The 60,948-nt window shown below is 41.3% G+C and overlaps 2 protein-coding genes across 4 annotated transcripts; one reads left to right on the top strand and one right to left on the bottom strand.

The window, feature by feature from the left end:
* Positions 1-4,188: 4,188 nt before the first annotated feature.
* Positions 4,189-14,629, bottom strand: chmp2bb (charged multivesicular body protein 2Bb). The gene is made up of 6 exons (XM_079811463.1): positions 14,427-14,629; positions 13,875-13,966; positions 9,841-10,035; positions 9,112-9,214; positions 8,819-8,925; positions 4,189-5,485 (listed from the first exon to the last, which is right to left on the bottom strand). The coding sequence occupies exons 1-6, from the start codon at positions 14,458-14,460 to the stop codon at positions 5,372-5,374; spliced, it is 645 nt and encodes a 214-aa protein (XP_079667589.1). The 5' UTR covers positions 14,461-14,629; the 3' UTR covers positions 4,189-5,371.
* Positions 14,630-15,363: 734 nt separating this feature from the next.
* creb1a (cAMP responsive element binding protein 1a) lies at positions 15,364-29,435 on the top strand. Of its 3 annotated transcripts, XM_079811732.1 has the most exons (9): positions 15,537-15,650; positions 16,970-17,068; positions 17,240-17,386; positions 21,554-21,654; positions 23,033-23,172; positions 23,348-23,527; positions 25,814-25,870; positions 27,565-27,715; positions 28,720-29,430. In XM_079811732.1, exons 2-9 carry the CDS (start codon positions 16,979-16,981, stop codon positions 28,862-28,864), a joined length of 1,011 nt encoding a protein of 336 aa, XP_079667858.1. In that variant the 5' UTR covers positions 15,537-15,650; positions 16,970-16,978; the 3' UTR covers positions 28,865-29,430. The 3 variants fall into 3 exon arrangements, 2 of the variants coding, with proteins under 2 accessions (XP_079667859.1, XP_079667858.1); XM_079811733.1 differs by lacking the exon at positions 25,814-25,870 and having other exon boundaries at positions 15,364-15,650; positions 28,720-29,435; XR_013816144.1 differs by lacking the exons at positions 25,814-25,870; positions 27,565-27,715; positions 28,720-29,430 and adding an exon at positions 24,756-24,978 and having other exon boundaries at positions 15,532-15,650; positions 23,348-24,537.
* The last annotated feature ends 31,513 nt before the right edge of the window (positions 29,436-60,948 follow it).

The following is a 60,948-nucleotide window of genomic DNA, read 5'->3' as shown; positions in this document are numbered from 1 at the left end:
AATATCATTGTATTACCTGGTCTCCCCTGTTTATTGTCGCAGTTCTTTACAATACAGTGAACATCCATGATTGTAAACTATCTAGTAATTGCTCTATCACTCCGCACTCCGCAGAAGTAGAGCAGTGCTGCACCTTATGAGAATATAGTCCCCGGTATGTATACGTTTATAAGATGGCTGTCTCATGTTACCTTGTTATTTGTACACGCTGTGACTATACACATCACAACATGTAAATAGGAAAATGTTGGCGTTATTTTGTCACTTATTGAGCAGTAGGCTAGCTGGAGCCATTTACCTCCAGTCTTTGTGCTAAGCTAGGCTAGCAGGGGTTGCATCAGACAGAGTTATGGCACGCACGGAGCTGAGAATGGTATGTATGGACTTATCTAACTCTGGGGAATACAGTTAATAAGCCAAAGTCCCAAAAAGTTGGCGTGTTCCTTTAAAGGTCCCATGGCATGAAATTTTCATTTTATGAGGTTTTTCAACATTAATATGAGTTCCCCTAGCCTGAATATTGTCCCTAAGTGGCTAGAAATTTTGATTGGTGTAAACCGAGTTCTGGGTGTCTTTCTCTGCCTTTGAGAAAATGACAGCTCAGACGAGCTGATCTTGAATTCTCCTGTTATGACGTCATAATAGGAACGGTTACCTCCCTTTCCTCCGCCCAGAGAATTTGGCACGCCCATGCAAGCGCCATATTTTTTTGTCCTCGAGAGATCATGGCTTGTGAACTAGTGAATGCTGGCAGTTTCTCAGTGTTTGGATGTACAAATGAATCTGTGATCTGTGATCAGTTATTTCTGATGTGTAGCTAATTATTCAAGTTCACACAGAACTTTATTATTCGTGCACACGCTGCGGCTTCTCTCTCTCCCGACAGAACGGTGTTTTTGTGTTTTCTATCTTGTGAGTCAGTGTTTTTGTACGTCCTCATCGCATCTGTTCTAAAATGTGCATACAGTCGTGAGTTTCTGCTCAACATCGGCAGAGCCACATCTTTAGAGATAAACTTCACGGACGCCGAAGCTCGGGCTGCACTGGGCGGTTGGGCTTCAACATCACCGACCCCCAGTACTACATCTGGCCCACAGCGGAGGCACCATGCGCGGCGCGAGATTAAGCAGAAGGGGGGTAAGCGTGAGCTTATCCGGGCTAGGCTAGCCAGCTATCCCCACAATAAACTGGATTACATTCGATTACTGCGCTGTTGTCTTTGTTTGCGCTGTGTACTCAATGCGCGTCACTGATGCTTTTTCGCTTTCCGACCAGTTCACCAAATCGGACTGAATCGTTCTAAACGGTTTGCGTCTCCAGTCAGCGCTGATCCATCATTTACTAAAGCTACTAACTTTCTGACATGAGTGACAGTCCCTCCGACTAGAAATAAACTAATAACCTGAAGTATATGCTAGTAACTACAACAGTTCACTGAACTGAGACGTGCTGAGAGAACTGATGAGAAGTGAACTCAGGTCCATCCGTCTCTCTGATGTGCCTCGTAGACCTCGTTAAACCACGCACCCTCCGCTCATTTCAAATGCAAAGATGTCAGCCAATCACAACAGTGGGCGTTTTTACTGAAGTCTCACAGCAGACACGCCCCTTGAAACAGGGCATTCAGCCAGAGGGCAAACATCAGTATAGAAAAAATGCCTTTTATTTCTAAATTATGACATTTTATGATGTAAAAATCATACTAACAATATAAGTACACCTCAGAATACATTATAAAATAAAATAAAAAATCCATGCCATGGGACCTTTAAGTCATCTTAGGTATATGACAATCTTCTTTCAGACCAATACAATCAGAGTTATATTAAAAATGTCCTGGCTCTTCCAAGCTTTTTAATGGCTGTGTATAAAAGTAATCCACACGGCTTCGGGGGGTTAATAAATGTAATCCGTTTGGATTACATTTATGATGGTTAGATTTTTATGGACTTCAAAATAGAAACAGCCATTCTCTGCCATTATAAAGCTTGGTTTTTAAAGAAATATCCATATTTAAAACTTTACAAACTGTAATCTCTAACTTCCGCTAATTGTCGTACGCTCATTCATGAGAGATAGTTGTTCCAGTGTATGACGTAGGACGCAGGCATAGCGTAAGTTCCGGTGATGTACGCGGAAGCGCAGAGGATAGAGCAAGCCGTTTGGATTACATTTATGAAGGTTAGATATTTATGGACTTCAAAATAGAAACAGCCATTCTCTGCCATTATAAAGCTTGGTTTTTAATATAACTCTGATTGTATTCATCAGAAAGAAGAATGTCATATACAGCTAGGATGACTTGAGGGTGAGTAAATCATGGGCAAATTAAATTTTTGGGTGGTAAATAAAGGCCTTCTGAAGTGAAGCGATGCGTTTGTGTCAGACAAAATCCACATAGCGAAATATGATGTTTGACGTAGCGCAAGCGCTTTGAACTGCGAGAGGCGTTACACTTTGTAAGTTGAATCCGGAAGGCGGTGGAAGCTGTGTGGAGTACATTAATAATGGATGGATGCACTTTTTTGAGCTTCAAACTCATGAGCCCTGTTCATTGCCATTATACAGCTTAGAAACATCAGGATATTTATTAATATAACTCTGATTGTGTTCATCAGAAAGAATAAAGTCATATACACCAAGGATGTCTTGAGGGCGTTTTTGCAAATTATTTAATACTCAAACATGCAAAGGGCCAAGGGCTTCATGAGTTTCTCTGCAGATTCTGAATGGCCATATTCATGACATAAGATAGACTTTCATCTCTTGATATACTGAAAAATCCTTCTAGCAATTGATTGTTATTTGGGATGAAGAACCAACCGCCTTCGGTGTCTGGGTGAATTATATAGATAGAAATAAAAATGTCAACTTCTGAAGAAAAGTCAATATCAATTGCTTCTATCAAACGCATGCCTGCAGAATCATTTCCAGCCTCGGGCCTGTCTGACCAAAGCTTCACACCATTTCCATTTTCTCTTTTGTCGATCTCTGTTATTCTGTTTAATCATATTGTAAATGTTAAAGTTTAGTTTTACCTTTTGAGTCAGACTCTTCTTCATGGCTAATCTGGCATGACCTGACTGAAATGTAATATTCAAGTATTTGTGAGTGGGAGTGCCAGCATTTGCCTCTGAGTCATGCACACTTGCGTCTCCAGACGTTCAAGGAGGCCAGAAGGATTGCACTATGTGCATCTTGTGTCTCTCTGTGAAATGAACTGAAAATGTGAGGGTGACACATTTTTCAGTAATCCTCAAAGGACTCCTACACTAATGGCAGTTTCTGGGTTTGAAGTCAGTAAGCTGTTAAATTGAGATAAATGCTTCTGAGCGACCATAACCATAACCGAAGTTATATAAAACGCAGACTCAAGTCTCCCAACTATTGTACTTTTTGAAATACAGGATTAAGGTCAGATAAACAGACACATTTTTTTTTATTCCAAGGAATATAAGACTTTCTTTTTTAAAGAGAGCAGTTAATTTCAATATTCTGGAGACTTAAATTATCAATCACTGCAATTCTGTTAATATCAGGCTGATTATCATCACAAATAATATTAACTTCACACAAATGTATATATTCTAAAAATAAATCTAGATAGAACTAAAAGTAGACTATGCTCACCAAGGCTTCATTTATTTGATAAAAAATACATACACATATTACAGCTTTCTATTTTAATATTTTAAAATGTATTATAGCATACCTTTTTACTATCATTGCTCCAGTCTTCAGTGTCACATGACCCTTCAGAAATCATTCTAATATTCTGATTTGGTGATCAAGAAAAAATTCTTATTATCAAAGATGAAAACAATTGTACTGCTTAATTTTTTTTATTTGTAAAAACAGATTTTTTTCTCCCGGATTTTTGATGAATAAAAAGTAAAAAAGAACAGCATTTATTTGAAATATAATCTTTTTGTAACATTATACATGTCTTTACTGTCCCTTCTGACCAATTTGATGCATCGTTGCTGAATAAAAGTAATAATTTATTTCCACAAAAATATATGTATATATTATTTCACCCAAACGTTTGAACTGCAGTGCAGCTTTCTTATAAATAGGAAAAAATTGTAAATATTGAATCATGTTTTGGCTCTGCCCTCTAGTGGTAAATGGCTATTTAAAAAAATTAATTCCCACTTCTCTATTGAAACAAAACACAAACAAGCCACATATTATAACAAATTTTATTTGTGGTTAATGGTATATAATCCCCTTAAATTTGAACAATGCCTGTCTGTGAACAAATTAAGAAAGAAAAGTAATCACCCATATTTCAAAAATCTCAGTTGATTAAACTCTAAACTTTCATGCTTACATTATTTACATCCTTACGATATACTGCAGTGCATAAGTATCATCAACCTAAAATCCATGTCTGTGTATAATCAAAGATCAAGCTCCTTATGCCGCTTTCACATGCGTCTCAAAATAACAACCCTTACTTTGGTCACACCCTGATTTAAATCGACAGGTAACAGAAACCTTTCGAGCATCTCTGAAGTCAGAACACGCCTATACAACTGCGAGAGAAAACCACACACACGGTCACCCGAGACCTCAGGCACATGAGAAATCAAGGAGAGCAACTTCTTCAGACATCACAGGAGGATAAATAATGTGCTCAACTGGAACACACTTCATACGATTTGGCATCGCCCCTGAAAAGCAGCTGAATAAAATATCCAAGTAAGAACTGAACCTAGAAGACAAACTCAATCAATCATTTACAATTCATAAACGGAGCGAAGGTGATAAGAGGAAACTAAAGACATGACTCACACAAGTGTTTTGCCATGCACTGGGAGAAGAGCAAGGTAAAGTGAGGACAAGACAAAACACGGCGAGACTAAAGAGCCAGCCCTGTCACTTCTTATGTTTACAGAGGTAGAGTTCTCCTGTCAAACTTGTTTACACCAACGCGAGTTTCAGAGTTATCGATCAAAGAGATTGAAGTGTAGATTTCAGGGGGACGCAATCGCCTTATTCTCGAAGGCATTGTGTGTGTATTCATTTGCAATATGTGTATTCAAACTTTTTATTTTATTTTTGTCCTTCTAAAGAGAGTTGAAACAGCCGATCCCCTGAAAGGGTCCTAACAACCTTAATAGTCATCTCTCATTGTCATAAATAAATATTAAAAAACATTGCATTTGCCATTTGTGGCACGGATATCCCAGAGTAGGCAGGTCTGTGACTGTGAATGTAAGCTATTAGACAGTCCATTTATCAGTATCTGTGTCTATGTATGCATTTGTATTCGGTATGGATGTATTATAATGCGTGTCTGAGTGGAGTGTGCTGCCTCCTGTTGCCAGGCAATAATCAGGTGTTTGTGTGCGTGTGTGCATGAGCACTAGTCCACTCCAAGGGCTTTGAGTTGTCTCTCAATCTCCTCGTCTGATATCCCATCTGCTTTGGATGTGGTGGCGCTCGGTTTGTTTCGGCCAGCTGAAGGGGCATGTGCCATCTGCAGGGGAAACAAAAATTCCATTATGGATCAAAATACGATGTGATGGATAGTGCTGCTGCAATCAAAGGCTCAATAATCATGACACTTCAGGTAGGGTACGGAAAAAAAGATATTTAATTCTCAATGGATCTCATTCTCTATAATAAAATAAGTGTGAATTCTCACACAAGTTATGATTCATAAATAATAAGCTTGTCATGTAGTGTTAATATAGTCATTTTTGTCATACTACTTACTTATAATGTTCTATAATTCATATCAAGACAAAGTCATATAAAGTCAGTATTATAACATTTAAAGTCACATTTTGGCATGTAGTGGCCTTTGCTATGTTTCACGCCTAGCAACAGAAGGGGTCTCCGCTTGGGCTTGAAAAAGAGCCGCGAACCCCCGCGACACACACACCAGGGTCGGAAAATAACGGGGGCTTGGGGCAAAAATGCCACCACATAAATGAACCCCCCTCTTAATAAATTAAGAGTGTTGTTTTCCCAAATATCAGCACATTTGCAAATGTGATATTGATTATAGTTCAATAAACTTTTAGACTCAGAATATTGTTTTGCTCCAATGAAAACAGCTCCAAACTAAACCACAGTCGAGCCATTGCACATCTCTGAGCAACACAATGATGTTTTGTTACTGAATGAATCAGCGTCTTTGAACGACTCATTCATAAAAGGCAGGCGCATTCCAATTCGTGTACTTATGCACTACTCTATGCCGTTTTGTAGTATAAATTATGTGAGTAGTGTTCACACAAAAAAAAAAATTCAAAAGAAAAAAACAAGTGCAAAATACCCGGCTGATGCACAACTGAGTGTGGAATGTTGGACACTTCATGCACTCAGCTGTCGCAGCTTTACTTATGTAGCCGAGGGGGTGGGGGCAATCAGACTTTGATGTGGAATGACAAAATAACCTTATGAAGTTCATCCACTACATGGTTGTGCATAATTACATAGTGTATAAGTGCATAGTGCATTTGTCAATTTTAGTTGTAGGCTAGTTGTAAGATGAGGACTCGGGCTTGAATTGATAAAACCAACGGCATCGTTACTGTTCGTCTCACTGTGTATACATGTGCTGAGGAAGAATCTGGAGCTAAATTTCATATATGGTAAATGGTAATAGGAGTTTTATTTCAGACACACACTGTAGTGGTAGACAAAATCACAACAGACTGGGCCATCTAACCAATCAGAGCAGAGTAGGCTCTTCATACACTGTGAGAAAAGGTGATGCTGCAATGTATATTATGAGAAAATGTAAATGTTTTTTGACCTTGGAAGCATATAATATAATTGTAGGAGACCTCCAAAATGAGTTTGAACTTGAATCTCAGTGAACTTTTCCTGGTTAAATAAAGGTTTTAAAATAGCATAACAGGGACACTTTAAATTTTGTGCTGTCAAAAGTATCAAATAAGCAGAATTTGTCATAAGATTGGTTAACTTCAATAGTGATAATTGGAAGACTACAGCAAATGTTTGCTCAAATATCTTGCTCTGTGTGCTCTCAGGGGAGAGTGCAGAACGTAAGGATACTTTTTGAAATTGTGAATGGCTGTACAGTTCAGGGTTCGTAACCACCATAGACATTGTGGGGGACAAGTCCTCCCCCAATAATTGGAAATGGCCAAATTGAACTGAAAGAGTTGGGAAGTGAGAAAATGGGAAGTGTGTGACAGCGTGTCAGATCCGCGTCATGTTCGGCAGCGGTTGATCTTAAAGTGACATCAGCCACTAATGATGCCAGTCATTAAAGTTAATCAAAGAACAAAGGAAATTACTAATTAATCTATCTATAATCTATAATTAATCTATATTTATTTAATAATTTAAAGTTTGATAACTTTATTCAATTTCTGTAGCCTATATTTCCTACCTTTTAGACAGGAAGGACACATAAATATGACATTTATTATGGGTTTATGTGAGGATTGTTTTAAATTGACTTAAATTAAAAGTTGTTATATTTTTTAAAGCCTAATAAATGTTAAATAATTGATAGCTTTCAATTACACTGTAATGTTTAATGGCCATTATTAATGTTTAAAATTGGGGGGGAAATCTATTTCATAGAGATATCAGTAGCAGTATTAGTATCAGTGACACTGGCCTTCATTCATAAAAAGATGCCATTAAACAAATATTTAAAATATACTGTCTTTATGTTTTTTTCTGCATTAATTTGGAGATTAACTGTGAAAACACTACATTATAAAATATATTAAAAACATACGTTTTTAATTGCGATTAATCACAGAAAAATGTGAGATTATTCTAGTTAGTTTTTTTAATCGATTGACAGCACTAGTTTAAACGGATTACTTAACAACTATATAGGCTATAATTAGACCTTGAACTTCTTTAACCTTTCTTATTTCTTCTTTATTCCTTTAAATCCCTTTTAATTGTTTAATTACTTTGGTCCCCCTCAATGTTCAAGACGTGGTTACATCATTTTTTTTTGCAAATTTAAGAGGCAATAACAAATCTATGGATGTACACAACAGGGTAATTTTACATGAAAAACTTATCTTGAAGAACTTTTACATGAAGAACACTTGTGCGCAATTATTATGTGGTAAAACCCTCTACTGGCATTTGTAAATAATGATTTTATAGTTACATGAATATTAGGGCTGCATGATACAAATGAAAAACATGATGTGTTATAAACTTGAAGGATTATTGGATTATTTATTATTTGATGGTTCCTGTTTTTATTTAAGCATATTTTATTTATTTATTTTATTTTATTTATCAATATATCCTGTTCTTTCTAGTTAAAGAAAACATATCTCAGATTAAACAGCAAATATTGTACCGAGGTGACATTCTGCATAAAGTATTTTCTACAGTTTGCCTGTGCTTAGACAAACTGAAGAGGTTTTGTTGTATTTCTTCTCTGAATAGCAACTGTGGTCTACAGGTTTTATAACCACTTCTGACTGAGCGTGGTCAAATTTAAAGCCAAAATACTCCCACACAACCGAGTAGCTTCCTCGTTTTGACCTTGTTTGTATGCAAAAACATTGATACATTTAGTTATAGATCAAACTGGCATCACTGCTGCTTGGTTGTTGCATATGGCACATATACGCATAATCATATGCCAGTATTTTCTCTACATCTCCATAAAGTCTAGAGATGAATGCATTGAAATCTTATAGCAACGCATAGTTTTTTTTATTCAATACATTATGCAGTCCTAATGGACACAAATGGACTTCAACACTAATGCACAACAGTAATAAGGCAGTTTATTGAATCTAGTGCCTCAACATTGATTTGACTGATGCCCATATTATCTTTCAGTTCTTACCTTTCCTGAGATCTCGATTCCAATTTCATCCAACACCTGACTCACAATGTCCTGGGATTCTTCCTCATCATCAGAACCATCAAAGATCTCATCCAGAGTGTCGTTCACTGTAAACAGACACAAACACAGAAAAAAGGTCTAAAAAAAAAAAATCACGCATTACAATCAAATGTTGTCAAAAAGACAAAGTTGTCAAACAATAAACTTTAGGATTTCTATAACATTATTTTTCAAAACCCACTTGCAAAAACCCCCACAATAACAATACATAAATAAATAAAAACACAGCTTACTCATCTCTTCTGTCATGTCCATCTTTGCTGTTTCTTTCTGAAAGTTCTGCAGGGTCTGCATGGTCTTCTGTGGATCCATCTTTTTGTTGACAGCTTGCATTGTCTGCAAGATGTTTTGAGAGAGGCAGAGACACAAACAACTGAGTCACTCTTTGATTTCTGTCCATTTTAAAAGGTGCACTTTAGGCTACTTGTGCAATTATGCAAACTAAGAATGATGGCTGTGAATCAACATGCAACTACACTATGCCAGTTATGCATTTATAGACCAACATATAGGCCCAAACATAATAATAAAACCAAAACAATTTACCTACACGGCTAATAGAGTCAAGTCATGCACAAACATCAATTTGCAGCCCTAGCTGGAAGCAAATTAGCATTTTAGAGCCATGAGTTCCCTTGGAAATTTATAATGGGCTTTTTCTATTTGAGTTAAATTAAGGTTAACATTACTTTAATATCCTTTCACATTTGGAAGCAAAGTTGCTTCCAGTAATGCTTACCGCAATCCTTATTTTACTCACAAATCCAAAGCCATCATTCAAAAAACCCATAAGAAATTCCAGAAGGAAGCCATGGCTCTAAAATGCCAATTCTCTTTGAATTTTAGGACTACAAAATGAACAGCCCTATTTACTTAAATGTGAAGTTAAAGTGAATCTAAATTGCCTAAAAAGAATGGCGGTTTAGAACAGACTTTAATAAAAGTTATCCTGAGGATCTTACTTTGGTGGTTGTGGCCATGGCACCAGCCATCTTCATCTGGGAGTTCATAAGCTTGGTTTGTGTGGACATGGAGGTGACCTTAGAACTGACAGCATATGAACGCGTTTTCTGTTTCCTCAATTGCACAAGCTGCTTGGCTAAAACTTTACAGGCATCTCTGTTGCCCGTTTTAGCCATTTTCTTGATTTCCATCTCCTGTGACAAAAAGAAAAGTAGGAAATAGTTTGGGGTGGATGGCATTATAATTGCATTGCAGTTCCCAGTTCGCAGTTAAACTACAATACTTAGAGGTGACATTATAATTATTAGATAAAGAAGAAGAAGAATGTTTATTTGTATAACACCTTTAATACAAAAAATGCTGATTTTTTTAAATACATTTGTGCAAGAAGCCAAAGAAGAAAAAAAAAATTCTAATTCTTGCTACAATCAAAAAAAAAAAAAAAAAAAACCTAAAAAAAAATCTAAACTAAAAACCTGTTAATTGGTTAACTGAGAGTTACCTTACAGTGAAAAACTAATTTGGTTTAACATCACATTTTATTCATTTTTACTGTAAAATAGTCACATGTATTTATTCACATTTTGTTTCTAATTTGTATTATCACTAATGTACATTAGGGTGTTTGTGTTACTTTTTCTGTTATATTTAGTTAATCTTTAATACATTATTTTAGTGCCATCCATGTTACCCTGATGGTGTTTTGGTGTGTGTGTGTGTGTGTGTGTGTGTGTGTGTGTGTGTGTGTGTGTGTGTGTGTGTGTGTGAACCTGTCTATATATGGGTATTAGCCATGTTTTAAGGCCACGACCACTTACGATGAACTCAATTCTACATGTGGCTTTATATTTTGCCACCTGTATTATTTATAATGGCTATTAGTTGTACTTTTTAAGGTGGTAGTTCAAGTAGATTTGTATTATATCACTTCAAGGGATAGTTCAAGCAAAAATGAAATTTCTATATCAATTACTCACCCTCGTGTCGTTCCAAACCCGTAAGACTTTCGTTCATCTTCGGAACACAAATGAAGATCTTTTTTATTAAATCTGAGAGATTTCCGTCCCTCTGTTGACAGCTATGTAACTGACACTTCAAAAAGTTCATAAATGGATTGTTACGTCAAATCCATATGAATTGAGTGGTTTTCTGAAGAGACTCGATCGCTTTATAAGAAGAACAGATTGACTTTAAGCTTTTATGCACATATAAATATTCATAAACTCACACATCAGTGGTGGTATACGGAAGCTTAAAGGGTTAGTTCCCCCAAAAATGAAAATTCTGTCATTAATTACTTACCCTCATGTCGTTCGACACCCGTAAGACCTACGTTCATCTTCGGAACAGAAATGAAGATATTTTAGTTGAAATCTGATGGCTCTGAAAGGCCTTCATTGGCACAATGGCACGGTTCACTCTCAAGACCCTTAAAAGGTACTAAAGACGTTGTTACAAAGTCCATCTCACTACAGTGGTTCTAAAATAACTTTATGAATCGGCGAGAATAGTTTTTGTGCGCAAAAAAACCCTAAATAACGACTTATATAGGTGATGACAATTTCAAAACAAGGCATCATGAAGCTTCGAAGCGTTATGAATCAGCGAGTCGAATCAGCAGTTTGGATCGCCAAATTTCAGCAGTTTGGCGGTTTGACACGCGATCCGAATCATGATTCGACTCACTGATTCATAACGCTTCAAAGCTTCATGATGCCTTGTTTTGAAATCGTCATCACTATGCAAGTCGTTATTTAGGGTTTTTTTGCACACAAAAACTATTCTCGCCGATTCATAAAGTTATTTTAGAACCACTGTAGTGAGATGGACTTTGTAACGACGTCTTTAGTACACTCTAAAAAAAAAGGCTCGTAATCATAGGGGAACCTTTTTTAGTGCCATATAGCACCAATTTTGGTGCTTCAGTGGTTCTTCAGAGGTGCTATATAGCACCTTAGTCAAAGAACCGGTGAAGAACCTCTGAAGAACCGCTGAAGAACCTCTGAAGAACCGCTGAAGAACCACTGAAGCACCAAAATTGTGCTATATAGCACTAAAAAAGGTTCCCCTATGATTACGAGCCAAGAACCATTTTTGGTGCAATATAGAACCTTTTTTTTTTTAGAGTGTACCTTTTAAGGGTCTTGAGAGTGAACCGTGCCATTGTGCCAATGGAGGCCTTTCAGAGCCATCAGATTTCAACTAAAATATCTTAATTTCTGTTCCGAAGATGAACGGAGGTCTTACGGGTGTCCAACGACATGAGGGTAAGTAATTAATGACAGAATTTTCATTTTTGAGTGAACTAACCCTTTAAGCATGTTTGCTTGATGTTCGAGAACCAATGAGGTTTGTTCTCAAGTGTTACGCAGCACATTTGAGCTTCCTCAAGAACCAATGAGGTTCATTCTCATGCTATGCAGCAAGTTTGAGGTAACGGAAGAACCAATGAGGTTCATTCTTGTGTTACACAGCACGTTTGAGCTTCCTCAAGAACCAATGAGGTTCATTCTCATGCTATGCAGCACGTTTGAGCTTCCTCAAGAACCAATGAGGTTCATTCTCGTGTTACACAGCACGTTTGAGCTTCCTCAAGAACCAATGAGGTTCATTCTCATGCTATGCAGCACGTTTGAGCTTCCTCAAGAACCAATGAGGTTCATTCTCGTGTTACACAGCACGTTTGAGCTTCCTCAAGAACCAATGAGGTTAATTCTCATGCTATGCAGCAAGTTTAAGGTTCCACAAGACCCAATGAGGTCCATTCCCATGTTATGCAGCAAGTTTGAGGTAACGCAAGAACCAATGAGGTTCATTCTCGTGTGTTACGCAGCACATTTGAGCTTCAGCAAGAACCAATGAGGTTAATTCTCGTGTTACATAGCACGTTTGAGCTTCCGCAAGAACCAATGAGGTTCATTCCCCTGTTATGCAGCAAGTTTAAGGTTCCACAAGAACTAATGAGGTTCATTCTCGTGTGTTACGCAGCACGTTTGAGCTTCCTCAAGAACCAATGATGTTCATTCTCATGTGTTATGCAGCACGTTTGAGCTTCCTCAAGAACCAATGATGTTCATTCTCATGTGTTATGCAGCACGTTTGAGCTTCGTCAAGAACTAATGAGGTTCATTCTCGTGTTACACAGCACATTTGAGGTTCCTCAAGAACCAATGAGGTTCATTCTTGTGTGTTATGCATGTTTGAGCTTCCTCAAGAACCAATGAGGTTCATTCTTGTGTGTTATGCATGTTTGAGCTTCCTCAAGAGGTTTGTTCTTGTGCTTCAAGCCGGATCGGTTGAGCTTCTGCTTAGGTTTGCTGATCAATGTTTATATGTAAATAAAAGCCTAAATCCAATCCGTTCATCATATAAAGCTATCTAGTCTCTTTAGAAAATTTGGACTAAATCGCTCAATTCATATGGATTAGTTTTACAATCTCTTTATGAACTTTTTTTAAGATGCAAAATTTCAGTTGCGTGTTTATGGAGGGACAGATTGCTCTCAGATTTCATTAAAAAGATCTTCATTTGTGTTTTGAAGATGAACAAAAGTCTCAGGGGTTTATAACAACATGGGGGTGAGTAATTAAGGACAGAATTTTCATTTTTGGGTGAACTAACCCTTTAATGAAATATATGGTTATAAGTTCCACAGGCACCAATATACCATTGTAATACCTGAAACACGGTCATAAAACTTTTTACTGTGAATTTCTAGCATCCACATCTACTGTTTGTTTTTTTTAAATGTTAACACTGGTTTTGAAATATAGCCATTGAAGTATGATGGGCAGCTATAAGAAAAGTATAAAATATTCCACCAGCAACTTCTGAAAGATACACCAGCAATGGCACAAACAGCCCTTATCTCAACTTGAAACTAGAATCATGAGCTGTTAGTCATAATATATTGACAAACTTAGGCCCTCTGTGACATTAATGACATAACCTCGTGATCTCACACACTTCAGTGCTGAGAAAGGGGAACATTTGGCATCATATTCACGTCACATTGATGGGTGGGGATTCTCACCAGCTGTTTTTCCTGTCTTTCCAGTGCTGTCCGGTCTCTTGCAATCTGTCTCTGTGTTCCCCGCAGCTCTTTGTTCTGTTCTTTAATAACATCTGAAGTGTGATAGGAGATATAGTTATCGATTACCATTTAAATTTTACATTTTGACATTTGAGAGTCATAAACAAATATTTATAGGTAGCCTACTAATTTCAAAACAAGTCATTTTAGAACCCTTAACGATACAGTAGTGGCCCAGTGATTTCATTAGTTTTGTTTAAAAAGACCATATTTAACCCGATAACGTTACTGTTAAGTATTAGTTCTTAGACTCAAGTCAGATCAATAGAATTCAAAATGGTTTCGGTGGCATCTTCCACAAACACATTTTAGAATAAAAGACACTTCTGTGTTAGATAACACTGGGAACATGCCCCAAAGGACCCCAAACCAGGTTAAATGTATTAAACAAATGGACACTCCGTAACGAAACCAGCCGATGATTGACGTGAGAGTGTTGCTGGGCGGCTTTCACAAACAAACAAACACTTAGAGCAGCAACAAAAAACTTACCATCTACGGTCTTTTTCTTGAATAACGATGCCATAACTGCCACAAACTCCGTCGACCACGAAACTAACAGAAAAGTAAGTATTTCGCAAAGACTAGTATCAAGTGAGAATCACCAATCAAAATATCATGACTATTTCCTGGTTCATGGCAAGTAGGCGGAACATTTGCGCTCTTCTGCAGAGATTATTTAATTTTGATTGGTCAACATTGCCGTGACGTAACATTAAAGTTATCCAATCGGAAACTCATATTGGAAAGCACCGCCCACAGATCTGTGCCGCAAAAACAGAGGTCTCCTTTGTCGGTCCTTATGGGTCTCAAACAAAATACGGGTTGGAATTTTTTTTCCTTTTAATACAGGGCAGGCCGGCGGTTTTCAGACTGGGGTCCACAAGGGAGTGCTGGGGGTCCGTGAAAATGTTTAGAAAAAACAAATTTAAATAACTAATGAAAATACGATTAAAATAATAAACTAACAAATAACTTAAAAGAACGAAACGTTTGATTAAAATAAATCCATACATTGATTTATCAAAAATATATGAAATAGTACAATTGTGTATGCATTAATTAATATTAAAAAATAAAGATTAAATTAAAATAAAAATGGATTAACATACATACGTAAATAATAAATATGATTAAAATAAATAAATAAATAAATAACAGTACCGTGTTATAATAATGTAGCTTGATTGAAACTTTCCAAATAATAGTTTACACATATTAATAATATTATACTATTCTACATGAAAATATGTAGTTCCCGTTTAAATTGAGTTCCTCGCATGAGGATGATGAGGATGGTTCGTGGCATCTAAAAAACTGAAAACCCCTGTTCTAGTACATTTGAACCGATTTATTCATATTTATTACGACAAAAAGCAGCCAATCATGGCGCGAGGATTTGACGCATGCGCAGCCATCACAGCGCTAAGATTTGACGCATGCTCTTCTGAGTAGTAGACATGGAGCGAGAGCTCGTGTAAATCCGAATCTCTTCGGTGGCTGTTCGTATATCTTCGCACACTGTTCGGTATGTTCCGCCTACACCTCGGATCCTGTCGATCGTGAATTAGGGCTGTATTTCGTCCCCCTCGATCTCTCTGTGTTGTTGTCCTCGGTGACGCGACGGAGGTGTAGCCTGACGCGGTCTCTTACGTGTCGGACTAAATAAAAGTGGAGCTCCGGAGGCCTGGGAGTGACGAGGCGAGTCTGTGTCGGGTAAGAAGAGACGCATTCGTGGGGGAAAGAGATAATGCACTTGCTGTTTTAATGGACATGTCGCAATGCTCGATCCGTGTGTAACAAAGAGATCATGGCGGCGGTGGGCATGTTTCTCAATAGCTCAGACTTGCTTGCAGACAATGAGTCAGTCAGGCAGGCAGTCGAAGGAGGAAAGCGCGACGGTTCTACGAAGTACGTGTGTTTATGGAAAGGATAAGAGATGCATAGTGGTATGAATGCGATCGCTCGACCATGGCACATTTTTGATGGAAATACAGCACACGAAAGGTTTTTTTTCTCGACTCCAGCATTGGTTTGTCGAGCAGTCGAAGCTTCCCATGTTACATTAAAGATCTTTACTGCACTCTCGCCCATGCAAAGGTCTTTCTGTACCACAAAACAATTATCTTCTGTAATAAATTGTGGATTGAATCGGTAAATAAAATGAGAGAGAAAATGTATTCATCTTGAGTATTATTTTCTTCAAATTACACCATAAAACAGTTATGTGTTGCATAACTTGCCTCATGCAGCCTGGAACACTAACTTATTTTACAAGTCGAAACACGCCTAAAAATGCAAGCACTTATATTTATTGTATTATTTTACTTTTAATACCCATGAATTGGCACACGTATAAAATGAAATTATTTCGCTTGCATTCCTTTTCCCCCCTTTTGCTGTATTCATAAATCCTTGAAAACCAAAGCGCAAATTTGACTGACAGCTGTATACGGAAGTAAAAAAAGGCGGCAAATGAAGTCGACTTGTTTTTTTGAGCACTATGATTAAAGTCTCGGTTTTAAAATTATTACTCATTACAAAATAGTCATGGGGTCCTTCAAAATGTATGTCGTGAATGTTAATTATGCATATTCTCATTCTTGTGTTAACGCTTGGTGGCTACATTTGTTTCTATGTATATTATAAACAATTTTTCACGTTATTTATGTAGTGTCATATATTATTTTTGTCACCTGAAACTGAATTTAGACTATATAAATGCAAACATTTCACCCCTTTTATATAAAATATATTGCAGTGTTAAATATTATACATGATTAATAATTTATTACATTTAATGGCTATAAATATGTCAATGTTTTATAAGACCACTTCAGACTACACAAATTAATACTCAAAATGAAACTGACAAACCCAGAGTCTGGGCAGAGTGATTTCAGATACATTTACATCAATAAAAGGTCCCCTTTTCATGGGACTTTGATGACCTACCCTGTATATTCGTAGTTTATTGTATATTCATAATATCCTGTATATTTGCCAAAATAAAATATTTTGAATTACAACTTCAGGCTATCTAAATGACCATGGAGGCAGGAGCAGATGTCCAACAGGGCGGCGACACTGCAATCTCAGACGCAGACACTCAGCAGATTGCCACTTTGGCGCAGGTGAGTTTCTAGTATCACATGTTTTCGAGCCTCTTGGAAACACATTTGCTGATTGTAATAGAACAGATAGAGAGTAAGTGTGCTTGTAGATGTAGGTTGATATTTGAATTCAATCCAGTTCTAGCTTAGATTAGTCTCTGTGTCTCACCCTGTTGCACCTCCCTCACACAGGTTTCCATGGCTGCAGCACAGGCATCAGGTACTGCGCCCACAGTGACCTTAGTTCAGCTGCCCAATGGGCAAACAGTGCAAGTTCACGGAGTCATCCAGGCAGCCCAGCCCTCAGTCATACAATCCCCACAGGTGCAAACTGTACAAGTAAGTCTGACGTGATAGTTCATTTAAAGGGGTGGTAAAACACATTCTTTTGAAGGCTTGACTGTGTTTGTGGGGTGCACTGTAACATGTGTTCATGCTTCGTTTTAAAAAAAATTGCCTTATTTTTCATATATTTGACCTTTATTCTACACTGCTCTGTCCCTCCTTGTAAAACGGTCTGATGCTTTCCGGGTTGTATGAAGCCAGTCTCTCAAAAATAGGCGATGGGCTCATATTGGTTAGCTGGCCCAGTGTGTTGTGATTCGCTAACCGCCTAGTGCACGTTTATCGGAAACGTCACGCCCCTTACCTTTACCGGAGGCTGTGCTTTGGTCAGTATTAGAAACAACGGCGTCAATAAAACCATATGAGCCCGAATCAGACCCAGAACATTTGAGTGAAGATGATCGAGCAGAACCTGTTCAGTCCTCAAGAGTAAAGACTGCGGATCTATAATCGCTACTGAATGGCACTTTAACTTTTGTATTTTTAGAACGATTATAGCCAAATATCTGTCGCAAGAACTAACCCAAAACGAACACTAAGCACTGGCTTAAACTAGTAAGTTAGCCAAATCACACACAGAACCATGTTTAGCATGCCTGTAGATAAACAATACATAAAAGCTCTAATCAAAGAATCATTTACACTAATGCCAAGTTCGCTGTTGAGATTTTAACGTTAGTGTTTGTAACGTTAGGTGTTCGTCGGATAACGTTAAGTATGAATGAGCATTTAACAGACTGGTTTGCAGAACAGCGCTGTCATCTGTTTACTTCCTTGCTACAATGTACAATCTATTACAGGAAAACACATCGATGAAATATAAATCAGACTTACAGGTTGTGGCCTGTTAACAGCTTCTGTTTGTAAATCCAGCTTTCAGGACAAGCCGTGGTGCATTTCCTGTATTGAACTCGCGAAGTTTGTGGAAGTTGTCCTCCGTGAAATGTGCAGCGCGCGTCGTGCATCCACGCACCGGCAGTGTTTTTTTCACGCAGCTGACGTTGTGCAAATCCGGCATTGAAATCGCGAAGACGGTGGATGTTTTCCTCCGTAAGATGTGCTGCGGGAGCCCCGCGCGCGCCTGTTCCCCGCAGTCTCATACACACGTGCATATAACATGCTGTATGTTAAACGCTCTGCAACGCACCCCCGTCCCAAGGACTGCTGAACAGAGCAAGTGCCCCAGACCTGCAATCCGGATGAAAATAACAGCGTTTCCTTGGCATCGCGGCAACAACACTCCAGCCTAACTATACCACAACAGCGCCGCGATACAAAATGGCCTCACCCCCCCTTATTTAATATTCTTGGAGGAGGGGTTTATGTAAATCTTGAGCCTGGTGATGTCAGAAACCCTGGAGGAATGTCTGTAGTCGCCTAGCGGCCGTTTGCTGTAGTCCTTAGAAACTGATTTCTTTAAAAGCAAATATCTCCCTTTGCTTTAAACTTTGAACGTTGTAACTTTGCAGATGTTGTTTATGCTCAAGCAGCAACATTACACGCTAGCTAAAGTTAGAATAGTGAAATCGTGGTTTACCACCCCTTTAAGAGAGAACCGTAAAATTTGAGCAGAAAAAATCTCATTACATAATTCTGTGTGAGCCAGAGGTCGCAAATATTTTCCGATAAAATAATGGCAAAAACTTCACCCACTTTGGCCAAAATGTCTGCCATTCTTTTTATTATATATTTTGTTTGCAGGGCTCGCAACCAAATAATAAAACATAACATTTGAATTAATTGTGGGTGGATGAGAGATAAATAATTAATGTGTTGATTTTATTAAAGACATGGAACTCTCATTTAACTGTAAGACGCAACGAACGTGCGTCACTCTCTCACTTTCGTTTTCAAAACCAGCGTCTCTTCAGTGAAAACAAGTCAAAGATAACATATTCCTAGAGCACCTCCTAGTGGATAGTATATAAAACACAAAGGAAAAACCCTACATGAGATATTGCTTAATAACTTAACAGTTTTACCTAAAATACACTAACTTAACAGAAATTATTAAATAAGGAAGGAAAGTCAAGTAACGTGGGAGCGTTTTAGTGAAATAGTTTGACAAGACGAATCAAGTGTTGGGTAGCCTATGTGATGTGTAATGGCCATAAAGCGCTCTATGTATATGACAATAAATTAATAAAGCCTATAAGCCTACAGTGGAGAAAACTGCGAAAGTCGCTGTGTGTGTGTACGTCCGTGCATGTGTGTGTGTTAAAATGTTAAGAGGCGCATAAATTTAAGTTGTTTTTTCAGTTCTACACAGTCAAAAAAGATGGGTCAAGACAGTAATTCACATAAAATTCAGTTTAGGTTGAACCAAATGTAAAACAAAATCCATTTGTACTGATGGTTGTAATTTGATTATTTTATATATCATTGTTGAATATTTGTGATTTTGAAAATGGTTTTTGATCGATGTTGCAACAGTTTTTTACATTAAAAAATGTTTTCCCCCGGGCTAGTTAAATTCATTTCGGACTACCAGAGTGCCTGCCCGAAGGGCTACCAGCGATTTTGAAATTTGCAGAGCCCTGCTTTGTTTCCAAAATAGGAAAATGAGTTTGGTTTTACTGCTCATTCCGTACTACTGTACTGTCACTTGCAAAATAGTAAAACAAACATGAAAAAGAATCGTAGTAAAATCGTGAATCGTGATTTTCCTTAAAATCGTGATATGCAATTGTTGCCATATCGCCCACGCCTAAATGAGACATTGAATCTTCATATTACATCCAAATTATTTTTACATTTTTTAAATTAATGTATCAATCAGGGACCATATTTTAAATATTTTGTGCACATTGGCCTGACTAGGACTGTGCAAAGTTCTGCGTGTGCTTTAGTGTGTACTTTAAGAAAGACGTGTATTTCTGTTTGAAGTTAAAAGCACAACACAAAAGTAAGTGCATAAAATCTGTTAATTTGTTGACTCTGTTTGACACACTTTGGACAGGGACATTTTTGTCAATTTTCTTTTACTGTATTTGCCGGTTTTATTGTTCTCCTGGCAGAGAGATGTATTATATTTTTTTTATAATTTTATTTTGTCACCATTAATTCGTTTTAAGGAAGTAAATGGTCCTTATAAACCTTGGTTGTCATGAGAATTCTATCACATTCTTTTGGCAGTGAATGTTTTGGGGTGGGATTTGGAGAGCTTTTGGGCTGGAATTTGTTGACCCAATCTGGCAACACTGAGCGTGGGTTCAGCCTCCAGGACAAAATTAAAACTGCCACGAGAAGTCGTATGTCTGAGGCAAATACGTAAAATGTAATGACAATTGCCTCTGCATTAGTCTCCCTTGATGCGTTTGATTGTCCACAGGCGAGCATCCAGTGTAACCTTTCTGTTATCTGTAAATTTCAGCAATGTTTTTGTGTGCTGTCAAAATACCCTCAGGCATCACCAATTAGGTAAAAATATGTACAGGGATTTTTAAAACTCTGTAACACAAGATGTGCATTTTTATGAATTCTTCTAATAATTACAATTAGCATATTTTTCAGAGATGTCAAAGTTGCTTTGGGGTCAGTTTGACCCCAGACATTACAGGAGGGTTAAGTCGATACGGGCCCGGAGGAAGATTCAAGTTAAGGCAGATACAGTATCGATTGAGTTTAGTTCAGTTTGTTTTTTATCAGAATTGGAATCGAAATAGTATTTTGTACTATATTGCGTTGTTCAAATTTGCCTGTTCAGGAACAATAGCTTGTGTTTTAGTGGCCTCCACTTGTCACTGCGGGGTAAAAAAATCTACTTTATGTGGTGTTGAACATGAAAAGTGACGTACAGTCTCAGTTCTCTTCCTAATCAAGCCCTTATGCTCGTCATGTTAAGTTCATGATTAGAAATTAAAATGTAAATGAAAAAGCTATTATAAGTCTAAATTAAAATGACAGGAAATAATAGATTATTACAGACCGTGTCTGTCAAAATGATGGACAATGAGAAAGTCTAACGCGACCTCTGGTGTGAGCTGTCCCTGCAGACTCCATATTTTATGCAGGTAGCACATAGGATTAAATAACCTTACTTCAATATTTATACTGTTGTTTGTTAATCTAGACGACTTGATAGTTTAGAAACAATAACTTTTGTTATTAGGGGATGAAGGGGCTTCAGTATTTATGGGTTCCTGTTTTGTCTTGTTCTAGATTTCTACCATTGCTGAGAGTGATGATTCTCAGGAGTCTGTGGACAGTGTTTCAGATTCCCAGAAAAGGAGAGAGATCCTCTCTAGACGGCCATCATACAGGTACTTGAATGATTTTGTAGACAAGCACAACATACCAATGATCCAATCAATTCTCGATGGACAAAATCAATTCCCTCCCTACATTTTTTCTTGTTTGAGAAGCCGGTTCATTCTGATATATATGTCACAATAGGGAAGAACTTCCATTTCATCCTGACAAAAGTATTGTAATTTTATTATAAAAAATCATTATATACTTATTATTAAAAAGTAATTTACATGTATTTAATGGTGCAGTTATATTAAAATAGACATGTATTACTGTCATAGGCAGGGCTTGACATAACATTTTTGGTCACTAGCCCCTGTTGGCTAGTGGTTTTCTGCATATTCATTGGCCACAATTTTGTTATTGAGGAAATTACATTTTATTAGGGGTGTGACGTTACATTTAGCTCACAAGATACACGATATTGGGTTCACAAGGCGATATTTTACACTGTTTTTAAGATATCTTCAATAACGAAATATGACTGGAAAAATTGCCTATTATGCGACCGAAAGTCACAAAATGCAATACAATGCAGGTGCATTTTGAAGTGTTTTAATCTAGGGCTGGAACAAATGATTATTTTGGTAATTGAGTAATCAGTGGATTTATTTTGATAATTAATCAAGTAATCAGATAAAAAAAAAATTGTGGTAATAAAAGACCTAAGTTAACAATAGCCTTAAAATGACTTAAAATGCACATATAAAAACAATGAGGCAATAATATTTTTTTCAAGTAACATCAAAAGCAAATAATCATTTGGTTTTATTTGAACAACACTTTTAAAATGCATAATGTAATGTACATAATATAAACATAATCAACCTATGTACATCATGTATTATTACAAATGCCTGCAGAGGGCACCAACAGCCTGGGGATTGTTGTTACACTTTACAGAAGATCAAATCCTAGTTTAATATTGGCCAAACAACATTTAATTCAAATGTCCGATTAATATGTAATATTTGGCCACTTCTTTACGATAGAAATGCAGCCACTGTCATTTCTTGAACAAGAACATGTGGACATCAAAACATGCAAACTCAGAGCAAGGGTTTCAACTTTTACTTTGAGATTGTGATGAACAACAATTTGCATATTTTGAAACGTATTGATGTATTTTCCTGTATTGCTGTAGGTTTATAAATTATTTACGTTACAAACCTGGTGCAGTGAAACATGTTGCATTCCCAGATGAATGTTATAAGCACCCTGAACAAACAGCAAATGCAGAGACTGAATTCGTGTGGAGCAGCATTTACTGTGAGCGGAGCCGCTGAAAGAAATGCATAACCTGCGAGCATGTAAATAAAGTGTTGCGCTTCACTCTGAAACCCGCAGCGCATACATTTATTTAATTGAATATAAAATTTTGAAATGCAGAAAGATCCTGAACGACCTTTCATCCGATGCTCCAGCGGTCCCACGGATAGAAGAAGAGAAATCGGAGGAAGATTCTGCTCCAGCCATAACAACCGTTACCATGCCAACGCCTATCTACCAGACAAGTAGTGGGCAGTACAGTAAGTCATTTGCTTCTCTAGTACAAATACACTACTACAACTACAATTTTCCAACTTTTAAAATAGTAACTTGAAACCGTTTGAGTCTGCTAAATACATATAGAAATATTTCAGATAGCTTCTTGAATATACTGGTTGCATTTAAATCAACCTCATGCCATCTGTTTTCTCTCAGTTGCTATTACTCAGGGTGGAGCGATCCAGCTTGCCAATAACGGAACAGATGGAGTTCAAGGGCTACAAACCCTGACCATGACGAACGCCGGCGCTCAGCAAGGCACCACCATCCTGCAATATGCACAGACCAGCGACGGACAGCAGATACTGGTGCCCAGCAATCAAGTGGTTGTGCAAGGTGAGACTCGTAAAAATACAAGAGATTCAGGTTTTAAAGGTGACATCGGATGCCCATTTTCCATAAGTTATGTGTCTTTAGGGTATTACTGAAATGTGTGTAACATACTTTGGTTCAAATTCCTCAACGGTTGTGTAAAACAACACCCTTTTTACCTTGACACTCCTAGTAAAAGCAACTACCTCAGATGTTGGCGTTTGCTAACAATAACCAAAAAAAGCAACCACAATTATTAAACAAAAAATACTTGCATCTTTCTGACAAATTGTAGGTACAGCGCTGTCCTTTAAATGCAACTACAATGTGAGGTTACACTTTATTTCGATAGTCAACTTTAAACATTCTACTAACTATAAGTAACTTTGCAACTACATGTCAACTAACTGTCATTAGAGTATTAGTTGACTGTGAGTAGATTGGTAGGTTATGGTTAGGTGTTAGGGTTCGGGTTAGTAGAATAAGTTGAATTGTAGCTGCCAAGTTACTTATAGTCAGTAGAATGTCTGTTGGGGGACCAACAATATTAATAAGACAGTCTCTAATGAAGACAGTCTCTTTGTTAGTCTCTAACAAATACTCTAATGACAGTTAGTTGACATGTAGTTGCAAAGTTACTTATAGTTAGTAGAATGTCTAAAGTGGACTATCAAAATAAAGTGTTACCCAATGTGAGTTTGAAAAACAGTCAAGCGAAACATTTTTGGCACACACAAGCAAGTTCTTGCCCTTACTTTCATATTTAAAATCAAGCCATTTTGCTTTTTTCTTCTGAAGCTGGGATTCTCTGTAAGGACATCTGTGATCCGAACACAGAGCAGGTTGCATGCCAGGATCGCTTCATTGTTAAATGGTAAAACGAAAGGCACCTTCGTTAGCCGTTTCGATATCTCTGTACAAAACGGGGTGGGAAGAGGGTATGTTGCTCGAAAGGTGGTAATATTCAAATAACTAGCTAGTTATGTCAAAACCAGAGGTGGAAATTTAATTGAGTACTGTACTTAAGTACTAGGGCATGGGTCTCCAAACTCGGTCCTAGAGGGCCGCTGTCCTGCAGAGTTTAGCTCCAACCCCAATTAAACACACCTGAACCAGCTAATCAGCTAATCAGTGTCTTATTAGGACCGTGTAAGACCTTGATTAGCTGGTTCAGGTGTGTTTATTTGCGGTTGGAGATAAACTCTGCAGGACAGCGGCCCTCCAGGACCGAGTTTGGAGACCCCTGTACTAGGGGTTGCACAGACTAGTCGACTTTAATGATCTGCCATGACGCTTTAAGCTTGACGTCGACTCGCCGCTGGCCGTTAGAGTAGTGGTCCTCGGGTGGGTCGCAAGACTTAAAAAAATGGAGTTACATTAAAAATAACACAATTTGTTTTCATAAAATCAGCCTATAGGCCTATATAAAAGGAATAAATATGCAAAATATATTTGACTTCAATAGCTAACAGATTAACAAAAAGAAAGAAAAACTGCAACAGTTGGCTGACCAAAATGACGGAGTATTTTATGTTTCCTCTGCTCGTTCGCGCGGGCGCCTCACACGCACACAACATATTCCAGCATTGCAAACTTGACATCGCAGTCAGTTCATTATCAACATAAAATAGTCAACCTAACATATAAAAAGTTACACAGCTCAGTTTAAATAGTCAGCAGTAGCCTACAATTCGTGCCATTCAGTGTGAACTCCGCCGCTGTGGTGTTTTTAAGCACATTTTTGCGCATGTGAAGAGGATGATTTTTTCCATCAATATTGGGTCGTGCGTGAAGTAGAAAGCCTGTAATAAATAATGGTTTAGCATCCAAATACATTGTGAATATGGAAACATGTTGACTTTTAAACCTAAATTTAGTGTCCAACAGATTTGTGGGATGCACATCTAGGGCACGAAGCTCCCGTTCCACCACATCCCAAAGATGCTCTATTGGGTTGAGATCTGGTGACTGTGGGGGCCATTTTAGTACAGTGAACTCATTGTCATGTTCAAGAAACCAATTTGAAATGATTCAAGCTTTGTGACATGGTGCATTATCCTGCTGGAAGTAGCCATCAGAGGATGGGTACATGGTGGTCATAAAGGGATGGTCAGAAACAATGATCAGGTAGGCCGTGGCATTTAAACGATGCCCAATTGGCACTAAGGGGCCTAAAGTGTGCCAAGAAAACATCCCCCACACCATTACACCACCACCACCAGCCTGCACAGTGGTAACAAGGCATGATGGATCCATGTTCTCATTCTGTTTACGCCAAATTCTGACTCTACCATCTGAATGTCTCAACAGAAATCGAGACTCATCAGACCAGGCAACATTTTTCCTGTCTTCAACTGTCCAATTTTGGTGAGCTTGTGCAAATTGTAGCCTCTTTTTCCTATTTGTAGTGGAGATGAGTGGTACCCGGTGGGGTCTTCTGCTGTTGTAGCCCATCCGCCTCAAGGTTGAGCATGTTGTGCCTTCACAAATGCTTTGCTGCATACCTCGGTTGTAACGAGTGGTTATTTCAGTCAAAGTTGCTCTTCTATCAGCTTGAATCAGTCGGCCCATTCTCCTCTGACCTCTAGCATCAACAAGACATTTTCGCCCACAGGACTGCCGCATACTAGGGCTGGGTTTCGATGCAAATTTCAAGAATCGATTCGATTCCGATTCTCAAGATCTTGAATCGATTATCATTATTCGATTCGATTCGATCCGATCTGATCCGATCTTCGAGATTTAGATAAGTGTTTTTTAAGAAAGCATTTTTTTCCAGCTGTTACCTGAATTACAGGACTGTAGTTATGCAACATATTGATACTATTATTATAGACATTCAACTGCAAATTAATGGAGGATGGTTGCAAAGAACAATCCCCCTTCCAGAGTGTTGATACAACTGCTTTCACAAACTTGCACTGGTGTAGACGACAGAGGACGCAGAGGTATATCAGCAGCAGTAGACCAATTATTTAGACGCGAACCTGATATATTATTAAAAATGACATTAAGAATTGACATTAAGATCGCAAAGGTAAAGGAGGCGCTAAGCGTCACCGTAAAGTTTTGCGCGATAACATCCAGGGAATCACCAAACCCGCCATCCGTAGTCTGGCTCACCGCGGCGGTGTCAAGCGCATCTCCGGTCTGATCTACGAGGAGACCCGCGGAGTGTTGAAGGTGTTCCTGGAGAACGTGATCCGCGATGCCGTGACCTACACCGAGCACGCCAAGAGAAAGACCGTCATGGATGTTGTGTACGCGCTGAAGCGGCAGGGACACACCCTGTACGGCTTCGGAGGATAAACGCCTGAAATCAAGAGAAACCACAATCTGCCAGATTTTAGCGTTTCTGGAGTTTTCAAAGATGCCATGTTCGTTGTTTTAATGTCCTTCCACCTCGCGCGAATGCGTGAATTCAATGACGCGGCAAATTAAAATTCACGGGGAAAATGTAAGCCTATTATTAAATCGATCCTCTGAGTTACGGATCGATCTTTAGAAATTAATATGAAAATCGATTCAGAATTGGTGAATCGATTTTTTTCAACACAGCCCTACCGCATACTGGATATTTTTCCCTTTTCACACCATTCTTTGTAAACCCTAGAAATGGTTGTGCGTGAAAATCCCAGTAACTGAGCAGATTGTGAAATACTCAGACCGGCCCATCTGGCACCAACAACCATGCCACGCTCAAAATTGCTTAAATCACCTTTCTTTCCCATTCTGACATTCAGTTTGGAGTTCAGGAGATTGTCTTGACCAGGACCACACCCCTAAATGCATTGAAGCAACTGCCATGTGATTGGTTGATTAGATAATTGCATTAATGAGAAATTGAACAGATGTTCCTAATAATCCTTTAGGTGAGTGTACATACAACCTTGAATAAAACAAGGCAACAGATAGAGAGATAAGAGTAAGTGTGCTGCTGTAGTTTCTCAGATGTAGATTATATCTAGGCTATAGGCTTAATCTATGTCCAGGAGCCGGCAACACATGGCATCTAAACATCTCCTTGTCAAACCATCATCTGTGCTGCTTGTGTTTTTCAGCTGCCTCAGGAGACGTTCAAGCATATCAGATCCGCACCGCTGCTAGCACCATTGCTCCAGGTGTGGTCATGGCCTCGTCTCCTGCACTGCCCAGCCAGGGAGGAACTGAGGAGGTCACTCGCAAGCGGGAGGTTCGGCTAATGAAGAACAGGTACGATTAAAAACGTATCTGCACGAGTAATTGCACATGCTCATTTTGGACTTTAGATAATGGTCTGATACCAGTAGCTGGGTTTCCATCCAAACGTGAAGCGAATCTTTTCAAAGTTTGCAAAAAAACAAAGCAAAACAAACCAATGCAAATTAGGTGCGGTTCCATCAAGTCGTTTGAGCGGATGACGGTGGTACTGGTAACCTAGTAACCAACGGTAAATTAAACACCATCAGCGGAAATGGCTGATTAGTCACATGGGTTTAATGTTCGCTATGTCAGAATTTTTTCGGCAAATGCATTTCCATCTCCCGTTATTTGCATGAACTCTTTTTTGCACAATTCAAAAACCACCTCAAGCGAGCGTGAAAACGTTTTTGTGAATTAAGTGATTTTTTTTCTCTCGAAATTTGGTGTTTCCATCAACTCGTTTCTGTTGCAATACTTCAAAATGCACATAAAAACAGGGCGATGGAAACATAGCAAGTAATAAAATTGAACAGGTAGGTGTTTTTTCATATTTATATGGATTTCTGTAATGTCCTACCTGAAATATGACCCATGTGAAGTGCGTGAATCCAAGGAAAAAAGTTGTTCTATATATCCTATTCCTATTAAATTGTTCATTATTTTTATTTTATAGGACAATAATATTATTGAATTAGTAATCTATTTCTTTATTGATTTGTTTAATTGTGTATATAATTTAAATAATAATGCAATAAAAATATTATTTTGAATTATAATGATTATTATTTGTATTATTATTTATTATTAGCAATAATAACATTATTGTAGTCATTGAATTAGGGGGGGAAAACAGGTTTTCCTTCTTTTTTGTTCTTGGCTGATTAAAATTCCAGTTTTTTTTTTAAGTGTCATGATTGTTTATAAATATTTTTTCTTTCAAAACTTAATGGTTTTGAATGTTGCATTTTTAGTTTAAGTGACTAATTTGGTGTCCTCTATAATCACCTGACTGTAATAATGTGTTTCCACCACAGGGAGGCAGCACGGGAGTGCCGCAGGAAAAAGAAAGAGTACGTTAAATGTCTGGAAAACAGAGTGGCCGTTTTGGAGAATCAGAACAAAACGCTCATCGAGGAGCTCAAAGCTCTTAAGGACCTTTACTGTCACAAATCTGAATAATTGCCCTCACGCATACGTGCTGAACGGATCTCTTCTGGTGCCTCAAGAGACAGAGACTCTTACCATACCACAGGCACCTGCACACCATCTCTCTTTTTTCATTTCTATTTCTTTTTTTTTCCTTCTTTTTTTATGTTATCTTCTGTAAAAATCCAGTTATCAGGAATACATTGTAAGTTTGTAAGTGTAAACTTTTTATTTCCCTTTTTCTCTTCAGAAGAAAGAGAGTCGGTTTCTCGGAGACCAGAAAAAACGACATGCAGGGTACAGTTTCGTTATCAAACATGTTGCCCTACTTAAGGAGCGTTGTGAACCATAAAGAACACCTTTCAGCAGCCGTGCAGACGTGACAGGGAATGAATGTTTGTGTGGGTTTATCATGAAAACAGCCCAGGGTGCTGTTTCTGAGACATGCTCCTGTCACTCTGAGGTTCCCATTTGAAAGACTTTCCCACAATGCACCAGTCGTTGATGGCACTGCTTGCGAGCATGATTAAAGTGGGATGGAGTTTTTCACTTTTGCAGCATGGGTCTTTAATGATTGAGATTAAATCAGCTGTGCCCTCTCCTGTTGTTTAACTGCTTCCTTTACTAATACATATACTCATATTTTTGTTCTTATAAAGACATACAGATGTGTGTGTGTATATATATATATATATATGTATGTATGTATGTATATATATATATATATATATATATATATGCGCCTCTGTTATGACTTTGATTGATATATAATGTGGCATTGTCTACTTTTTTTAAGCAGTGTTTCTTTTGTTACAAAAATTAAGTGCTATAAGGAGAAACTCAGTCACATTTGTTAACAGAAAATAGCGGATCCTTTGAAACCTGGAATGATAACGTTTGAAAAAGTGTTGTAAAGTAAATGAAATATACTACGTGATTTTCAGTGTGCATTTGATAGCCCATAATCAGAAAATCATTTTTTAAACTTGTGTGCTTATATTGTAATATATAGGATTTCTTCATCTATGCTAGACTTTACAGTCATTCTGGTGCCATCTACACTGATCAGAGGCTAATTGTGTTGATTCCCTTATATTTTGAGCAAAGATTTTGATATATAATAACTGATCTCTGATCAGTGGAAAATGATTTGCCGCCCCCCATGTTCCACATTTCAGTGAAATGCTGTTGTTATTCTCTTCTGTATTTTGCCATAACATGTACCTATCTACAACAACAGAACATACATGTTATTTTTAAGTCCTTTTTTTTTTTGTTAAACATTTCTGATTTATTTTATTTTTTTATTATGTATTGTATTTTTAAGATATGTTGGCTTATGTGTAACCTAAATCAGTTATAAAGCATTCTGGTGCAGTCTTTCATCTACAATTATATATTTGGCAGCTGTTCGTAATCTCATGTGTTGAGGTATTTCTTTTCAGAGTTGATCTGTAAAGTTTGTGAAGATTAAATATCATTATTTAATCTTCACTTCAGTACAGAGTTGCTCAGACCTGCAGAGTTCAGTTCACACCTGTCTGTAATTCTTGGTTTTTGGTTTATTTTTGGAGCTCGGATTTGGAAATAATCTCTGCAGAAAGGTCTGTTCAACCTTAAAGCCGCAAAATGGGTTGTGTTCAGAATACTGCTATTCCAATTCAATACACTACAGTTTTTTTCAGTATAATATCTTCAGTAGTTTCAGGTTAGTAAAAAAAAAATCTGTTTTTTAAAGAAAATACTTTTATTCAGCAAGGATGCTTTGACTAAGGTTTAATTTGTTAACATTTTGTTGAACTAACGATGAAAAATATTTCTACATCATTTATTAATCTTGGACAATGTTAATCTCGACATTTACTATTATATTTGTTTAGATTTAAAGTTGTATCTTTTAACAGTTTGAATGAACATTTTAACTAAATGCTTTAAAAACTATTGCTCTATGTTAGTTAATGCAATTTACGTTAACAAATGAGTCCCAAGTAAATTGTTACCGAAAATAATGAGGAAGACTGGAGTAATGGCTGCTTGAAATTCAGATTTGCCGTCACAGGGATAAAAGATGTAATTTAAATATATTAAAATAGAAAACAATTATTGTAGGATAATATTTCACTGTTTCACTATTGTTAAATGCAGCCATGGTAAGCATAAGAGATTTCTTTAAAAAAAAATCTGAATATCTCCAACCCCAAACCTTTGAGAGGTAGGGTATATTGTGTTCAGTATGCATCTTCTATACACATTGTACCTGGTTGGCCTATTATATTCGTTTCGAAATAAAAGAACAGAACACTGCAAAAAAATATTGTATCCCAGAATGGAATGCATTCACCAATGTGATTAAAGAACTGGAAGTAATACTGATTGAATTTTTAGACAAAATTGGGTCAGTTTATTATAGGCGTCTTGTACTTCCATCAAAACATAATCATTGTTAGGTACAATATTTATAGTGTTCATGTTCTATTGCAAACATTTGCTGCTATTGAAGTGGGATATAGGTAAGGTTAGTGACAGGTTTGGTGCACTGTAAAATCCAACAGTGATTCTAACTAGCAATTTTTAGTTAACTTTACTTAATGTCTTATCTTAATTGTAAAAATCTAGTAATCTGTACTATTCACATACTATTCCTTGTTTACTCAGAAAACGTCCGGTTACGTATGTAACCCTCGTTCCCTGAGGAGGGAACGGAGACGTACGTTAGTGACTAACGAATGGGGGTTTCGCTTAGAAGCCAATCATCTTCATCGTATTCAACAGCGCCCAATGGCAGTGCCAATGCCATGGGCATGCGGAATTTGCATGCGTAACTCCGCCCCACCTCGTGGGTATATAAGGAAGTACGCTGCGAACATCGCATTATGTTACTGCTGCAGGAGCCAAGACTGAACTCCTCGCGTTCCAGGCAGCACAGCTGACGTGGCTAAGGAAACGTACGTCTCCGTTCCCTCCTCAGGGAACGAGGGTTACATACGTAACCGGACGTTCCCTTTCGTTCAGTCACTACGACGTACGTTAGTGACTAACGAATGGGGGAACCTGTAAAACAGCGCCACTCAGCTGTCATCCAGTGCCCTGCGTAAGTGTGAGATCCCGCCACTTAAGGCCCTAGGACTCCCACTTATCACAGGATTACCAAGGTACACTGGGAAGCATATCCCAGTGAGGGAATGCCAAGGTGCCTACCGTAGGGAGGACTTAGAGAATACACATATGACCCGCTGAGGGTTGCATATGGAAGATCTCTAGGGTACCAGCCGAAGGTGGATTTTTAACCCTAGGGGTGGCAGGGACTTGCCAAGGGAAAGACACCTGCTCACTGAGGAGGCTTACGGTGGGAATACTCGTGTGGGGGTCGCCAGAGGGGAACCATGCACACGGAGCACCTGGCCGGACATGAGGGTCTGGGCTCGAAAGGGCAGACTGAACTGATGTCGGCGTCGACAGTGCTGGAGGAGCTCAGGGCTCTCGGGGAGCTCACCTGAGGAAAATATCGCACGTATCCAGTCATGGGAGTGGAATGGCGAGCAAGCGAAGACACCTGAGCGTGGTCCATTACCGGCCCCTCGGGGGGGCGAGTACAAAGTCGGACACTGGCTCCACTCGGAGATTGTAGAATCTGGCGAATGTGTTGGGTGTCGCCCAGCCTGCAGCTCTGCAGATGTCTGTTAGCAAGGCGCCATGCGCTAGAGCCCAAGAGGAGGCCACACTCCGGGTGGAGTGTGCCCTCACACCAAGGGGACATGGTCGACCTTGCTGCTGGTAAGCCAAAACAATGGTGTCCACCACCCAGTGAGACAACCTCTGCTTTGAGAGAGCACTTCCCTTCCGCTCTCCACCATAACAGACAAAGAGCTGGTCTGAGGTCCTGAAACACTGCGTCATGTCTACGTAGGCGCGGAGAGCGCGTACTGGACAGAGCAATGCCAAGGCTGGGTCTGCCTCCTCCAAAGGCAGCGCTTGCAGGTTCACCACCTGATCTCGGAACGGAGTGGTAGGAACCTTGGGCACATATCCGGGCCGGGGTCTCAGGATCACATGAGAGTTAGCCGGCCCGAACTCAAGGCACGCTTCGTCAACCGAAAATGCTTGCAGGTCCCCGACCCTCTTAAGCGAGGCCAATGCGGTCAGCAGAGCCGTCTTCATAGACAAGAACTTAATCTCGGCCGACCGCAAAGGCTCAAAGGGAGGCCTCTGCAGAGCACTTAAGACTACTGAGAGGTCCCAAGAGGGAACGAGAGGAGAGCGAGGAGGATTCAGTCTCCTCGCTCCCCTCAGGAACCTGATGACCAGGTCGTGCTGACTTACCTTTTTGTCTCCCAGGAGATCGTGGTAGGCAGATATTGCGGCCACGTACACTTTCAGGGTGGAGGGAGACAGCCTTCGCTCCACCCCCTCCTGGAGAAACGATAGCACGGACCCGATCGGGCATTTCCAGGGGTCTTCTTGGCGGGAAGAGCACCATGTGACGAAGAGGTTCCACTTCAACGCGTAGAGACGTCGTGTAGACTCAGCTCTAGCGGAAGTGATGGTAGCGACCACCGCAGGTGGAAGGCTACTCAAACCTGCCGTGTCCCGTCCAGAAGCCACACGTGGAGCTTCCAGAACGCTGGACGCGGGTGCCAAAAGGTGCCCCGTCTCTGAGTCAGAAGGTCTGGTCTCAGAGGGATAGGCCAGGGAGGGGCTGTCGCAAGGAGTAAGAGTTCTGGGAACCAGGTCTGGCCGTGCCAAAGCGGGGCGACCAAGACGACCTGCTCCTTGTCCTCCCTGATCTTGCACAGTACCCGTGCAAGAAGGCTCACTGGGGGAAACGCATACTTGCGTAGCCCGGACGGCCAGCTGTGCGCCAGTGCATCCGTGCCGAGGGTGCCCTCGGTCAGGGAATAATACAGGGAGCAATGGGAAGAGTCCTGGGAGGCAAACAGATCTACCTGTGCGTCGCCGAACCGTTCCCATATCAGCTGGATCGTCTGGGGGTGGAGTCTCCACTCTCCGGGGAGAGGCTGAAACCGTGACAGCTCGTCGGCTGCACAGTTCAGGTCTCCAGGGATGTGGACAGCACGAAGGGACCTCAGGCGCTTCTGACTCCACAAAACGAGATGGCGGGCGAGTTGAGACATACGGTGGGAGCGTAGACCGCCCTGGTGGTTGATGTACGCTACTACGGCCGTGTTGTCTGTCCTGACTAGCACATGTTGACCCTTCAGCAACGCTCGGAAGCGGTGCAGGGCGAACCGTACAGCCAGTAACTCGAGGCAATTGACATGCAGAAGGCGCTGGGGTCCTGTCCAGGAGCCCGCGGCTGCTTGTCCATTGCACATGGCACCCCAGCCCGTGGATGATGCATCTGTTGTCACAACAACATGCCTGGAAGCTCGTTCTAAGGACACTCCGGTCCGTAGAAACTTGAGGTTCGACCACGGGGTGAGTGTCTGTAAGCAGGCCCGAGTCACTAGTACCCGGAGCGTGCCAGACCGCCATGCCCATCTCGGGACTCGATCGCGTAGCCAGTGCTGAAGCGGTCTCATATGAAGCAATCCGAGCGGCGTTACCGCGGCTGCAGATGCCATATGCCCCAGGAGCCTCTGAAAATGTTTCAGTGGAACCGCACTCTGGCCCTCGACTTGTCGAAGGACAGTCAGCAGAGACTGCGCGCGCTCGCTCGAAAGCTGCGCGCACATGGCGACCGAGTCGATATCCATACCGAGAAAAGAGATCCTCTGCGCGGGGCAAAGTTTGCTCTTCTCCCAGTTGACCCGAAGGCCCAGACGGGCTAGGTGATGGAGCACCAGATCTCTGTGTCCGCAAACCTGCTCTCGAGAGGGACCCAGTATGAGCCAGTCGTCGAGGTAGTTCAGGATGCGGACCCTGTGCTGCCGAAGGGGCGCAAGGGCTGCCTCGGCAATCTTCGTAAAGACGCGAGGGGACAGCGATAGCCCGAATGGTAGAACTGCGTACTGATATGCCCGCCCCTCGAAAGCAAACCGTAGGAACGGTCTGTGTCGAGGCAAAATGGAGACATGGAAGTAGGCGTCCTTCAGGTCGATCGCTGCAAACCAATCGTGTGGACGAACGCATTCGAAAAGGCGTTTCGCTGTCAACATCTTGAACGGAAACCGGTGAAGGTAACGGTTCAGGATGCGCAGGTCCAGGATTGGCCGTAGCCCACCGGTCTTTTTGGGTACAATGAAGTACGGGCTGTAAAACCCGCAATTCATCTCGGCTGGAGGGACAGGTTCGATCGCACCCTTCGCCAGTAGGGTGGCAATCTCCGCTCGCATGACGGGGGCGTTGGCCCCGATCATGGTGGAACGGACTCCCTGGAAGCAGGGAGGAACCCGTGCGAACTGAATCGCATAGCCGCGCCTGACGGTCCGCTCGACCCAGCGGGACAGCCCTGGAAGCTGAAGCCAGACATCCAGAAACTGCACCAGCGGGGTCATACGGTGTACAGACGTACCCTGTGTTGGCTTGCAGCGATGCAGCGTCACCGGCCCGGACATGGGAGGCTGTGGGGCGTCCCGGTGCGGGGGCACGGTTGACAGCTGCGTCCTGACAGAGGAGACCAGGGAAGGACCAGCGTTCCACTGGGGTCTGCTCTGCCAGGAGGCTGGCGACAGAGTGGGATGCGAGTGGCGGGACCCGTGGGTGGCGCGCACCGTCATCACCGGACTCTGTGGGCTCAGGGATGGGAGTGTTAATTCTTTCTTTGACCAACATAGGGTGCTGCTGACCCGGGGGCCAGCAGCTGAACAAAGGATTCTCCCCCGGCCCTCCACCGGGGGAAGGAGTGGTCCTGCTACCATCTCCTTGAAAGAATTTCCCATCCCTGAGCCGTCCGTCTCAGGAGCGCCGCTTGGCCTGGCGTTTAGCGGGGCGCGGGGCGGCCTGAGGGGACTTGGACGCCTTCCTACGGCTTCCTCCGCGACCCGGCCCGGGTGAAGGCTGCTGCTTGGACCGGGTGGGAGGGGCGGGAGCCTTAGGAGGGCGTCCTCGGCGTGGAGCAGACTGAGTTGACTGCGCCGGCGGCGGGGTGGAGGCAGCAGCTGGCCGCCGGGGCAGTACGTGCTTAATAGCCTCAGTCTGCTTCTGGGCGATTGAGAACTGTTGGGCGAAGTCCTCAACCGCCCCGCCGAAGAGGCCGGCCTGGGATATGGGGGCATCGAGGAACCGGGTTCGCTCGGTGTCCCGCATATCGGCCAGGTTCAGCCACAGGTGACGCTCCTGGACCACATTTGTGGACATCACTTGACCCAGGGAGCGTGCGGTCACCTTCGTCGCCCGGAGAGCGAGGTCGGTGGCGGCACGCAGCTCATTTAAGAGCCCCGGATCAACTCCACCCTCGTGCATGTCCTTGAGGATCCTGGCCTGGTAGACCTGGAGGATCGCCATGGCATGCAGCGAAGCGGCAGCCTGCCCCGCGGCTCTGTGCGATTTCGACACCAAGGTTGATGTGAATCGACAGGCTTTGGAGGGGTGCTTAGGATCACCACGCCAGGTTGAAGCGCTCTGAGGACACAGTTGCATCGCAACAGAACGTTCAACTGGAGGGACCCCAGTGTACCCTTTAGCTGCCGCCCCATCGAGGACAGAGAAGGCGGAGGAAGTCAGTGAACGGTCACGGGAAGACAACGGGGACTTCCAGGACCGCGTGAGTTCCTCATGCAGCTCGGGAAAGAAAGGTATTGAGGGCAAGGACTGACGGGTGTCAGCGCGAGCCCCCAAAAACCAATCATCGAGCCTTGAGCGTTCGGGACAGGGTGGAGGGTTCCACTCGATCCCTAAACTCGCGGCTGCCCGAGACAACATGGCTGTCAGCTCTGGATCTGACTCGGGCAATGCTGGCACGCCCGAGGGCGGCAGCACAGCCGAGTCATCATCTCCAGAGGACTCGAGCCCACCTTGTGATGCGGTGATCGACATCGCATCCTCCTCTGGAGCGCCAAATGAGATGCGCGGGGGGGCCGGAGCCGGCCCCGCGATCTGCATCTGAACACTCGCGGGTTGCAATGTGCAAGACGGGGGTGTGGCCCGAGGCATGAGCGTCGGGGCTTTGTTCCACACCGTAACCGTCAAGTCACCCTGACCACCAGCCGAAGTACTGGGCCTCTGGGACTCAGTAGATCGGGGTGTGGTAGAGGGGACTCTCACTTCAGTACGAAGGTCATGGAGTCTTGACCGCAACATTGCGATGGTCATGTTCCCGCAGTGAGAACATGACTCATCCGCGAACGCTGTCTGAGCATGCTGAAAGCCCAAACATATCAGACAGTGTTCGTGCCCATCAGAAGAGGAAAGCAACCGACCACACCCAGAAGTACACGGACGAGACATCCTGAAAAGGACGCGTCACGTGTAAGCTCTTTTATGAGAGGAAGCCTCGCAGAGAACGCCGAAGCGCCCAGGGACCACACACCAGCTGTCTAGCGGACCACTGCGCAGATCAGCAGGCAGGCAGTATGATGATCACTGGAACGCGCCGTAACACCAACGCCTCTGGAAAGCTGCTCGTCTCGAAAGCTGTCGATGACTCAGATCAGGCTTGTAGGAGTGAAGAGATCCTCTTGGCTCCAAAGCAGAAACATAATGCGATGTTCGCAGCGTACTTCCTTATATACCCACGAGGTGGGGCGGAGTTACGCATGCAAATTCCGCATGCCCATGGCATTGGCACTGCCATTGGGCGCTGTTGAATACGATGAAGATGATTGGCTTCTAAGCGAAACCCCCATTCGTTAGTCACTAACGTACGTCGTAGTGACTGAACGAAAGGGAACTATAGTTAATGATTTAGTCAGAAATTAAAAGGTCACCTTTTAAAATCAACCTATGTAATATTTGCCTTAATGTCATATAATAATCATTTACAATAACACTTACGTCATAAACACCTGTGAAACTTTTAATTGGGTTGTTATAATCTCTATATTTGTAACAATATCTTGCAGTTGACCATACTTGAGTCGCACACAGACTTCAACATTCAGCATGCCAAACACAACAATGGTAGCTATGAGTCAAGAGTTAATCTAAAGTAAGAGATCAAGTAGTCTCTACAGTTGTTTTTTAGTTACTAGAACTCTCATGTAAGTGAACTATACTAACTAAGCATTTGTTAGCACAACATACTATTCCTATTTCACTTTACTTGTTTTTTTTAAGGCAACCGGTTTGCTTGCTTTTTTTAAGTAAGTCTAACTAATTCGATTTTACAGTGTGGTTCGGTTAAGTTCAATGTAAAAACGTGTGTACACTATAAGTGCATTGTATCAAATGATTAATTTAAAAGTAAGACACTTAATATAAAGAAAAAATATTAAAATGCTAAATAACCATGAATGTTTATTTATGAAGAGATCGTTCAAATAAACTGAAATGCACATGCTATGCCATTTCACATATTGTGAAATATATACACTGATGCCATGAAAATATATGCCCAACTGTACATTTTAGAACAATCTCAAAATGCAATTTTAAGGCTTGTTTATTGTTCATTTAGTAGCTGAATGGATTGAACAAGTGAGATACCTTGAAATGATGAAGGTTACTTGATCGAATCAGGTAGGCACTGCTTCAGCCATTCAATCGCCTACAAATTGAGAAAATGAAAAACAGATATATTGTAAACTGTCTGTGATGCCTAACATGCCTATAAAGTATTCAGTATTATGAGACATGGAAATCTCAATTTTCTGCTTAAAGAACCCCAGATTGCTTTGTGGCATGTTTTTGCAGGAGAACAGCACAGAGTCCCCGATTGCTTGTATTCTGTTTCTCAGAACATTTTACCTTCACGGTCAGTGATCAAGGTCTCCAGCAGTCTTTGATAATGGCCACAGGCAAACTTGTTCATAAAACACATTAGGGTACTAAATAGTGCTAAACGGTACCCCCTTGTCTATTAATCTGATGGGCACAGGCCCGCCCACTATGATGACTAGGCCCCTCCAGTTTCTTATACAAAAATAATAATATTTGATAGTGTGGGGTAAGGTGCGTGGCCTGAGGTTCGAATCCGGCTTTGCTGAACTCACTGTACTTCCTTTTCCCATCACATATCAGATTGGAAACGAAAAGGCGTTTTCAATTAATTTTCAATTAAAAAAGAAGAAAATATTTGAGTGTCTAACGTTTGTTGTAACCGCTGCTCATGTTTTGTATGTTGACAGGTTGTAACCATAGACTGTAAAAAAAATATGGATGTAGTGTCCGTGACGTCACCCATAGGATTCTGATGAGCAGTTTTGAAGTGTAAAGTAGGGTCGAGCTGGCTGTCGCCAACTTTAATGCTTTATATAATGTAAACGAATGAGTTATAAAAAAATTCACCCCCTCACAGTTGTCATGAAGGGCAAAATTAGCCGTATAGACCTAAAACACAATTTGTACCAGGCTGTAAACATGTTTTAATCTGCTGTAAAGTTGGGCATTTTAAAATGGGGCTCAATGAGATTCTGCTCCCTTCTGGAGCCTGTCCCTAGTGGCCAGTCAATGAAACTGATGTTTATGTCACTTCAGTATTGGCTTCAAGAGAAACTGCGGGAGGTTGCCGCTTGGTTGTAACATTAGCTGCAGTTTTGGTTTATGTTGACAGTGACACCCATGCGTGTGAAAGTGCCCGCTCACTTTTGCCCAGACCTGACCAAAAATAAAATTCTGCCTACACCACTGGTTTGAAAAGGAAGATTGAGAGGCTTAGACTAAAATGTTCTTTGATTGATGATTATAGACTCCAGTTAATAGTACTGATTTGCATTAGTAATGAGTATTAAGGTAAAAAAAGATAATTTATGTTAAGGGTTAAAAGGTTTTTTAATGCAGCTAGCATGTAATATTATCTAGTTCTAGATCTGTTAATCTAGATCTGTTTTTTTCTGCACAACAATAGTTGAATCTTTGATGACTGAATAAGTGCAGTTCACCTTTATTCCACAAGGTGGCAATGTCTAATAAATTATGTTTTAAGTGCAGTGCAGACAGAAATCAAAAGAAATTTTGATTTGACTTGAAATGGCTCAGCAATTTACTGCAAGTACTAACCGCAATCAAATATTAGTGTCACTGTCATTTGATGGTGGATCTGGTGAAGAAGCTGTCAGCGATCAAAATATTTATTTTGAAGATGTTGAAAATGATAGTATTGAGAATATGTTTGAGATCGCGAATATGAGCCAGATGTTGAATGTACTGGGAAATGAGCCATGATGAGGACAGTGATGATAAAACATCTGCTCAAACTGATCCCTTCCAAGCTCCAAAAGGTAACAAAATATGCTTTATTTTATTCTTCTGTAACTGTTACTGTCTCGAAAGACCCGAATATGTAATAATGATTGTCGAAACATTCATGCTTTTAAGGGTTAAAAACATAAAGGAAGATATTTTTAATCAAACCTGAGATATTTCTGTCCTTCCATTGAAAGTTGACTTGCTTCAAAAAGAGTGTCACGGAGCGCACGCCTGTCACTGAGCGTGCGTCTTCACCTCTCTCCGGTCTCACACGCTCCTTGTCACCCGAGTTCTAGAACTGCAATTCCCATCATTCCCCTCTGCTATCATTAGTTCCCAGCCCTGTCTGGTTGTCTATTCAGTATCCTCACATCCACCTGTTTATCATTATCCACCCTTTATCTGGACTGCCTTGTTCTTTGTGAAGTGTTGTTTTGCCACGCTGCATGTTGCTACGTGTTTCCTTTGTGGTTTATGTCAGTGATTCTTTGTTTCATTACTTTATTCAATAAAGTTCTGCAGATGGATCCGCCTGCCTCTACTTCATCTTTACAAAGAGACACACTTTATTTGATGAACAGATTTATTCACATATTGAACAACGCACAAACAGAGCACATCAAATATGGTCAACAGGAGGAAAAATTGATAGATTCAAAAGCAAAATACTGACTCCACCAACTACTGATGATCTAGACCAAAGACACAAAATGGACAATCTGCAAAAAGCCACAGAAGGTATTTGCATTCATATACTAAACACACTAAAACAACAATCTGCCCTTCATTTGTTTCACCACCTGGTCATTTGTTAATCAGTTTTGATTAAGCATTATTGAAATGCACGGTGTGATTGCTTTTGCGCTCATACAGCTGTGTCCTGGTGCTCTGATGAAGGATTTTTATGGTAGTAATGCATGAACTCCCCTCTCATACACTCTATGCTATTTAAATTCATGACCCTGTCGGTTTGATTTCTGTTCTGGATTTTATTGTTTTTCTTAGGTAGTGAGGTCCTTCAGACTGATTTTAAAGTGCAACAAACCGGAAGGTTGGTGGTTCGATCCCCGGTTCCACCTGACCAAGTGTCGAGGTGTCCATGAGCAAGACACCTAACCCCAACTGCTCCCGACGAGCTGGATGGCGCCTGGCATGGCTGACACTGCCGTTGGTGTGTGAATGGGTGAATGTGAGGCAATGTGTAAAGCGCTTTGGATGGCCATTGGTCTGTTAAAAGCGCTCTATAAATGCAGTCCATTTACCATTTACCATTTACAAATTGAAATAAATGAAACAGAAGGTTAAATGAAGTCTGAACCCCCCGATGAATGGACTGATGTTGCATTTTCTGCTCCAAAAGTCATCAAAAGTCCATTTTGATGTCTGTGTTTTTCTACCATGAGTTGAAGTCCAAGAAAACATTATATTCTATTCTGTGTATAATTATTGTGTGTGTGTGTGTGTGTGTGTGTGTGTGTATGTGTATACATGCATGAGTATATTAAAGAAACATTTGCATGTATATACTGTATATTTAACATAAATATACAATATTTTTCTTAAATATAATAATTATACACAGTACACACACATAAACACAAACTTTTATTTTGGAAGCGATTAATCGTGATTAATCGATTGCCCAGCACTACTAAAAATCTAATATTCAAAATCCAATAATTTAAACTTGGAAATGAAGTTTTAGGGTCCTAAAAAATCCTAAAAATTAAATAATTTTTTTAGATTCTGCACTATTTCTAGGCCATTAAAGGGATAGTTCACCCAAAAATGAAAATGTACCCATAATGTACTCACCCTCAAGCCATCCTAGGTGTATATGACATTTTATTTTAGGTATATATGGTTTTTTGTAAGAAAAATATCCATATTTAACACGTTTATGCATGTTGCAAAGAAAAAGTGTCGTTCCAAAAAAAAAAAAATGCACTTAAACAACAAAAATTGAAATCGTCACACTTTCACTCAGTTTGGACTTTGTTTTCCTGTTTGCACTATTTCCCGCTACTTTTTTGTTGTCATGGTTTCTGATTTGAGTCAATCCCCTCATTTGCACCTGTATTTAAGTTCCCTTCTTATAAACAATATATAAACTAATTGATTAGAAAGTAGTTTCTATGGTAGTACAACACATTTATTGTAACGTTTTAATCAGTCTCATTCAATAAAATTTACTGTTTTCTTTTTCAATTCCTTGTAAAGTATTGTAAAAATGTACCCACATGGCATATTGCACTTTTTTCTGATCAAGGAGCATGTTGTTACAAGTACACAGGAGGCAGACACAGATGTTAACAGGTAAGGGTAGTTTATTAGACCACAGTAGAGCAGGTGAGTAAACCGGTTGTTGGTAGATTAGAAGGTGATACGAGAGAGAGAGAGTTACTGTCTTTTGTTTTGTAGATGGAAGGACGCTGGAGCCTGGAGGTCGCTGGAGACTGGAGATCGCTGGAGTACTGAGGGACGGACAGGAACACACCCACACAGCAGACAAGGAACACGGAAGGAAGGAGACACGCTGGAGACAGGTAAGTATCAGTAGTAGAGTCCTTGAGGTAAGCATAGCCTGAAGTATATGCGAACGAGACCGGACGTGGAGTGCTGTGTGGTTGTGAGTCTTGTAGTGCTGGTGATGAGTGTGGTGATGAGGTGCAGGTGATGGTGATCAGTTCTCTGGGGAAGGAATGCGCTGTGATTGGTGGAGGGTGGAACCTGACGTGTCTGTGACACATGTAAGGACATGATCTAATTGTTGTGTCCCTACTGTTTCATTGACTAAGGAGCTTATATTGCCAAATTGAAATATATAAATATATAAAAATTGAGACCTCCCAAGATGGCTACATTTTCACCCATTCACAAAAATCAATTCATCACTCAATAAGAGCGGAACAAGCTTAGAATCTGCCCAAAGCCTTTTGTCGCTTTCAAGATGTTTCAATTATTCATCCAACGAAAGCTAACAAAAGTGGCTATGAATGAGGACAGCGCAAATGATTTGACGACTCGGTTCCTTTGGGCATCTCACTGTGTTACAATTACAATCTAATTACACAGAGGCATGGCAGAGGGAATGGGTCACTCCAGTGGTATTACTCATCTACCATTCGTTCCTGGAGCAAATCACTGAAAACTTGCTTATTTATTTTCAGTTGTCAGGCGCCACTCTTTTTGCTATGCTGAGAAGATTTCGTTTTTATTCCAAGGACAGAGAAGGCAGAGCAGAATGGTGAATGGATTTGTGGCAAATTAAATACTTTGAAGTAGGGGTCGATATTACCAAAATCTTATATCACGATTTGCATAACATTATGATAATAATATTGTGTTGGTCCCCCTTTTGCTGTCAAAACAGCCCTGACCCGTCGATGCATGGACTCCACTAGACCCCTGAATGTTAGGGCCCTATAAAATCCGTTTTATTTTTTGCCAAATTCAATTTTTTCAGTTTTAATTTTTGCAAATGACCTTTTTTCTGTTTTTTTTATACCCTTTACTGTTATTTTATTCGTAAAAGAGTGTGCTTTTAATGTTAATATAATATAACATAAAACATAAAATAGGAATTACCTTAAATTTATAGAGGTAACAAACATCACATTTACTTTTCAGGACAAATACTGCATGATGCAACATAACGCTGCACTCTAAGTACTTCAAGTCGCAACAAAATATTAATGGTTATGAGCTTTAAACTGTCCAGTAAAATAAATTATATTAGTTGTAACCTTAGACCGTAAAAAATTAAGGACGACGCGACTTCATTGACTTCCGCTGACCAGAGTTGAAGCTTTCGGAGGCTGCACACGGCACTGACATCTTGGGACCGAGTCTGCGCAATAGCGATCTCGGGACCGGAGTTGCGCAGTAGAGAGCAGGAAGTAGAGGTGCAATTATCAAAAGCACGCCCACACTCTCACAAATGCAGAACAATTCATTATGTTGGTGTGAAATAAACAGTTAAGGAAATGTAGAAATGAAATCTAAAGCTCCAATCTCCTCCCAAAAATCCCGCAAAAAGTCTATTAGTGTCTTAGTGACAACTTCATTCAGAGAAGCCGTCAATCTCAGCTGTCAATCATGACGTCACACCCCCCGTTTTTATAGTATCAAATAACTAACTAAAAGTAAACTTATTTAATAAACGAGCACTTGAAATGAAATCGTGATAAAAACTGCCTAAAATTACAGAAACCATCTTTAGGAAACAATTATTTAAAGTGTAATTTAATTGTTTAGTATGTCTCGCTTCCATTCTAATACATGGAGAGGTGGGGTTTAGGAGCTATACTGGGACCAACCAATGGGGGGCGATCGAGGCGCGGAGGCTTCAGTTTCTGAGAGGAGTGCTGCAGGCTTAGTTGTAACTAGTAGAATTAGGTACTGCTCCTTTAAGGCGGAACGCACTCTCTAAATCACACGCTGATGAGTGGGCAGTCCGTAGATGGAGTGGAGAGCTGCTTCGCCATACCTTCATTGTTTTGAAGGTAGAGGGGGAGCTGAAATGACGGGAGGGGTTGTGTCGCCCAGATTTGCTTCCCCCAGTCTGCATTTTCCCCAGAGATACGTTCTTCTCCCACACAAAAATTCTGGGAAATTCTGCGTTAACACTAGATTCCGCGTTAATGTGCCAATTCCGCAATTCCATGATCTCGGAAACTATGGGACCCTAGAATGTGTGCTGTAGTATCTGGTGTAGGGTCTTAGGGTTACATATATACTTAAATTAAAAATTAGCTCAATAGGGAATTATGGGTATTAATATTTAGGGATTTATGATTAATCATAATGGGTTATAATATAATCACAAATCTCCAAAATCACCCAAAATGGGAATACCTAACCTCGGTATTTATGCAATATATAATATATATATATAGTTAACAACAATTTATTGTAATTAACTACAGATATATCTATATTAAATAATCACAGAATAACCTCTATGGAGCTGATTCAAAATTCCTCTCCGTTCCGTTTAAAGAACGAGCTGTAATTCTTTATCCACTCACTAGGTCTATTCTTCCTACCCAATTTTCGGGAAGTTTATCCCTCTGGCCACAAAGGACAAACTTTCCGAGTTATGGTATTAATTAAAGCATTCAACGATGCTTATAAGAGCTTGTAGCTTAGATCTGACATTAAAGGGACACGTGTTCTGTGAGCAAAACAATGACAATCAAAACGTGGATATCATGGTTTTAATAAAGACTAATACTACGATTACATATGACTAAATAAAGAATACATGTATTTACAGAATAGTGGAAAGTAAAGAGGAGGATGGAAAGGATAGAAATAGAGGAAGGACAGAGGAGAAGGGAAAGGAAGCAGGGTAGGATCGTGTCCGATCCGACACTTTCCCAGACATAACCATTGGAGCCAGCAAGAAATATATCACCTTAAACAGGGGTACAATCTTACAACGCATCTAAATTTCGATAGAATTGATACTTGCATGGTTTCTTGGTGTTGTGTTAAGCAAGATGCGTGCGTTAGCGTTTCTCAGAGTTTCCGTGCGCTGACGCACTCTCTCTGTTTGGTTCTTCCAGAGCTTCGTTGGTCCGCGGGACTTTTAAAGGTGTTTGGGAAGGGCGCATCTTGAAAGAGAAAGTTCATCTCGTCCGGCTAAGTTCCTCGGTCTGGTGAAACGCGCCGCTGACTGCGTCGCGGAGCGCGTCGATCTTCAAGGAAACATCAGCTTGGCTGGACCGCGCCGGCTCGCAGGTCGAAGCCCGCGAGCCGCGCTGATGAGATGGGAGGAAAAGGAAATTTGTCTCGTCAGGGTCCTTGCAGGTTGACTGAGCAACCGATATGCTCGTGTTACTGTCTTTTGAAGTCCATTAATTTACGCCCATTTTCCCTGAGACGACCAATCGTTGGTGTGAATTTCAGGCGGGAGAGACTTTCTTTGTTCTGACTTTATTACTCAATGGAATGTTGTTGCTGGAAGCCAGAACTAGTAAAGTTTCACTCCCAAAAGGACTCACATATTAGCGGTACATCTCATAATCATATACTTTGTACCATTGACTAAAACACAGAAAAAGGAACATTTAGACATCAAACATGCCTTGGTTTACAGACATGAAGGCAGTGCATCTTCTATACAGAGCAATTTGGAGCGTTCAAGATAGTTCTTACATCACGTAAGCATAAGAAATATAGGGAGCATGCATACACTTAAGAAATCCTCATATATGTAATTTCTGGGATAGCTTAATTAAAGGCTAAATAGAGGGGAATGCTTGTGTGTGTGTGTGTGTGTGTGTATGTGTGTAATAGAGTCACACGACCCCCCGGCCGTCCCAGACTGAAGGGTGAGGGAACTGTCCTGGCTGATTAGAATCTGATTGAAGGTCAGAAATGGCCATCAAGTCTCTTCTGGTCACACTCGAACTGGTCGTTAAACAGTCGGAGGCGCCATTTGTCCCAGCCAGGTTGGAGCCAGTGGGGCAGAAATTTAATTTATATGCAGAGCTGTTTGGAGGAAAGCATCTCTGATCACTTTGATCCTAGTTGAGAGACACTCCAGACGCTACACTGGCACCAAGATGTTAGCTGCAAATCCTTTAAGTCCTCTAAGTTGTGAGGTGGGGCCTCTATGGATCAGACTTGTTTGTTCAGCACATCCCACAGATGCTCGATTGGATTGAGATGTGGGGAATTTGGAGGCCAAGTCAACACCTCAAATTCGTTGTACTCCTCAAACCATTCCTAAACCATTTTTTGTAGCAGGGCTCATTATCCTGCTGAAAGAGGCCGCAGCCACCAGGGAATACCGTTTTCATTGAAAGGGTATACATGGTCTTCCACATTGCTAAGGTATATTGTACGTGTCAAAGTAACATCCACATGGATGGCAAGACCCAAGGTTTCCCAGCAGAACATTGATCAAAGCATCACACTGCCTCCGCCGGCTTGCCCCTTTTTCCCATAGTGCATCCTGGTGCCATGTGTTCCTCAGGTAAGCGACGCACATTCACTCGGCCATCCACGTGATGTAAAAGAAAACGTGATTCATCAGACCAGGCCACCTTCTTCCATTGCTCTGTGCTCCAGTTCTGATGCTTACATGCTCACAGTTGCTGCTTTTGGCGGTCAACATGGGTACCCTGACTGGTCTGCGGCTATGCAGCCCCATACGCAACAAACTGCGATGCACTGTGCATTCTGACACCTTTCTATCAGAACCAGCATTAACTTCTTGAGCAATTTGAGCTATAGTAGTTTGTTTGTCTGTTTGATTGGACAACACGGGCCAGCCTTCACACGCCATGTGCATTAATGAGCCTTGGCCGCCCATGACCCCCCATGACCCTGTCGCCAATTCACCACTGTTCCTTCCTTGGACCACTTTTGATAGATACTGACCACCGCAGACCAAGAACACCCCACAAGAGCTGCAGTTTTGGAGATGCTCTGACCCAGTCGTCTAGCCATCACAACTTGGCACTTGTCAAGCTCACTCAAATCCTTATGCTTGCCCATTTTTCCTGCTTCTAACACAGCAACTTTGAGGACAAAATGTTCACTTGCTGCCTAATATATCCCACCCACTAACAGGTGCCGTGAAGAAGTGTTATTCATAATGATAATTATCATTATGAAAATGTCATAATGTTATGCCTGATCAATGTATATCACAATATTTTGCTTTAAATAAGGTTTTTATGATATAAAATGTTTGATACCATTGTAATTTCATAATTCTTGTCACCATTTTCAATATCACAAATTAATAGCCTAAGTAATAAAAAAATGCTTGCCCATGTTGAGAGAAATCGTAAGTGCAGAGGCGTTGTGTGCGTGTCACATGTTCACATGTTCTGTTTTGCTTGTTTGCTTGATTTGTTCCTTTGTTCAATTTCTCGCCACTCCTTGTTTCCATGGTCACCGTCATTATGAGTTCATTTAGTTCAGCAGTGTCTGTTTAATTTTCTCGTTTGTGTTAATTATTTAAGTTCCTCTTGTTCACTCAGTCTTTGTCTAGTCACTGTTATGTAAGGTTGTGTTTCCGTTGCATGTCTGCACGTTCGCATGTTTCTGTGAAGTTAAGATGGGCAGACCGAAGGCTTCGTGAAGCACTGAAACAGTTGAAGCAAATGTGCCATATTGTTTTGAAGCTTCGAATCAATCCGACACCTGTCTCTATGGTGACACCTAGTGGTCACTTGCATGTGTTGATCTGAAATAACCTTGACAATGATCCATGTAAAAAAATTGTTTTTAACGTCTGTCTGACAACTACATGATCTTGGTTTTGTAACCTGTAGCCTCCTCATTGTAAATAACTATAGTTTTTTTTGTCATGAAAAATGAACATTAATAAAATAAATAAAGCCACAATGTGTCACATTTGTTACATAACATTTTTATTAAAAAATATTATTTGCTCTGCTGTTGAAGGACTTAGCCGACTTCTTTTTTACATATAATTTCTCCAGCCTTTGAAAAAATCCTCTCAAAAGGGACATTTGTTGCTGGCATGCACAAATATTTTTTTAGCAAGTACATACAAATTAGGGAAAAGCACTGCTATCACAAAATCACTGCTATCACAAAATCTCTGTCCTCTCACAAAAACCCATGAGGTGAAGATGGATTAACTTCACTTTTAAACTGTGAGGAATTAGGTTCATACAGATGTGTGACTGTGTGGTTTGTTCTGCCCCTTTCAATCAAACACAGTTTCGACAGGCGCCACCTGATGAAACACTTGAAGGTTCATTTAGCCATAGTCACATGCCATGGGTGTTTCGAATCACAGTTCGGAGCAGTGTTTCGAAACATCATTGGGATCTCAACAAAGCGCCGAAACATCAGTTTCGCGTCAGCCATCCCTACTTGATGATTAGATGATGACAGATGATTAGACCACAAAAAAATGGATTTGGAGATGACTGCTAGATCTCCAACAAGATGGACGACCTGTGAAGACATATGTGGAGGAGTTTGTTGAGTTGTCCCGATTGACTTTCTTAACTACTTTGGGGAGAACAAGTATTTGATACACTGCTGATTTTGCAGGTTTGCCCACTTACAAAGCATGTATAAGTCTGTAATTTTTATCATAGGTACACTTTAACTGTGAGAGACGGAATCTAAAAATCCAGAAAATCACATTGTATGATTTTTAAGTAATTAACTTGCATTTTACTGCATGGCATAAGTATTTGATAAATCCGAAAAGCAGAAGTTAATATTTGGTACAGAAACCTTTGTTTGCAATTACAGAGATCATACGTTTCTTGTAGTTCTTGACCAGGTTCGCACACACTGTAGCAGGGATTTTGGCCCACTCCTCCATACAGACCTTCTCCAGATCCTTCAGGTTCCGGGGCTGTCGCTGGGCAATACGGACTTTCAGTTCCCTCCAAAGATTTTCTATTGGGTTCAGGTCTGGAGACTGGCTAGGCCACTCCAGGACCTTGAGATGCTTCTTACGGAGCCAGTCCTTAGTTGCCCTGGCTGTGTGTTTCGGGTCGTTGTCATGCTGGAAGACCCAGCCACGACCCATCTTCAATGCTCTTACTGAGGGAAGGAGGTTGTTGGCCAAGATCTCGCGATACATGGCCCCATCCATCCTCCCCTCAATACGGTGCAGTCGTCCTGTCCACTTTGCAGAAAACCATCCCTGAAGAAGTTTCCACCTCCATGCTTCACGGTTGGGATGGTGTTCTTGGGGTTGTACTCATCCTTCTTCTTCCTCCAAACACGGCGAGTGGAGTTTAGACCATCAGACCACATGACCTTCACCCATTCCTCCTCTGGATCATCCAGATGGTCATTGGCAAACTTCAGACGGGCCTGGACATGCGCTGGCTTGAGCAGGGGGACCTTGCGTGCGCTGCAGGATTTTAATCCATGACGTTGTAGTGTGTTACTAATGGTTTTCTTTGAGACTGTGGTCCCAGCTCTCTTCAGGTCATTGACCAGGTCCTGCCGTGTAGTTCTGGACTGATCCCTCACCTTCCTAATGATCATTGATGCCCCATGTGGTGAAATCTTGCATGGTGCCCCAGACCGTGGGAGAATGACCGTCATCTTGAAAATCACTTGTTTTTAAAAAAACATTAAGCTTTCATGACTGCGTAGCACAGCAACGTCACCTGAACGTAAGAGGCGATAGTTCAAAATCTCTACCGGTTGACACATTTCGACAGGTTAATCGTGTCTGCTGTATATTGCCCACCCCTACTTTGAAGAAACAAACATGTCTCATTTATAATGCATTTTGAGGGCAAGAAATGTTGGTAACACTTTATAATAACTGCACGCTACGAAGCATTAGTTAAGCATTAGTACATAGTTAATTAATCATTCATAAAACATTAATAGATATTAATAAGCAGTTTATAAATACAGATATACATGCTTTATTCTTGATTTATAAGCAAATCTATAATGTGTTTAATAATTGTATTTTCATACTTTATAAAATATCAATTTATCATTTCTAAATTAAGTATTACATTATTTACAAACCATTCGAAGTTGTCAGTGGTCCATAAGATCATTTAGAAAGTGAAAGTAAATTATTAAGAAGCTATTTAAATGTACATTTATATCTTATTATTATCTTATTATTTAGACATATAATAATAGTTGCTCAGTGTGTTAATAAATGCTTTATTAACACTTATTCCTACTGTAATTCATGATTAATTCAGGTAGTTATAAAACATTTAGGAGTTGTCAGTGAACTATTTCTGTGAGTTCATCTAAAGTGAGGACTATTTATGCTTCGTAAAGCTTTTACAAAGGAGATTTAAAGGCTCACCCATTAAAGGTTATTTTCTAGACAGAAAAAGGAAACAAACACAGCACAGAGTGATACAGAACATAGAAATATTTATTTCAAGATGCATAAAAAAAAAAATGAAACTGTACAACTGGTAACCTGATATGTAATAGAAATACCTGATATAGAAAACAAACATTCCTGTACAACTACAAAAAATATAACTGTGCAGTAAAATGAAACTAAGCCCCTGCAATCTGATATAAAAAAACATTTCTGTAAAGTGTAAACATTGCTGAATAAAATAAAAAATTGTGCCAACACTGGATTACAGGAGAGCCAAAATACAACAAATAAAATTTGTATAAAACAATTATAATTCAATATTTTTCAATGTCAAAACTACCTCAATACTAAATTTAAAACATTACAGAACAGCCGTGCAGAAGATAATTGTAATGATACGATGAAGGCAGGATTCAAATACAAGTAAAATGTCTTTATTCAGACAACAGCACAGACGATAACAGAAAGCGAGATGTAAGTCCAGAGTAATAAACACTCGGTAGCACTGGCAGGCAGCCCCGACCTCCGGCGTGAGAAGGCAGAGGGTGAAGGAATGACGACAAACAGGCAGGACACAGGCAACGGCAGGAGACACACAGGAACAGGCGGGAACACGGAAACATCCAACAACGCTCTGACAAATACAAGGAGAATACAGGGAGACTAAATAGGGTGTGCTGATGAACTGCAGCTGGTGCGCTGATCAGCTGCGACAGGTGTTACGATCAGCAGCAAAGCAGTGGCTCCGCCCCATCCACAGACACACAACACACACACACACACACACACACACACACACAAGATATGAGACAGTGAATTCATGAACCGTGACAGTACCCCTCCCCCTAGGAGCATCTCCTGACGCTCCCAGGAGAACCCACCTGTTGATTGTGATCATCAATAAGGGAGTGGTCAAGAATGTCCCTAGCAGGTACCCAACTTCTCTCCTCCGGACCGTAACCTTCCCAGTCCACCAGATACTGGAATCCGCATCCCCTCCGTCTCGAGTCCAGAATACGATTGACCGAATATGCTGGTTCCCCATCTACGAGTCCCGCGGAGGTGGGGGAACCGGGACAGGCGGATTAAGGTGAGAGTGAAAAACAGGTTTTAATTTGGATACATGGAAGGCGGGATGAATTCTCCTGTACGCTGGAGGCAGTTTGAGGCGGACTGTCACTGGACTAATGATCTTGGGGACAGTGAACGGGCCGATAAATTTGGGAGCAAGTTTATTAGACACGGAGCGGAATATTCTTGGTAGAAAGCCACACCTTTTGACCCACGACGTATACGGGAGGCCTAGCACGGTGGTGATCGGCTTTAGCCTTAGTGCGTGCTCCCACCTGGAGCAGAGTCTCCCGGGCTCTGGTCCACGTGCGGTGGCACCTCTGGACGAAGGCGTGAGCGGAGGGGACCGCGACTTGGAAGAAAGTTGTTACCGCCAGGATGAAGGATTCTTGGAGACCAAACATCGCAACACCCTCTCCAGATCCTGATTGGCTCGCTCGGTTTGACCATTGCTCTGGGGATGGTAACCCGAAGACAGACTGACTGTCGCCCTTAATAATTTACAGAACTCCTTCCAGAATTTGGACACAAATTGGGAACCTCTGTCAGAGACCACATCCATTGGGAGGCCATGTAACCGAAAGACATGGTCTATAACAGACACCACTTTCTCCTTGCCTGAGGGTAATTTGGGCAAGAGAATGAAATGTGCTGCCTTCGAGAACCGGTCCACTATGGTTAAAACAACCATCATGCCATTAGAGGGCGGGAGGGCGGTGACAAAATCTAGCGCAATGTGGGACCAGGGTCTCGAAGGGACAGCCAGCGGATGAAGTAACCCATCAGGAGGTCGGTTAGACGTCTTACCAATGGCGCAAGTCGAGCAAGCCAAGACGAAACTGCGAATGTCGCGAGCCATACATGGCCACCAAAATCGTTGCTTTATCAAACTGCTAGTGCGATTGACTCCTGGATGGCAAGCAATGTTGGAACCGTGACCCCATTGAATGACGTTGGACCTTAACCAATCCGGAACAAACAATCGACTCGGTGGGCAACCGAGCGGAGGCGTTACCCCTTCCAAGGCCACCTTGACCTTCGATTCGACCTCCCATGTGAGTTTAGAGATAACTATCTTCTCAGGCAAAATGCACTCGGGAGTAACTGGGCGTTCGGAAGGGTCAAAAATGCGAGATAAAGAATCGGGTTTGATGTTCTTGGACCCGGGGCGGTATGAGGGAGAGAAGTCAAAGCGTCCGAAAAAATGCCCACCGAGCCTGCCTGGAGTTGAGTCTAATATATTCAAGGTTCTTGTGATCGGTCCACACAATAAAAGGTACCCCCAACCCTTCTAACCAATGCCGCCAATCCTCCAACGCTAACTTGACGGCCAATAATTCTCTGTTACCAATGTCATAATTACATTCGGCAGGTGACAGATGATGGGACAAAAACGTGCAAGGATGCATCTTATCGTCTGAAGAAGAGTGTTGGGACAGAACTGCTCCTGCCCCCACCTCTGACGCATCGACCTCTACCACGAACTGACGTGAGGGATCAGGGGCAACACGAATGGGAGCCAAAACAAAGCGACTTTTGAGTTTAGAAAATACAGCCTCAGCTGTATTAGACCACCTGAACGTCGTTCTGGGAGAGGTCAAGGCGGTCAGAGGCGCGGCTAGTTGGCTGAAGTTGCAAATGAAACGCTAATAGAAGTTGGCAAACCCCAGAAACCTCTGTAGGGCCTTACGAGAATCTGGACTTGGCCAGTCTACCACAGCCTTAACCTTGTCAGGGTCCATACGCACTCACTCAGACGAGACGATGTACCCTAGGAAAGGAACAGACTGTGCATGAAAAGCGCATTTCTCCCCCTGACAAAAAGCCCATTCTCTCGCAACCTCTGAAGCACTCGTCTGACGTGTTTAATGTGTTCCTGGAGAGACGAAGAAAAAATCAATATGTCATCCAGGTAAACATATATGAACTGGTCAACAAAGTCTCTCAACACATCATTGACGAGTGCTTGGAAAACCGCTGGGGAGTTGGATAGCCCGAACGGCATAACCAAATATTCAAAAGGGCCCCTGGGGGTGTTAAAAGCGGTTTTCCACACATCCCCCTTCCTGATGCGAAACAAATGATAAGCGTTACGCAAGTCCAATTTTGTGAAGATATATGCTCCCTGCAACCTCTCGAAAGCTGAAGACATCAGCGGCAAAGTATAGGTATTCTTCACCGTGATGTTGTTCAGCCCTCGGTAGTCAATGCAAGGTTGCAGAGTACCATCCTTCTTCCCCACAAAAAAGAACCCCGCCCCCATTGGAGAAGAGGAAGGGCGGATGAATTCGGAGGCTAGAGAATCAGAAATATATTTCTCCATGGCCTCCCTCTCTGGAGCAGAAAGAGAGTAAAGGTTGCCTCTAGGCGGAGACTTACCTGGGAGTAAATCTATAGCACAGTCGTAGGGACGATGCGGAGGAAGAGAAGCAGCATAGGACTTACTGAACACTTCCTTCAGGTCGAGATACTCCGAGGGCATCGTTAGACAAATCCACTGCCTCACTCTGAAAAACAGAACGTGACACAGACAAACAAGCAGATACAAGACAAGACTCATAACACTTAGTGCTCCAGGATGACACAGAATTGTGTCCCCAGTCAACCCTGGGGCAGTGCTGGATCAGCCAGGGGTGAGTCCAGTAATAGAAAGGAGATCTGTTCCGTGTGATTGCCAGATGTAATGAGTGTCAGGGGTCTAGTGGTGAACGTGATGGGTGAAAGTTCTTGACCGTTAAGTGCACTGACAGATATGGTGTTCTTGAGAGGAGTGATGGGTAAACCGTTCGTGCCAAACATAAATCCATGAAGTTACCTTCTGCGCCGGAATTCAGAAGAGCTTGACAGGTGGGAGTCCGAGCCGCCCACAGCAGTCTAACCGGAAGGAGAGTAGAGGATGAGGTCTTATCCACGGAGATCCCGCCCGACAGTAGCCCTCCTCTTACCGCCGGGCGTGGTCTTTTAAAGGACAGTTATTAAGGAAATGTCCGGCTCTGCCACAGTACATGCAAAGACCACGGGATCTCCGTCTCTATCTCTCCTCCCGGGAAAGCCGAGCACGACCCACCTGCATGGGCTCATGATCCGAGACATCCCAACCGCTGGCCTGAGGGCATTCGACATTCCCGGACTGTAAAACCATCCTGGATCGTTGTTCCAGACGGCTGAGACGGGTGTCCACCCTCATAGCCAGCTCAATGAGGCCTTCGATCTTCTCAGGTAAGTCCAGGGTGAAAATCTCCTTCTGGATGCGGTCAGCCAGCCCATGCAGGAACATGTCCCACTGTGCTTCCTCGTTCCATTTGCACTCGGTGGCCAGGGTGCGAAAGTCGATGGAATAATCAGAGACCACACGTCTCATCTCCTCCGCTAGCGCCTGGAACGAGGTACATCAGAGATGTTGGTTTTCCCACACCGCCGTCCCCCACAGAGCCGCTCTCCCCGTCAGAAGCGTGAGGACGAATGCCACCTTAGATGCCTCCGTACTGAAAGTCAGAGGCTGTAGAGCAAAGAACATGGAACATTTCGTCAAGAAAGCTCTACAGTAGTTGGTCTCACCCGCATAACACTCTGGCAACGGTAGGCATGGTTCGGGCTGGCGGCTCGTTGTAGACAGAGTGGGGGAAATCGGTGGTGGGCTGGGCACAGTGGGATTAGCGAGTTGTTGAATCCGTTGGGTCAGCTCGGACACCTGTGCTACCAATGTCTGAACTGCTCGTCCCGTGATGGCGAGGTTCTCCTCCTGTTGATCTAGTTGGGAGCTGCTGTGTGACAAAAACTCAGTAAGGTCCGCTGTACTCGCTGAATCCATCTTGGTCAGAGCGTTCTTTAATGATACGATGAAGGCAGGATTCAAATGCAAGTAAAATGTCTTTATTCAGACAACAGCACAGACGATGACAGAAAGCGAGATGTAAGTCCAGAGCAATAAACACTAGGTAGCACAGGGATGCTGCAGGCAGCCCTGACCTCTGGCGTGAGAAGGCAGACGGTGAGGGAATGTCGAACAGGCAGGACACAGGCAACGGCAGGAGACACACAGGAACAGGCGGGAACACGGGAAACATCCAACAACGCTCTGACAAAGACAAGGAGAATACAGGGAGACTAAATAGGGTGTGCTGATGAACTGCAGCTGGTGCGCTGATCAGCTGCAACAGGTGTTATGATCAGCAGCAAAGCAGTGGCTCCGCCCCATCCACAGACACACAACACACACACACACAAGATATGAGACAGTGAATTCATGAACCGTGACAGTACCCCTCCCCCTAGGAGCATCTCCTGACGCTCCCAGGAGAACCCACCTGTTGATTGTAATCATCAATAAGGGAGTGGTCAAGAATGTCCCTAGCAGGTACCCAACTTCTCTCCTCCGGACCGTAACCTTCCCAGTCCACCAGATACTGGAATCCGCGTCCCCTCCGTCTCGAGTCAGAATACGATAGACCGAATATGTTGGTTCCCCATCTACAAGTCCCGCGGAGGTGGGGGAACCGGGACAGGCAGATTAAGGTCCTCCCCATCCACAGACACACAACACACACACACACACACAAAATATGAGACAGTGAATTCATGAACCGTGACAATAACTGAGCCTTTAAATCTCCTTTGTAAAAGCTATATGAGTCATAAATATTCCTCACTTCAGATGAGCTCATAGAAATAGTTCACTGACAATTACTAAATGTTTTTAACTACCTGAATTAATCATGAATTACAGTAGGAATACATGTTAATAAAGCATTTATTAACACACTGAGTAACTATTACTATATGTCTATAAATAAATATGTATAAATGTAAATAATAAGATGTATAAATGTACATGTAACTGTTACAAGCACGCCAGGCTCCACCCTCTCCCAGACACAACGATCCCAATCACCCGAGTACTGAGCACACACACCTGCACGTCATCATCACTGCAATCACCACCTGCACTTAAGCCCCACGCACACACTCAGTCACTGTCCGGTATCGTTTGCACTTGCTCACGCTATTGCCAGCTTCCACGGACTCACCCGTAACCTTACCTGATCTCCATCGTCTCCTGAGTGTCTCCTCGTCTTGTCTCGTCTCCTGGTTCCGTGTCTCCTTCGCTCCATCGTCCCTCTGACCTGCAATCAAGAACGTATAGTATCTTCCATTGAAATCTCCATTCACCTGAACTGCCATTCCTGATACTCACCTCATCTGCTCACATATTGGTTCTGTCAATAAACTCTGTCATCATCCACCTCTGTTATCCGTGTCACCTCTGTTTGTAACAGTAACAGGGTTAGTTCGTGTGGGAAGAAGGAGGCGGGAACCAGCAAACGGTTAACAACTTTTAATATAAATAAATGAACACAAAATAAAAGTAAAAGCGGCAGCCCCTCATGGATGACTGCCGCGCGCACACATAACAAAACATAAACAAAACACAACTTAAAATCCAGGCCTGGTCCTCTCTCGTCCTTTACTGTCGTCGCTCCTCCTTTATACTCCCGTCACTCCTCCGTGACACGAGGCCGATGCGGCACGCAGCTGGCGCTCATCAAACATAATGACCGCGGCCTCGTCCCGCTCTCACGGTCCCTCAGCCTCACTGCTCGCCACAGTACATTCAAATAGTTTATTAATAATTTACTTACACTTTCTAAATGATATTATGGGCCACTGACAACTTCCAATTAACTGGTTTGTAAATAATGTAATACATCATTTAGAAATGATACATTTATCATTAATAAAGTATGAAAATACAATTATTAAAACACATTATAGATATGCTTATAAATCAAGAATAAAGCATTTATAGCTGGATTTATAAACGGCTTATTAATGACAAAACACAGGCGAAGAAGATGCAAAAAATTGTAAGCAAATGCATATGTAAAATAACGTGATCATCAACATTAAACATCATATAAATCAAACTGCCTATTGTTACTGAATGAAATGTCAACCCAGGACAAGCAATAGGACTGTGCAAACATTAGGAGTGTTGATGGACTCAATCTAATCAATCTGTGTTTGATCATCGTTCTGATTTTATCTGGATGTAGTCTTTGCAACAAAAAAAAAACATGATTTTCTCAGCTTTTTGTTCAAAATGTAGCTTTTTTACAACCCCAAATCAGAAAAAGTTGGGACAGTATGGAAAACGCAAAAAAAGTGATTTCTAAATTTACTTTGACTTGTATTTCATTGGAGACAATATGGACACAAAATATTTCATGTTTTGTCTGGTCAACTTCATGTCATTTGTAAATATGCATCCTCTCCTGTCATTCAGACCTGCAACACATTTAAAAAAAAGTTGGGACAGGAGCAATTTAGGGCTAGTAATGAGGTAAAATGGTTAAATAATGATGTGATTTGAAACAGGTGATGTCAACAGGTGATTGTAATTATGATTTGGTACAAAAGCAGCATCCAAGAAAGGTCTAATCCTTTAGGAACAAAGATGGGCCGAGGATCGCCAGTTTGCCAACAAATACGTGAGAAAATTATTGAAATGTTTAAAAACAATGTTCCTCAAAGAAAGATAGGAAGAGATTTGGATATTTCACATTCAACAGTGCATAACATAATTAAAAGATTCAAGGAATCTGGAGGAATTTCAGTGCGTAAAGGACAAGGGCACAAGCCTAAGCTGAACAACCGTGATCTCCGATCCCTCAGGCGGCACTGCATCAAGAATCGTCATTCATCTATAAGCGATATCACCACATGGGCTCAGGACTACTTTGGCAAACCTTTGTCAAGTACCACAATACGTAGTTACATCCACAAATGCCAGTTAAAACTGTACTGTGCCAAAAGGAAGCCCTATGTTAACAGTGTCCAGAAGCGCCGTCTACTTCTCTGGGCTCGGAGGCATCTGGGATGGACCATCACACAGTGGAAACATGTACTGTGGTCAGATGAATCAGTATTTCAGGTATTTTTTGGGAGGAATGGACGTCGTGTGCTCCGGACCAAAGAAGAAAAGGATCATCCAGACTGTTACCAGCAACAAGTCCAAAAGCCAGGGTCTGTCATGGTATGGGGTTGTGTCAGTGCCCTTGGCAAAGGTAACTTGCACTTCTGTGAAGGCACCATTAATGCTGAAAAGTACATAGAGATTTTGGAGCATAATATGCTGCCTTCAAGAAGACATCTTTTCCAGGGACGTCCATGCATATTTCAACAAGACAATGCAAAACCACATTCTGCACTCATTACAAAGTCCTGGCTGCGGAGGAAGAGGGTGTGGGTACTTGACTGGCCTGCCTGCAGTCCCGACCTGTCTCCAATAGAGAATGTGTGTTTTGAAGCGCAAAATGCGACAACGAAGACCCCGTACTGTTGCCCACCTTAAGACTTGTTTGCAGGAAGAATGGGACAAAATTACACCTCAAACACTTCATCACTTGGTGTCTTCAGTCCCTAAACGTCTTTTAAGTGTTGTGAAAAGGAATGGCAACATTACAAAGTGGTAAATGCTTTACTGTCCCAACTTTTTTTGAAATGTGTTGCAGGTCTGAATGACAGGAAAGGATGCATATTTACAAATGACATGAAGTTGACCAGACAAAACATGAAATATTTTGTGTTCATATTGTCTGCAATGAAATACAAGTCAAAGTAAATTTAGAAATCACTTCTTTTTTTTTTATTTGCGTTTTCCATACTGTCCCAACTTTTTCTGATTTGGGGTTGTAATGAAACGTACGTTGATAACAAAAGGAATGCATGAAGAATAAAATTTTCGGTCTACTCTTTTTTTATATATATTGCATGCTTAGATATTCATACAAAAAAATATTCTATGGGCCATTACATTTTTGTGAAAATGATCAAAAACCCTGGCGGTGGCCTGCATTTTTTTTTTTCTTACGCTGGCGGGGAAAGAGTTAACAGTTGGCCCCCATACATAAATTCACAACCAATCAGCATAAAAAAAATTGCAACAAATAAAAATAAAATAAAATAAATAATAAACATACTATCTGTTTTTGACAGATTTATGTCAAACTGAACATTTATAATAAAAGTTGAATATTCTCCATCCTGTTATCAGGACATGAATGGAAGAGATGGCAGGCATAGAGCCAATCTAAGTGCAAGAGGTTTGTTGAACAAACAAATAAACAGAAACTAGAAACTAAGGAACACAAAGAACCAGGTTAAACAAGGAATGTGCACCCGCACCATCAACAACCCATATATAAAACATGGTAACACTTTATTTTGATAGTCCACTTTAAACATTCTACTAACTATAAGTAACTTTGCAACTACATGTCAACTAACTGTCATTAGAGTATTAGTTGACTGTGAGTAGATTGGTAGGTTATGGTTAGGTGTTAGGGTTCGGGTTAGTAGAATAAGTTGAATTGTAGTTGCCAAGTTACTTATAGTCAGTAGAATGTCTGTTGGGGGACCAACAAAATAAAGTTTTAGTAAATATTAATCAGACAGTCTACAAATACTCTAATGACGAAAACATTGACTAACAAGGAATAAGGGAAAGACAAGGGCTAAATCCCAAATCGCCCCCTATACCATCAAATAGGGCATTGTTTGAGGGGACAGCCATTTGTAGTGGAGTTCTAAACCATAGTGGATGTTATTGAGTGCACTCATTCAAGCCCACATTGCACCGCAATAATGAGTGTACAGCCGATGTACACACAGCGGCTGTCCGCCTTCATGCACTCGTTATCATTCACTCCTTCAAGTGAACTATATTAGTGGACTAACGTAGGGAATAGTGAATGAGGGTTTAGGAGGCGATTTCGGATTCAGCTGAGGGCAGGGATAACTTGGATAACAAGACACACCTGGGAACATGAAGACTGAAGACTAAACAAGTAAACTACAAAGAACTACAAGCATGGCACTCTGGACAGGAAGTAACCTTAAAGTCCAATCACAGCACAGGGAAGTAATACATGCCTCCAATTTGTAACAATTAAAAAAAAAAGACAAAAAGATTATA

This window comes from Gobio gobio, assembly GCF_949357685.1.
Source record: "Gobio gobio genome assembly, chromosome: 3".
NCBI classification, from domain to species: Eukaryota; Metazoa; Chordata; class Actinopteri; order Cypriniformes; family Gobionidae; genus Gobio; species Gobio gobio.
The sequence above is the reverse complement of the archived record's forward strand: the minus strand, read 5'-3'. Positions and strand labels throughout refer to the sequence as shown.

Excerpts from the sequence above, each read along its gene's own strand:
- chmp2bb (XM_079811463.1), bottom strand. The coding sequence starts at position 14,460 with ATGGCATCGTTATTCAAGAAAAAGACCGTAGATG. Across the intron at positions 13,967-14,426 it reads CAAGAAAAAGACCGTAGATG|ATGTTATTAAAGAACAGAAC; the intron begins GTAAGTTTTTTG and ends ATCACACTTCAG. Across the intron at positions 10,036-13,874 it reads AAAGACAGGAAAAACAGCTG|GAGATGGAAATCAAGAAAAT; the intron begins GTGAGAATCCCC and ends TTTTTGTCACAG.
- creb1a (XM_079811732.1), top strand. The coding sequence starts at position 16,979 with ATGACCATGGAGGCAGGAGCAGATGTCCAACAGGGCGGCGACACTGCA. Across the intron at positions 25,871-27,564 it reads TCTTCAACTGTCCAATTTTG|CTGCCTCAGGAGACGTTCAA; the intron begins GTGAGCTTGTGC and ends TGTGTTTTTCAG. Across the intron at positions 27,716-28,719 it reads GTTCGGCTAATGAAGAACAG|GGAGGCAGCACGGGAGTGCC; the intron begins GTACGATTAAAA and ends TTTCCACCACAG.